At 38.6% G+C, this 72089-nt stretch overlaps 3 protein-coding genes and 1 long non-coding RNA gene across 4 annotated transcripts; 2 read left to right on the forward strand and 2 right to left on the reverse strand.

Moving 5' to 3' along the window:
- Positions 1–4415: 4415 nt before the first annotated feature.
- LOC148716651 (uncharacterized) lies at positions 4416–8466 on the reverse strand. The gene is made up of 3 exons (XM_088745423.1): positions 8126–8466; positions 7479–7616; positions 4416–7033 (listed from the first exon to the last, which is right to left on the reverse strand). Exons 1-3 carry the CDS (start codon positions 8436–8438, stop codon positions 6588–6590), a joined length of 897 nt encoding a protein of 298 aa, XP_088601549.1. The 5' UTR covers positions 8439–8466; the 3' UTR covers positions 4416–6587.
- A 19551-nt stretch (positions 8467–28017) lies between these two features.
- Positions 28018–38187, reverse strand: LOC148716652 (uncharacterized). The gene is made up of 12 exons (XM_088744510.1): positions 37701–38187; positions 37186–37465; positions 36102–36282; positions 34392–34475; positions 33906–34124; positions 33178–33288; positions 32086–32368; positions 31386–31674; positions 30965–31187; positions 30270–30553; positions 29218–29398; positions 28018–28750 (listed from the first exon to the last, which is right to left on the reverse strand). The coding sequence occupies exons 1-12, from the start codon at positions 38158–38160 to the stop codon at positions 28361–28363; spliced, it is 2985 nt and encodes a 994-aa protein (XP_088600636.1). The 5' UTR covers positions 38161–38187; the 3' UTR covers positions 28018–28360.
- A 5059-nt stretch (positions 38188–43246) lies between these two features.
- LOC148716653 (uncharacterized) lies at positions 43247–44388 on the forward strand. The gene is made up of 3 exons (XR_015995152.1): positions 43247–43488; positions 43697–43724; positions 44298–44388. It is a non-coding gene; the product is annotated as an uncharacterized LOC148716653 (long non-coding RNA).
- Positions 44389–45592: 1204 nt separating this feature from the next.
- On the forward strand, positions 45593–56080 carry LOC148716654 (uncharacterized). The gene is made up of 12 exons (XM_088744506.1): positions 45593–46076; positions 46312–46591; positions 47497–47677; positions 49308–49391; positions 49659–49877; positions 50495–50605; positions 51184–51466; positions 51881–52169; positions 52367–52589; positions 53001–53284; positions 54156–54336; positions 54704–56080. Exons 1-12 carry the CDS (start codon positions 45617–45619, stop codon positions 55091–55093), a joined length of 2985 nt encoding a protein of 994 aa, XP_088600632.1. The 5' UTR covers positions 45593–45616; the 3' UTR covers positions 55094–56080.
- The last annotated feature ends 16009 nt before the right edge of the window (positions 56081–72089 follow it).

Here is a 72089-nt window from a genome sequence, read left to right on the forward strand (position 1 = left end):
CTTTATCACTCTCTTTCCACTAGTTAGAACTGACAAATAAAATATTTCTCTGCACATATCATATATTTAAGTACTCGATTCACGCGTCAGAAATAGTTGGCGAGATAGATTTGGTATATTATTGCAGTCGCTTATTGTGCATTGTTGGGTGGAAATTTCGAAAGTGTGAATAATATATCGTCAGGCTGTGCTAGAAGCTCACCGAAACCCCAACGCGTTTTAATACTTCCACCTTCCTTTAACTTATCTAAGATATTCTGATTAAAAATATCATTAGGACGAAATTAGTCAGATGCACTGAGCTGCGATTTAAAGTTGCATATTTACGGTCATGGCGGCGGCGCAAAGTAGGTGTCAAACTGAAAATAATTTTTTATTGTAAAGAACCGTTAAAATGTAAAACTTATGTATTTTGTTTTGATAAATGATTGATATAAATGTGCAAAGCAAATCATTCCTCAAACAACAGTTTTGTAAAATGCGAGCTGACCAATTTCTACTAAACATCAACTTTACAGCTATTATGCTTTTATTACAAAGTGCGACAGAACACACCTCTCAGCCAACTTAGGTGAGGCGATTTGTAAGGAAAACAAGACTAAAAGCTATTTGTAAAGTTTATCAATCTTTTTGAGTTTTTACCATCGCGTTTTTCCTAAAAAATCTGCGAGAATAATTAAGGTATATTGTACTTGTGGAAAAATTGGTGCCAGACTTCATTAATGAAACATAAAAGATAGGAAAACGTATCAAGAAATGGTCTATTGTTCCAGCTCAACTTCTCACATCAACTATTAAATAACAGTCCTTTTGTTCTTTGTAACACTGAGGGACTTTGACCAGTTTGTCATTGCTCTTTACAGTTGCAATACTAAATGTTTTTTGAGAATTTAGCATTTCCAGCTCCTTCCTTACATTTCTCTCCAACTCCAGCTGTCTCTCTAGCTCCTTGATTTTATTTGTCAGTTCTAACTCTTTCCTTGCCATTCCTTAATTGCGTTTGAGAGTTTCTCCTCCTTTGACCTAAGTTCTCGTGATTTATAGCAAAGTTCGCTACGATTCACTCTGGAGCTCGACCCGATAGCCTCGATTTGATCCTACAATCATCGGAATACCGCTGGATTGTCGGAGTGACGTGCACATCTCGGATAAGAGCTGACTAATTATTCATATCGTGGGGCTACCCACTGGGCCTAATTTTGCTAGTGTCCAGGCCGACCGAGTCGTAACGGACTTTTGACGGCACAGGATTTGACCGACGCGCATTCTAATGGCGTTGAAATGGCGATCAATTTGAGATTTTCGCTGGGTTAGTTGCTCGACAACCCACCTTATGTGGGATTTGTTTTGGTGAACTTGAATGAAGGGAAACAATTTAGCTTTCGTGCTTCCAAGTTTCAATTCAACGGGAAGTATTTAAGTGTGTTTTTTGAGCGATTTTGGCGAGCGTGTGTGAGACAGAGCTTTCCTACCTTCTCTTTTGTAGTGCTAGGACATTAAGCTGAAACACAGCAAAACGGCCTCAAATCGCGACAAGAACAGCACAGACTACTCTGTGTGAAGGTAAGACTTTATTTCACACAACTTTAAATTTACGGAGCTTAAAAGCTAGCCCAACTAAACCACTATACAAACTCTATAATAATCCACTGTGAAAGAGCCTGTGACAGAGCCTGTGACAGAGCCTGTGACAGAGCCTGGGCCACCTGTGATATGGATGTGATACCATCGTCTTTTAAGTACCGGCGACCTTTTAAAGTGAGACGAAAATCTGAATCTTTGAAGTGTAACGAGCAGATTTTAGTTTGCTTGGTTAAGTTGGAATCCTTCGAGGCATCTCTTCGGATTTTAACCAGCCAAGTCTGCAAAAGATTGGGAAATGGTATTTGTTTAAACTAGCTTTCAAATAGGCAAATAAATTCAATAATCGGTTCTTTCATAAAATACCTTCAGCCTCTTAGGATTTCTCAGGGGAAGATCGTGATAAGTGGCCTTCTTGCCGTCTGGTCCAACTCTGTATCCTGACTTGTGACACAACGGTACGCAACAATTATCTGGCATAAAGGCTGATAGTTTCGAAAGAAACTGTTTGGGGCTGCGTCGGTGGGAGTAACGAAATAATTTGGATATATCAACAAAGTTGAAGTGGTAAATTGGCCACCGTAACGATTACAAAAGCTGACGTTTCGAGCGTTAGTCCTTCGTCGGAGCGAATAGAGGAATTGTAGGTTGTGTGTGCTTTTATAGGCAGAGAATGGAGCTAAGTTATTGGTGGGAACATGGCAACGAGAAAAACAAGACTAAATTAGTGGAATGAAAAGCGTTCGTTGATCCCTGTGGGATTTAGACTGTCGGTTTGAAAGATAAGCTTTTGTTCAAGATTTTTACGGCTTTCCGTGCTATCTAAGTGTAAGGAAAGATCGCAGATTGCCATATGTTGCTTAGAATGAAACCAGTCGCTAGACATTTTAATTTACCTAATCATTCTAAGCAACATATGGCAATCTGCGGTATTTCCTTACACTTAGGTAGCACGGAAAGCCGTAAAAATCTTGAACAAAAGCTCATCTTTCAAACCGGCAGTCTAAATCCCACAGGGATCAACTAACGGTTTTCATTCCACTAATTTATTCATGTTTTTCTAGTTGCCATGTTCCCACCAATAACGTAGCTCCATTTTCTGCCTTTAAAAGCACACACAACCCACAATTCCTCTATTTGCTCCGACGAAGAGGTAAAGCTCGAAACGTCAGCTTTTGTATTCGTTATGGTGGCCAATTTACCACTTCAACTTTGTTGATATATCCAAATTATTTGATTTTCTGTGCCCAGTCAAAATATGGAAAATCGGCTGCCATCTTGCCCCACGGCCTAGTTTAAAGAGGAATGGCTCTAGCAGGTAATGTGACGTCAAATCGAGAACACGAAAGTCTGCATTTCACACATTTTCACATGTTTGGGAAGGTTGTCATCGATATTGGTCTAGTTAATTACATTTCCTGGTGCTCAATAATATCTTTAAAGACCTTTGACTTCCAAAACATAGTAATCCTTTCTTTGTAAAAACACTAATTTCAATTGAAAAATGTCTGATAGACCCCCATTAGAAGCATTTTTGAAGTGGGAATTGAGAATGGAAAGTCTCTCATTAGCATATGCAGCGCCTACGACGTCAACCGCTGACTGTCGTCGATTTCTTGGCATGATTCGCTCTGACGAAGGGCTAACGCTCAAAACGTCAGCTTTTGTAATCGTTTCGGTGGCCAATTTACCTTTCCTTACTCACTCCTTGCTGTTTTACTTTTCACTTTTCAGACGTAACTTAACGGTTCAGAGGTGTGTTCTTGGAAATGTACGCCTGTTCCTGACGCAAAACACAGGCTGCTTTTCATTATGAACTTGTCCGCTTTAAGCCTTTGAACATGCAAGATGGAAACCCGGTGACAAAGGACAGAGGACCGTAAAATGAATTAAATTTAGAGAACAGAAAGGCGAAATCAAGATTTGAAAAGGGAAACCCTCTGGAAGAATAACACGGTTTCTTCTTTGTTTTGACCTGAGGAACATTAGGAATAAAAGATATTACTATCGAAAAATTGAGGTGTTTTTTCTAGGTTCCTTTCATAATTTCTGAAGAAAACATTTTTATCTATTTTTGAGCTGAAGTCAAAATGCCTTTAGTTGTATTCTAAGTCAAATTAAAATTATAGCATAATTTTGATCTATGTTCATTCATTTGATAGTCTTTGGTGGTAACGATCCATCGATTAAAATCTTAATTGTTTTTTGGGCGTTGACTAGTTTTGCACATGCTGTCATTACTATTGGTATTCACGATGCGTATTTTTCTTTTTAATCATTATCATCGTTGTTGTTGTTAAGTGATAATAGTTTTCTTATTTGCAGGGAAATAGGAAAATCTAATCTGAATAGGTTAGTTAGGTTAGTTGTTAGTGCATAAAATTAAATGGAGTGAGTTTCTGTAAGTCGAAACTGTGGTATTATGTCGATGGGAGGGGAGGGAAGGGGAGGTATTAAAAGATAATTTAAATTCATCAACTGAATTGATAATGCGAATTTACCCCCGTAGAGAGGCTTTAATGCTGCCGTTTCCAGCGGTAGCCCTTTTTCAGAGCGAAGCGAGGTACTCTTCGATTCTTTGTTTTGCTCTTAAAGCCGGGCAGTAGCTTTTGGTAGATTCTTACACCGTTTTGGTTCGGAATACTGTGTTAGCTTGCAATATTACACTTATAACGATTACAAGGGTTGTTTCATTTATACTAATTAAATTTCAAGATTTGTTTTGATCATCTTCGGTACATGTCTGGTTCCCCCATCTGCCAATCGATTTAATATATTGGCAGTTTCAATTTAAAATCGTCGATTTCTGTTTCGATTTTTTCCTCTCACTTAACACTTTATTTCCATATTTGCCAACACTTAATAATAATAATAATAATGATGGTGATAATAATAATTTAGTTCTTATATAGCGCTAGGATTTCAAAGGTAAATGCTCTCCACCGCTTTTCAATGTTTTCCAAATAAAATAAAATCAACTTTAGTTACAAAATGACATATCTATTAATACTCCCCCTATTTACAGCAAGGCATAAATGAAATTGGCAGTTCCTTACACTATTTGAATGGACAAAATCTTAACTACTTTTCACAATTAATGAATATATCAAAGGTCAAAAGTAATACGAAAAAGATTCGTTTTTAACCCTGACTCAAAAATATGCACGTAGTTTACGCTACAAATTTTAGACGGTAGTTTGTTTCAAAGCGCTGGCGCCACCACGATAAAACCGCAGTCACCGAAGGTGTAGAAACTCTTTATCCTAAGCGGCTGCAGTAAGAGTCCGTTGAATGATCTGAGATGATAAATGGTTATCAACGTGTTTATCTCTAAGGTTTATCGCCATCGAAAAAGAGTTTTCCAACAGAGACTCGATCCGCAAGGCCAGGGAAGCTGTTTTAATTTCAAGAGGCAATACTATTTATCCCGATAACCTTAACGCTCGCGAAGAAATGTAGCAGTCTTTTTCTTTCTACTATTCTTACTTCTGGTTATTTAATTTATTCAATTTACCCCACTTTACTTCTATTTTTATTTACTATTTCTATTTTTAATTGTTATCTCATTGTCGATCAAATTAGTTTTACATATTTCCGCTATTACATCATACAGCTATCCAAGTACTACCTTATTCTATGTCAATTCCCACTGCACCTGAAGAAGGCTGGTTTGACCAGCCGAAATATAGTGCTCCGCCTTAAAACTTATCTACGTTGTATCGGTCTTGCCTCTATATTTATATTAGTTATTTTGGACCGATTAGATCACTGTTGATCCAACGTACAAGAGTAGGATTATCGTCCACGGTTGCTTGGTGAACATTTCACAGTTATCTCTAAGACCTTTTTCTCGATTTATTTGTACCAGTGGGGGACCGATATACCGTAGTGATTGCGCGATGCGTCAAGCAGTCAGGTTTGATTCCATTTTGTCTATCACAAGTATGATTACGGACAGAATTGGACGACAGAGGTCCTCTTACCAATTAATCATAACCATTAAAATTTCCACAAAAAGAAAAAACAATACATTTAATGGACGAAAGGCTTTTAATATTAATTATCCAAAACATCGTCAAAAGTAAAATACCTTTAGGGGACTTTAGGAAGCTATTGACAAGAAGTTTTGGGTTGTTAAAGAAAAAAATAGTTGTTAGGGATAGCTTGCCCCTCCGGTCCCCCCTTGTGCAGATCACATGGCCTTAGCGACCATGTGCTCAAATCGTTGTGTGTTGTTTGTGCGTAGTAAGGTTTGCTTTTTTTGTCTTTTGATGTCGATGTTCGGTTTAGCTTGGAGATGGCCAAAAATATGTAAGCTGTCGCTTTGTGTGTTATTCTTTTTCTTGTAATTCAATACTTGTTTCAGTTTCGAGTCTAGCTTTCTGTTTTATGTAATTTGTAGCTGTACAGAATGAGAAGATCGCGTTCAGATTAAACATCTCCAGTTCACAACATTTAGTCTGAAATTATCTTCAACAATAGTATTGGCTCACGGGAGTGAGGAGACTGTTTTCGGAAGGGTTTTTGTTTTTTCGTTGTTGTCTTTGGGTTGTCCGCAGTGTTTCTTTTTATTCAGTTAATCAAGTTTGAGTTTGAAACCCACGATAGATAAGCACTTATCGGCATTAATTTATTGAAGGTGAACATTCTCATTAAATTACAATTTCCCTGACCATGAATGCTGAGCGAGTGTACATATTACAGCTAGGGAAACAGAATTGACAGGAAAATATAATACCTACATGGATAGCCTTGAGCCAAAATTAAAAAAGAAAAAAAGCATTTTCATCCCAACTGTCTTCCTCTTTCACCTCGGGTAGAGAGAAAGGATATGGCAGTCCCCAAACATTGAAACAAACCTATACTATGATTTACCCTTTATCTCAATACTATCCGACGTTTGTCTTTCTAAAAATGTTAATCAGGCTCTTGTTTTGTAATCTGACATTTGACATTGTAATCTGGCTTTTAAAATCAACGAAGAGATATTCTCCATAAGAGAAGATTCAAACGTACCATGCATATACATCAGCACAAACTTTACCACTGTTGTTTCCCTCTGAAGTGTCTTTCCAATCCTGTCCGTACCATATCTGCATCTCTTGGTTGCTCGAAACAGACAACGGATCGATTAGGTGGCGAAAAACCAGCTCAGTTGAATAAAGGTGATATCCAGGAAGACTGTAAGTATAACGTTTCAGGTCTTTAGCAGGCGGAAAGACAAGTTTCTTATCGGCGTCTGTGATGATTGTCATCAACTTTCCTCCAAATTCTGGATGAGTGCAGCCCCAGTAGCATGCAGCATACTTAGGGTTGCACTTCACTGACCTTGATCTGTAAATAAGCTTCATTGTCTTCACTCGTCCACTCATTGTCATATTAAAGGAACCATACAGATTATCTTTGGTTCCAAAGCAGACGGGTTCTTCACCATTTATCTTTTGCCATCGCTCTAAGATAAAGTAATTGAATAATGGAATATGAAAATCAGAGAGTTTCTTTCACAGGTTCAACTGTATTTTATAAATCGCGAGTAACGGTCAAGGTATGTTGCGAATGGTAACTGGCAGCCACTTGCAAGATAATTTTCAGTGACAAACAGGGTAAACCATCGTCCTATCATTGTTTGTTTTAATCTATTCACATTCGTCAATCAAAACAATTTTGTAGAAGAAAGAGAACAATTCATGTTAATGACTTATCTTCTTGTCCGAGTTTATCTTCTTATTGGAATTACTGAAAACAAACTCCCCTTTTTTTTGTTCTAATTCACTTTTTGGCAGAAACACTGGCCCGAGACAATACTTTGGCAAGTTTAAAAAAATTGAGGATAAAAGAACACGTTAAGGAGGCGGTGGGGTGAAAAATGGGTCAAACAATCCTATGAGACCATTTACCTTTACAATAAGCCTCGATGACCTCGCTATTCTCTTCAGAGTAGATCCAGTATTTCCCGTCAGCCATCTCGTCGCCTTCACTCGCTTTAATCTCACTGCAGGTATCCGCTGGAAGTTCTTTGATGGATCCGAGGGGAACTGCGACAATAAAAGAGCAATTTCATACAAGTAATTGGAGATAGTTTTTACACTCTCATGCTATTCGATAAGTCCTGATGCGATTTCAGCAAACGATAATTAATATATAAGGAATAACAGGATAGGAAGGAAAGCTTCCAGCTTCCCTACCTGCTTAAAAGCAGGTGGCAATGAAAGCTGTGTTAATTCTTGTCGATTTAGACTAAGAAATGAGATGGAAGGCAACAACAATGACACAGAGATACAAGCTAATGTTGCGATATTATCGTGAGGCAATTGTCTAAGTAACATTGATTTTGCGATTCTGAAACGTTGCTTCCACATCTGTCTTTAAAACAATAATGAAAATCAAATCATCCAAAGGCCAGAAGATGTTGCCTCTGAAATTTGAGATTTATGTAATCGTGCAGATTGAAGAAAAAAACTAAAAAAATAAAAAGGAAAAGAAAAGAAAAAGTCTGCTTAGAATCGCAAATGCAAAGAGGTAGTTGAGGGAACCCCCAACTTACCTCTTGATCCAGAACGTTTCATGTAAAATCTCTTCTGATCTGGTATGAAATCTTCTGGTCTTGCTTCCTTTGTACGATTGTTCAGTTCGCAGATGTTTTGACCAACGACGACATTGTAACTCTGACACGTTACTTCTTCCTCACACCGGAAGTAACACTCCTCAGGCAACCCAACGCGATACATTTTAAACATGTGACCTCTAAGGTACATTTCACCAAATGATCGTTCCTGTTCATGACACTGACCAGTAGCGTCAAGTATACTAATCCGGGAAGTCAGAAGCATGATAGTCAGCCACAACTTTGGATTCATTCTGAGGTGACTATGGTTGGTTCTTGCTCCAAACTCATTAAGTACCTATCAACACAGTTAACGATGCTAAGATGAAGTTGTGTGTTAGTTTCAAGTGAAATTTATACCCCAATTTACCCTAGTTGAACACATGACTGTTCCGTTGGAGATTTCGATAAAGGTAATCATTGGCAGTATAAAGATATGACACCGCCGTATAAGATAATATAATACGTCCAAAACTCTGCTAAAACCGAATACGCATCCCTTGAACGAATACTTGCGAGAATGAGGTGAAGAACTAAAGTAACATTAGAAATTCTGCCAAATGACAAGAAAACCTAACTCGTCTTTGTTAATATTATTGAAAGATGATAATCGTCACAGGTAATCGCACTAGGTCGCACTGAAAGGTACAATAGATATTAGATATCACAAAAAATAGATATTTCTTTCTTATCGACGGTTTCTCCTTTTGTAGTGGTTGAATATACTAAATTGCTAATTTAGTATATTCATAATGTATACATTAAGCTCGGCACACGTGAAGATCGACGTATGAATCGAAGTCTATCTTTTGCCGTTCTATTTGACAAGCTCAGTCGAATAGAACGGCAGAGTCGACCCTAATTCAAAAGCGTCGATCCTAATTGTGCCGAACCTAATTATTAGGTTCGGCACATGTAAAGTTCGACGTTTGAACCGGGCCTAACTCTTTCTTCTCGGTAGCATCAATTAGCTCTTGTTTGAATAAATAATTGGTCTCCAGATATTTCTTAATCATTTTGTCTGGCGTTTTGTTTATGGCATAGTTTTCGGATAGCGAGATATTCTCTGGTAAACGCGACGATTGGAATAAAGAGCCTTTTTTGTGCCAAAGTTGTGTCAGCTATAGATGATATAGAGCACTAAAGAGAACAAAATTGTTCTTAACTCCGCCTCGAGAGCTTTCCTTGGCAGTTAGAAAAAGTGTCTCATTTGACTTCAGTTTTTTGAAGGAGGAAAGAGAAGATTTACACACGCCATTGCAGCAAGCAAACAAGCAGGTTCTCACGACCGCTCAAAAACTTACATGTAATTTTACTGACAACTGAGGTTTAAAACTGAGCAGAGATAACTCTTCGTAGATTAATCGTCTTTAGAAGGAAATGATATGTTCCGTAAGATCTATGAAGAAGAAAAATTCATCGTAATAGTTATTTACCTCGAGTTTACTTGCTAAACCGATGCTGTTGGTTTTTCAAAAGTATACAAGGGCTTCTTTTTCTTTCCTTACGCGCTTTCTAACTGACATTTGTCAGATCGTAACAGAGATTTATAAAAAGAAATGTTTTAAAGTTTGCCTGGAGGCCTTTTTAAATCACCCCAATCACTACGTGGAAAAAATGTACCGGTAAAGCCTCTCTATTTAATCAGCATTAGTTCCGTTCTCTCTTTCCTATATTGGCTCAAAAAGTGTTCCGTTTAAGGAGGATCTTCCCGTAACTACAGCTCTGTATTATTAGGGTTCATTTGAAAAGCATTTCGTGGAGTTTATAGAAAAAAATCATGAATGGTAGTCACCAGCCTAGGTCGAACTGTACTGGGAGTCTCCAAATATTCATTGATAATAAACGAAACTGCCTTAACGGGCCGGAGCACTGTTATGGGAACTGTGGTTTTATCAACTGAGTTGATAAATGTAAATTGGCTACTGGAAAGAGTTTCAAAGCTGACGTTTCGAGCGTTAGCCTTTCGTCAGACTGAAGTCATGGGAGGTTTACCCAAATAAATAACAGAAGGACCTTTTAGACGATCTTGTAAATGCATTAGAGATATCTTTCCTTACCTCAAGTCAGCTCCATTTACGTCAGCTGAAATTTGTCTTTAAATTTTGAGTGGGTTTTACTAAGCATCAATGATAGCCAAGTTTTGAGTACTTCATCGCAAGAAGCATGCGATGCTTTTTGTTCAGTTTTCCTCCAACTTCCTTCGTGTCTCTCGATTTGTTTCTCGTTTCTTGCAATATTTAATATATCAGATAGCCCAAAGAACTTTTTTTTCAGGATAATTTGTTTGCATATCTTTTATGTTTAATTGATAACGTCTGGTACTAACATTTACACAACTGCAGGATATCTTAATCATTCCGCCTTTCAGCCTAAACGCGAAACTCAAAAAGGTTCATAAACTTTACATAAGCTTTTCGTTTTGTTTTTCTTATAAATCGCTGCACCTGGATTACAGGTGTCTTCTGTCGCACTTTGTAATAGTATTACAGCGGGAAAGTTGATGTTTCGCACAAATTGCAGAGCTCGTATTTTTGAGAAACTGTCGTTTAGGGAGTTTTTTGCTTTGCACCTTTAGATCAATCTTTTATTAGAACAAAACACATACGTTTTACTTTTTTGACGGCTCTTTAAAATACAAAATTATTTTTCAGCTTGACGCTTACTTTGCGCCGCCGTCATGACCGTAAATATGACACTTTTAATGCCGAATAATTTCGTCCAAACGATATTTTTACGCAGAATAGCTTTGATAAGGTGAAAGAGAATTGAAGTAGTAAAACACTTTGTGGTTTAGGCGAGCTTCTTGCACAGCCGGACTACGTGTTATTTACATTTTCGAAAATTCCACCCAACAATGCACATTAAGCGCTCTAAATAGTCTAAAAAATCAACCTCGCCAACTGTAATTTTTGACGCGTGAATTGAGTACTTCGATATATGATTAATCATACGATAAAACATTACTTAGAAGAGGAATATTTTTATTCTCGTCTAAAAAATAAAGCCGGCGGTGAAGTTGACTTCCGCTCCGATTGACGTTTTATTTTTAATTATTTAAAAGTCAGGTAACTATAAAAATTTTTGTTTACTTAAAATATGTCTTTATTTTCATTCCTAAAAGTATCCTCATCATGAATATTACTTAAATTACATTCTTTTTTAATGTTAATTGGCCAGTCCTTCTTCTGTAATATTTTGGCTTGGCGCTTATTTTGTCTTCAGAAATTTTTTGAACGGACCGGAAGAACTACCCTTAACATTGGGATTTTCAATTTCCTTGCAGTTCGATATAGGTTTTTGTAAGTGATTAGAGACTATAAATAATGGTTGCTAGAAAACAAAGTATGTCCTAAGGCCATAACGAGGATTTGTTCTCATGGGAAAGGTTTACCTAAATAAGTAAAGACTGAAAACCGAAAATAGAGGTTAGTAGAAAACAAAGCATGTTTATGGCTATAACGAGGGTTTGTTGTGGAGAGGTTTACCTAAATAAAATAAGTAAAACAAAAATGAGAACTTTCCAGACGATCTAGATATATTTTACCTTACCTCAACTCAGCTCAGTTTATCTCTGCCAAGAAAATTCTAATCTCTTGCCTCAACTGAAATATTTCTTGAAAGATAAAGGGGTTGTATTAAATGTCGACAGGTGCTATTACTAAACACCAATAATGAGCCCTACTCTGGGTCTTTAAAAGTTGCCTTAGTGTCGCCTAGAATCTCCTTAAGTCGCCTTAAGTCGCCTTAAGTCGCCTTAAGTCGCCTTAAGTCACCTTAAGTCGCCTTAAGTCGCCTTAAGTTTCCTTAAGTCACTATTGGTTACAGAATGTTATAAGGGTTCCACCCTTATCCCAATTGACCTCATTCACCCCTCTTTAATCATAAGGATCAGAGGAGGAGGCATGGTGGCTGAATGGTTAGTGCACTGGACTCGACATTAGTCCAGTTTTGGTGTCTAGTGTTGGAGCATTGTATTTTGCTCTCGGGCAAGATACTGTAAGCTCAATGTGCCTCACCTTTTCTGGGTGTAAATATGGGTACTGGTAGGCAGGGGGAAGGTAATCCTGCAATGGACTATGAGTTTAATTATTGTTATTGTGAGGTGGGCAGTGGCCTCTATATACATAGAAACTCCCTGTGAAAATAGTCATGCACCTGTCTAGCCCCTATGCTGGTATGGGTAATTCTTAAATGTAAGCAATACTGATGTAGGAATATGACAATGTATACTCTTCCATTTTCTTACTAAAACAACTATCTGTTTCAACAAAATTTCTGTCTTGTATTTCATGATGAAAAGGTTGATAAAAGGGTTGACACTGTGTATTATCATCAGGATATAATAAATATTGAATCACATAAAACCTACAGTACCAGATCATCAAGATAAAACGATAGAAAGGTATTCTGGAGAAAGGCCCAATTCTTGCCACTTACTTATACCTTGAGCCGTATAAATAACATTATCAAAGGTCAAATAAACTTAACTGAAGCCAAATTTTATGCACTTAACTTACCCAGTGTAAAATAATGACAAAAGTGGGCCATTTCTCCAGCATAAATTCACTAATCTGTACTAGCTACTTCCCACATGTTATTCGATCAACTGAAAACATTTGAACTTTGTAGCTCGACGAACCTACTAAAGATGTAAATATTTATCTATCTTGATACTTTGATAGTCTTTTTGTACATTTCATATTCGTCAGTTTGATGATAAGCATACATTAACCACTTCTAAGCCAAGAAAAGCCTTTTACGGCAAACATGGCCGCTAGAAATATTTGATCACGTGACTTAAGTTTTGTCCCGTGACCAAAGTGCACGTGAGAAAAACACGCACACGAGCTTGCAGAAAAGTGTTCAGAGGAATAGTTAATTTATCTGTGCAAAAAAAAAAAATCATCAAAAAGCTTTAAAAAAATTAACTCTGAAAGTTTAAAGGGGCGACCACTTCAATGAAATGGACGTACTTGGCGAGAGAAACTCTATAGTGTTGTCCCGCTCCTAACTTCGAATCATGGAAACTAGTTAGCGTCGCAAAGGTTGCTGGGAGAATGAAATTGGTTGGGACTTTAGAGCTTGCTTTCAGCTTGGAGAATTTCGTCGTGACTCGTTAGTTTGTGGACAGTTGTGAGGTAACAATGAATGCTTTTAAACCTGTAATACTGCCAGCAGGCTACAAATAAAACTTGAATGTTTGGAAGGTCCTGCTGATCTGATCAACGGTGGAGGAAGACCTTAGTATATGGTTCTCAGTATGGTATTGGAGTGTTTTGTCTAACTGAGGCAGGGGAAAAACAAATTGGTTGGTCCCTGAAAAGGACCGACCAATTTTCGGTGCCGTTCGAAAGGCATTCGAGTTGTCAAACTTTGATGCCAAAATTTACAGTGCAAAGGGCAAAAATATGGGAGACAAGCTTACCAAGATAACAATTTTTTTATAATTTGTGAGGCTTTGTGAAATAGTTAAATATTCAAGCAATTTTTAGTTAATCATGTGGAAAAGTTATTGATAGTTTTATGTAAATCATGTCTCTTTTCTTAAATTAAAAATGTGTTTTTTAGGTGCATATTTTTGATAGGTTTGTTTTATATTGGGCAGATAATCCAGGATGTTATCCTGGTTATTTATTCACTAGCCTTGATTATATAATTTAACAATAATTACTGTGGTGATTCTGTCTAAACATTTTAAGCTAAATTGGTTTCCTGGCTATTTATTGACTAGCTTTGACTGTATAATTTAACAGTAACTGTTGTGGTAATTCTGTCTAGTTATTTTTAGCTAAATTGGTTTGAAGTCTGGATATTTTAGACTATGGTGACTTATGAGCACACAAAAGTAACCAAATTGACTATAGTTTTTAATGCAAAGGATTCTGTAAATAGTTTTAAGGTTTATGGAGAGACTGTTGCTAACTCTGATTTTATCACTTCAATCAAATAAAATCACTTTAAGTCGCCTTAAGTTGCCTTAAGTCGCCTTAAATTGCCCAAAGTTAGGACGACTTAAGGGCCCAGAGTAGGCCTAATAATGGCCGAATTATGAATACTTTATCAGACTTGGCATTCGATGCTTTCTCACAAAATTTTAGAAATAACTCAAAATCCCTCTCAGCAAATGAATCACGAATTAGAGAAACTGATATTAAACTAATACCTTTGTCTACCATCCAACATATAGAGTAGGACTATATGAAACCAAGATTTTGAAATGAGTTTTACGCGATTTCCTGTTATCAAAATTAAAACTTGATTAGATGCACGCCAAGATGACAGCCACGTTTTCTATATAATTTGGATATATCAACAAAGTTGAAATGGTAAATTGGCCACCGTAATGATTACAAAAGCTGACGTTTCGAGCGTTAGCCCTTCGTCGGAGCGAAGGGCTAACGAATTCTCTTCTTCTCAACCGAAGGGCTCCGACGAAGGGCTAACGCTCGAAACGTCAGCTTTTGTAATCATTACGGTAGCCAATTTACCATTTCAACTTTGTTGATATATCCAAATTATTTCGTTACTCCCACCGACGCAGCCCCAAACAGTTTCTTTCGAAACTATCAGCCTTTACACGTTTTCTATAGCTCGTAATTTATCTCATATCGTTTTCGGGTTATTCTTGTTTTTTCATTTATCTAAATTTCATCTGACTCCAAGTGTTTTCTCAACCTGGTTAGTATCTACTCTTAGTCTTGGAAACAAACCAAGTACGCGTTCTGTGAACACTCCGCATCGACCCGCAACGACATGGCTAAAACATAGCTTCGTGTGTGTATTTCTTCCAAGGAAAGACCTCACTGTATTTATGGACATTGAACTAAATCCTGGTCCACTTCATCTTCAATTCTCTTCTTCTCAACCAAGTTGAGTCTTGTCTGAAACGTCAGTTTCACAAGTCTTCTCTAATTACCCAAGACTACTCCTCATCAGCAACAATAAACCTGCTTGTTTCATCTACACGAGGGAAGATCTTATCAACATTCGTCGACTGGGAGTTTGCAAACCGAATAACTCAGTCCCGCTTAATAGGAAATCTCTTGGAATACTCCGTTATCGCGGAGTAAGATCAGGAAGAGCCGTTAGGACCAAACGACAACTGGAAAAGTTTGTGATTCCTACTATTATTGCAGCGAATCGGCCGCGATTCTTTAACTCAAGATCAGTTAATGTGACGAATGTTATTTATCCATCCAAAGTTGAATCGGCCCGGCGCGTCTTCCCAAGGCTGTCTTTTGCTGTTTGGAACGCTCGATCGATGCACAGGAAGGCTTCCGTGATCTGTGATATCATTGCATCAAATGGGCTTGATATCTTCGCCATCACGAAATCTTGGCTTAACTCTGAGAACAATGTCGCTATTGCGGAAATACTGAATCATTATCTGATTTTACTGTCTTTCAAATTCCACGCCCTGGCAACAACGGAGGTGGCGTTGCAATTTTTGTGCGTAAGGTTTTTAACATAACAAAGAATCTGACTCTCACTTTCAAATCATTTGAACACATTGATATTATGCTGACTTACAAAAACTTCAATTTGGTTCTTATCTACAGGCCACCGCCTTCCACAAAAAACAAACTTTGCACTGCTGAACTTTTCACTGAGTTTGCTAAACTTACATAGGAGCTAACTAATTGTTACAGACCATTACTTAATGATGGAGACTTTAATTTTCACATGGATAATATTGACAATGCTGACGCTCGAAATCTTCTTGACTTTCTAGAATCGGCGAATATGACTCAACATATCACTGGATTAACACACTCAAATTAGAGGGCCCACCCTAGACCTAATTATTACATGACGTAATGATAACGTAGTTTAAGACGTCCAAATACCGCCTGAGTTCTTCTCTGATCACAAAGTTGTAACCTGGAAAATGTATTGTCCAAAGCCACCTGCTTCTAAAATTCATTTCACGTATCGTTCAACTAAGTTCCTGACTACTGATATCTTAGACGACGTTGTGTTGAAACTACCTTTTGTGAAAGAACGGAACGCGTTTCCTGTTGTTGACCTGACAACACTAGTCACCCAATACGATACAGAGCTGGAGAAGATCTACAATGACTTTACCCCTACGATATCTCGATGGATAACTCATCGACCATTTGCACCCCGGTACAATGATGATCTCCGGTTGGGTAAGCGCATAAAACGGAGAATAGAGCATATGTTTAGGAAGACTGGTCTGGAAGTTCACAGAGGAATTTTTCGACAAGCATGTAACAATGCAACTACCAAACACAATTGGAGTTCCATAAGTCTTCCCACTACAAAACTATGATAAAGCAAACAGCTGAAAATAAACTTTTCGGATAATCGACAATCTATTTCAACTGGGTAGTACAGCCCTGCCCTCTTATTCATCATTGGAATTACTGGTTGAAGAATTCAATGACCTTTTTATTAGAAAATACATCAGAGATGAACTTCGGGAAAATGCAGTGAACCATTCAACACATTCTCAGAGTCCGCCTTTGTCTCATGAATTTAACTTGATGCTTGTGTCTTGCTCTACCGTCAAAAATACCATTCAGTCTCTTTCCGCAAAAACTGGTTCCCTTGACCCACTTCCTACCTATATAATAAAAAATTATGTTGATCTTTTATCTCCTGTGATAACCAACATAGTCAATCAGTCACTGTCGACAGGGAAGTTTCCTTCACCCTTGAAGTTGTCACACGTTCGTCCATGTCTGAAAAAGGACAATCGTGACAAGGAGATTTTTAAGAACCATCGTCCGGTGTCTAATATTCCCTTTCTTAGCAAAGTTATTGAGAAGGTAGCAGCAACACAAGTTTACAAGTATTTTGAATCTTACAACTTGCTACCTACTATGCAGTCTGCGTATAGGAAACACCATTCTACGGAGACAAACTTGCTCCATCTGACGAACGACATTCTGAGAACAATTGACCACCGTCGAGATGTTGTATGAGTCCTTCTTGATCTATCGGCAGCTTTTGACACCACTGACCATATGATCCTGTTGGAAAGACTCGAATCCTACTTTGGTTTCTCACAACTGACGCTGAACTGGTTTAGATCATACCTTGAAAACCGTGGTCAAACAATAATTAGGGACTCTAAGCAGTCAGAACGGCAACGCCACGGAAGACGTCGATTAAAAAATGAGTTTCTACTTTTAGTTAGAATTTCGAAAATGGCTGGATGTGTTTACAGTCTCATAGGGCGCCACACCTCTAACTCAATATAACGCATAAAAGTAGCGTTGAGTTCCAAATGTAAATTAAAATAACTTGCAGCCGCGGTTTAGCTTCACAGACGACGCAAATTTCGGTGATTTCACGTTGTTGTTTGCAAAGGACGGCTAAGACATGTACAAAGTTTGAAAATGCACATGCTGGGCTACTGTTCTGCTAATTAGATCTATTGTTTTTCCACGTTTTCGTTGCCGTAGCTGTCGTGGTTAGCTTAAAGTCCCCATTATTAAAAACTGGATCATAGGATAATGCAATTCAAGACTTTTTATTGGCTTAGCCAATATGGTATATGAGCCAATATACCATAATCTAATATCTGTACACTGTAACATCCGGTTTCTTCTTACAACCAACGCGAGTGGAATAATTGTTAATTATTAGAGATCACGTGTCCACTCCTCGCGTTCTTCGTTATGGTGTCCCACAAGGTTCCTTACCTGGATCCCTACTTTTCACCCAGTATATTGCCCCTCTGCAAGATGTCATTGCTCGCCACAATCTCGACTCTTTGTTTCACGCCGATGACACTCAACTAGATATTACTATCGATCCCGCAAATCAGGCCCCTTCTATGACTGCCCTTCAAACCTGCATTGAGAGCGTAATGCGATGGAATACCCAAAATATGCTAAGAAGTAATGCTGAAATGACTGAAGTTATTTTATTTACCTCCCGATTTACAAGTCACTTAACATTGAAAAGCTCTTTTTTGACAGTACCGTCATTGAACTAAATGAGAAAGTCCGTGATCTTGGTGTTATTTTAGATAAAAATCGAACATAGTCTAGCTGTTATCGACCAAAAAAAGCTCGAATTGTTCAAATTGGTGATACAAGCATGAAACATTCACAGTTTGAGGGTTCTAAGGAAATATGCTCTGATGTAGGCCAATTAAGCCAAATTAAGCTCTGGAGTCCAGATCTGCGCATGCCTCGAATTTTTTTTTGCATGGAGGCGAGGCTTAAAATGAAAAACGACTTAAAGGAAAGAGTGTTAGGAAAATAACCGTTAGTTACAACAAAACTGATATTTGGTAGTACATTTTGTTAAACTTCAAGCTTTTGAGGCGATCATGTGACCAATTATAAGGTTATTTTATTATCAGCTTATTTTTATTATTAGCCTGCAGATATGCCGAAAAAGTGAAAGTTATTTTATTTCTTTTTAATGAAGCCGCTTAAAAAGTATTATCATCTTCTATTCATCTTCTTTCTTTACGATTCACTTCGCTATTTCATTTGTTTCGTTTATAATTTAGAATAATAAATTAAATACCATGACAGGATGGAAAATGCGTGCAGTGTAAGTACCTTCCGTTGTCCCATATATAGCCTTCGAAAAGTTTTCTAAGGCTTTGTATGGGGACAACAGAAGGTACTTACAGTGCACGCATTTTCCTTCCTGTCATGACAGGAGGACACCGGATTTCTTGTCTGTTTACCATTGCGCCTAAGTGATTAAAATATCCCGTTTGTCTTTGGAAATAGCAAGAGAATCTATTTAGTATACAATGTGCCACTCAGACCCAGGTCTCTCACGGTTTTCAATATGGCGGCGTCCATGAAGTGTACTTCCAGCTCTCTCAGGTAAGACAGCATTTAGCACATTATCGGGAAATGCAGGTCGTCTCTTCTAAATATAGAGGCAAGAGTAATACAACGGAGATAAGTTTTACGACGGAGCACTATATTTCAGCTGGCCAAACCAGCCTTCTTCGGGTGCAGTGGGAATTGACATAGAATAGATGGTACTCAGATAACTGCATGATGTAATAGCGGAAATACGTAAAACTAAGTTGATTGACAATGAGATAACAATTTAAAATAGAAATAGTAAATAAAAATAGAAATAGTAAATAAAAATAGAAATAAAGTAGGATAAATTGAATAAATTTAATAAATAGAAGTAAGAATAGTAGAAGGAAAAATTAAACACTAACACATTTCTTCACGAGCGTTAAGGCCATCGGGATAAATAGTATCGACTCTTGGAATTAAAAAAGCTTCCCTGGCCTTGCGAATCGAGTCTCTGTATACAAGCATTTCAGCGATGGTGCACTTGTCGTGCACAAGACCAACAGAGCCTTCTCCTCAGTGTCGTTAGATCATGCATACGAGCAGGTGAGTGCCTCAGTAAAAGGTGGAGCCAAGGTGGAGCAGTTGGTCTCACTGAAAATCCTGCAGCCCTAAGACGATGGATGGTAGCAGGTCCCGAGCTGTCGTGAATGGTAGAAGAATTTGAGGGTAGCTTTACTGTATCCGAGGAACGAGATCACCACGAACAGAAACCGGGTGTGCAATATACATTTTTAAAAGGTGTGGTCAACACAGACTGTGTCTTGCTTTGAGGAACTTGGTGACCCCTTTACTGAAGAGAGCGAGAATCTAATGGCGATTCACACTAAAGATATAATGGACGATAGCGTTGTCGCAACAGTAAAGAATGCACACAAGATTGGTGAGGAACAATTCTGTTTATTCGTCAAAGAAACATTCATTGACCGCAGTAAACCAGTTACAGATCCACTTAAGAAGAACAATCTTCCTACATTTAGTACAACTAGGAGGGCTGCATCGAAAGACCAGGCAAAATTCAAACTGTTGAAAGAGGACTCCTCCTTATTTGGACGGCTTTACATTGCTTGTCAAACCCGTGACGGAAACCTGGATGAGTTTTTTTCGTATGAAAATCAACCTTGGCCACCATCCCTTTAAGACCAAGGAAAGTTGCGAGGAGGACGAAAAGCCGACTTGCTGAAGTGCCTGCCACAAGCAACCTCGCCAGTATCGACGCCTCCAGTGGATGCCGTACTTCTCGATGGAGCGGTTATTGTTCAAATGCTGGAGCCAAAAACGTCGCGCACCTTCGACAAATACTTCAGTATAGTATTTGCTCCATACGTTCTCAAGCAACTAGAAAATCCCAAGCATGTTGACCTTGTGTGGGATGTCTATCTAGATAATACATTAAAGAAATCACTGCGAGAGAAGCGAGGTACCGGACAACGTCGCAAATTAATGGGATCTACACGAATCCCAAGCGACTGGAAAGGTTTCCTGAGAGTTGATGGCAACAAGAAAGAGCTATTCAAGCTGCTTGCGGTCAAGGTATGGATAGATTTAGGACGTTTGCCTGCTTTTCAATACTTATCATAGCACTACTGAGATCAACAGGATATGTTGACTAGAATACATTAGTGAATACATTAATAAAATTATCCCTAACATAACCTATTTCAGGTCGTTTCATTGGCACTTCCTGAAGGCAAAGAGGTTTACTCGACTCACGGTAGCAGCGTGCTAACTTCTTTCAACTGAACTGAAATGAGCAACCTTGCTCCGTGCACCCACCACGAAGAAGCCGACACTTGCCTGATGATCCACGCTCTTGATGTGTCATTGAGAGGTCATCGACGTATCAAGATCAGAACCAAAAACACAGATGTGATTGTTCTCGCCCTTTCAGTTGTTAGCACACTCCCCGTTGATGAATTTTGGATAACATATAGTTCAGGGAAGAATGTGCAACACATGCCTGCGCACGTCGCGGCTTCATCCTTAGGGCCCTCTAAAGCGTCCGCGTTGCCAGTATTCCACGCCTTGACAGGGTCCGACACACTTTCATTCTTCCGCAACCGTTGAAAGAAGTCTGCATGGGATGTTTGGAACGTCTTTCCCGAGTTGACCCCAGTTCTATGTGCTTTGAAGGCTTTACCAGAGATCATCGCGGAAGAATCACTTGCTATCTTGGAGAGGTTTGTGGTACTTCTCTATGACCGAACTAGCAGTCTATCGAAAGTCAAGGAAGCACGCCAGGAGCCATTGTGCAAGAAATCAAGGGAATTTGACAGCATACCGCCAGCTAAAGCAGCGCTTGAGCAGCACGTCAGACGAGTAGTACTTCAGGGAGTTCATACCTGGGGCCAAACCCTCTTGTGCCAGCCCGCACTTCCTAGCCCTGCAGACTGGGTATGACAGCCTCTAGCAAGTGGCTGGTCACCGTATTGGACGACTCGTAAACAAGCAAAAGACACCTGCTATGAACTTATCCCCTGTGGATGTAAAACTGCATGCAGGGGGAGATGCAAGTGTATGAAGGCTAATCTGGTGTGCACCGGCCTCTGTAAATGTGGCGGAAATTGCTAACAGCAATAGTTAAATACCACACGAGTGATAAAGTAGTGATGTAGGGTATATATAGAACTTAATGCAAGATATGTGAGCCTTGAATTTGTACAAAGATGACAGGTTTTGAGTCCTGGAAGCAAAACATGAAAAACATGATTGATATGTTTTGTGTTAGGTGCCAACTGATGCAAATAGAAAGCCTCTATCATCTATGCAGAACAAATTGAGCGCATATGAGTGTTTCAATCATCGTTACTATAAAGACCATCACACAATATATTAGCCTAAAAATTGCACTTGAGGAATAGTTTTTGAGTTCAAGAAGCAAAATTATTGTTAGTCGTTTTTGTGTTAAATATGAACTGACATTAAAAAGTTCTAAGGAAAGTCCATACTTGTATCTACATTTCTCTATATATCGGTCTAAAAAATGGCGAAAAATGCCAGATTGATAAGTCTTCACGTTTCAGTTCATTGCAAGATGGCTTTTATAGTTATGCATTGCGTGTGTTAGGAGTTTGACAAAGAATGTATACAAAAAACCGAATCCCCTACAATTATGCTCCATAAAACTTTGAAAAATCGTGTAAACAAAATTTCACCACAGGGTAACCAAGCTTGATAGAAAAAAAAAAACCCTTATAATTGGTCACGTGACCGCCTTAAAAGCTTAAAGTTTATCAAAATTTACAAAAAATTATTAGTTTTGTCATAACTGATGGTTACTTTCCTAAAACTCTTTCGTTTAAGGCGTTTTTCATTTTAAGCCTCGTTTCCATGCTGGCAAAATCGGGGCATGCGCAGATCTCGACTCCAGAGTTTACTTCGGTTTGGCCCTACATCAGAAAATATTACCCTTAGGGCCCTTAATAATCTGAAAGTTTCATGCTTGTCTCACTATTTTGAACAATTTTGGTCGATAACAGCTAGACTAAAACTGACGTACCACATAAATGAGACATGCAGGAAAGCAACTACTGCCATCAGATCCATACGGCGCATTTGTAAATACCTCACTAATGAAAACCTTAAACTATTAGTCAATGCTCTCGTAATATCACGACTGGACTACTGTAACAGTATCCTCTATGGTTTACCGAAACGGGAACTCGACAAACTTCAGAGAGTTCAAAACACTGCAACACGTCTTATTACTGGATCTAAACAATGTGATCACATCAAACCTGCTCTTTAAAAAACTACACTGGCTGCCAGTTGAATCGCATATAATGTTTAAAGTTATTCTTATTACTTTTAAGATTAATTCTTCATGGACTTTCTCCGGTCTATTTGTCGTCCCTGCTACAAGAATATGGAGCTTAAGCAACCACGACGAAAGGGACGACGACGACGACGACGTCAAGTAATCGCGAAGGGTCTGGAACGAGGACGTCGTTTTTAGCGGGAAAATGAAACTTCAGCAGTGAAGTTGCTCAAGGACGACGACGTCTGAAATATTTTTTATTCTCGCTTCGTCAGTCTAAAAAATGACATCGTTCAGAAACGTCCAAAACCTTCTTCTTCTCGATCATGGATCAAATTTCCACCAATATATCGAAAGTTCGACATAGGTTATTCAATTCTTGAACATCAACACTCCAAGGAAGTATTAAGCTTTTCCTTTATTTACAGTAATTTACGCATGGCAAAAGTTAAAAATATTAAATTTTACGGAAGTTATTTGAGATTTAAATTCAGTTCCGAAGTGTTGCTGATATAAACAAACCCAATTTGCACAAGGTTTGCCTGATTTTCAACATGCTTTAGCCTGACATGTTCTACCTTTGATGCTCCTTCCTTTGGCGTAAGTCTTCGGCACAGATAGCAGTCGTCGCGCTTCACACAAGAATGCTATTTTTTCCCGTGTGATTTTTTCGGAATAATTTTTATGGCTGTAAATCTATATCAAACATTTCGAAAATAGATTTGCAAAACCTGACAGGTATTCAAGCTTATGTTAACACACCGATCTGAAGAATTCGCAAAACAAGCAAATTTTTTTAGTAGCAATAATCCGGCATTTCCATACACACAGCTTTTGACCAAACGCAAAGGTGTATTGCACTGCCATTTAAAACTTTCCATGCAATAAAAATGATAAACAGCACTCTTTCATAAAATATACTCAAATAAATTTAAACCTTACGTGGTCGCTTTCACCGCTTAACTTGACATCTGTTGTGCGGAGGAAGGAAAATGAGTTAGTGGGTTTTAGTATCTAATCTGTTTAGAAAACCGAACAGGGAGGTTTAAATCAACTGAAGAAGCGAATACAAACTCCAACCGGCCATAGACTGTGAAAAAAACGACAATAAATCCGCACCTTTCGATGAGAAAAACTGCTTTGAAGTTCGGAAGTTCACGTCGACGTTAAACAGGTCCTTCTCAAGTCGTCGACGACAAGACGACGACGGAACTCTTGGTTCGCGCTTGCGCAGTGATGTTCACGCTACTTCTGGTCGTTGTCCTCCGTTTGTCGTCGTGGATGCTTAAGCTCCCTAATAACATCCACCACGTACTCTACGTTTATCTTCCAAATCAGCTTCTTACTGTCCCCTTTATGAATTCTGTGACATACGGCGAACGTGCGTTCTCCTTCTGTGCACCTACATTATAGAATACTCTTCCTGATTCTCTTAAATCTGCAGCTTCTCTTTCGTCTTTTAAATCTTCCCTTTAAACATTCCTATTCCGGAAATTTTATTTTTAGTATTGTGAAACACTACATAGGTTTTATATCTCATCTAACTTTATTTTTGTTAGTGTAGGTACTACTGACATGATCATTGTTAGTATCATTGTTGTATTTTATTTTTATTATGCTATGTAAGCGCATTGAGATTCTTAAATGCGCTCATAAAAACCTTACCATCATTATTATTATTATTATTATTAATGTATTATTCAGATATCTTTGTTTATTTTCATCTTTTAATAAATAAACAAGGACGCTAATATCAGGATATCCTAAGTTATTGTCGCTTGTTTTTTTATCAAAGATGCATTAATTAATATAAAGCTTTAAAAAAGTATAGTGGAACTGTACAAACAGCTTTTTTATTACAAATCGTTACACCTAAGTAAAAGTGAAGAGAAGAAAAAACCCTTTGTCTGTCTGCTTGCCTTTAGAGGTAGGCTTCTTTACTTATTCCTCACTGTTTTACCAATTATTTTACAGATGTGGTCTAACGACTCAGAGGTGTGTTCATGGAAATATATGCCTGCTCATGATGCAAAACACAAGCTGCTTTTCCTTACAAACTTATCCGCTGCAAGCCTTCGACCATGCAAAATGAGGACCCTGTGACAAAGGACGGAGGATCGTACTGACGAATTAAATTTAAGAATAACAAAATTGAATTAAGAATAACACGGATCTCTACTTTGTTTTGATTCCATAATTTGGTTTTGTCAACTGAGTTAATAATGTGAATTTTCCCTCGTAGACAGCTTATAAGGCTGACGTTTCGAGCGTTAGCCCTTTCTCAGAGTGAAGCGACATAATCTTCGAATCCTTGTTTCGCTCTCAATGGGCAGTTACCTTTGGCGGATTTTTACACCGTTTTGACTCGGGATACTGTCCTAGCTTGTCTCTGTAGAGTGTCAATAATTACAACTGGAACGATTATAAAGAATGTATCGACAGTTCCACACTAAAGTCGTCGATATCTGTTTTAATTTTTTTCTCCCGCTTAACACTTTATTTCCATCTTTGCCAACACTTAATAATAATAATTATAATAATAATAATAATGGAAGCTTTATTTGTGTTTTCAAATGTACAATTGTAAATCTCGTAACAACTGTAAACGTATAGGCAAATGTAAACGTATAGGCAATTTACAAATGCTGCTTGAGATTGGCTTATTCAACACACACAAAAATCAAAATTGCATCAAATCTGGGTTGTCCTAATTCCTAGTAATAATAATAATAATAATAATAATAATAATAGTGATAATTGAATTCTTAAATAGTGTTAGGATTCTATGGTTAGTTGCCTTTCAGCGCTTTTCTATATTTTCCAAATAAAATCAAATGAACTTAAGGTACAAAATGACATATCTACATTTAGTATAATTTCAGAGCTGAACAAAGAGTTTCCAGCAATCTGATTGGTCGAGCGGTTCCTTATATGACGCTATTTAAACCGCTCCGAGCGGTTTATACAAAATGTTAAACTAAAATGTCAATAAATGTTACTAAAATGTTATGATTTTAGAACTTTCTCTTTTGTTCAGCTCTGAATTTATACTAAAACAATTATTCGTCTCAGGTTCGGTGAATACTGTCCAATAATCCCCTCGACTTCGTCTCGGGGATTATTCGACGATATTCACCGTACCTGAGGCGAATAATTGTTAAATATTCCTGCTATTTACAGCCAGGCATAAATGAAATTGGTAGTTCCTTACACTATTTGAATGGACGAGATCTTAACTACTATTCACACTTAATTAGTATATCAAAAGCAACACGAAACAGATTCGTTTTCAACGCTGACTTTAAAATTTGCACGTTATTTGCTCTACGAACTTCAGACGGTAGTTTGTTCCAAAGCGCAGGCGCCGTCACGATAAAACTGCAATCAGCGAAGTTGCGCAAACTCTTTATCCACTTACCACCCTTTACTCCTTATTATCGCTAAATTAAAGACTCGGATTTTCAAATCGCAAAGTTGTGATGTTAAAATCTAAAGCTGTGCGGACGCTAAGTATTTGTGTGAAATAATAATAGAACGTTACCAGTCTGATATTATACAATTATTTGTTTTAGAACACCTATATTAACCAGAGATAACATAGAGGCTGTGATTTTGTGCAAATCTATCCTCCGTGTAAACGTTTCTTTCGCTCTTTTTCTCTACAAAGCACTCATCAAACCATTCCAGCCCAGTAAACTCGGCGACCACTAACACATTCTCTTTGCACGTCTTAGCGACAATTCAGTAACGCGGCTGGGGCAAGGCTTTTGACTTTCTTATGGCACTTTTTAAGGCGAAAGACTGGAACTCTTAAATAAAAATTTACTGAAAACTATTCTTAAAGTAAAACCAGCTTATACGAGATGCTGTTCCATAGTCTAATAAGCCTTGTTATCTGGAAGGAATACTTTACATCTCAACTTCGTTCATAAGTCCTTCCAAGAGGCCACACCTAGTTTAGCTGTTAAAATCATCAGTTTCCTCATTGAGCCTTCTGATGTGCAGTTTAAGTTTTCTGTTTCAGTACTGCCCTATAAGGAAGTGACACCTGTGATAATATTCTTGCGCGGAATTTTTGTCTCCTCTTCCGATTTTTTAAGAAAATCACCGTTATTCTGATGAGGTCAGACCCACACCATCCTGTTTTCAAATTCAGGCTTAAAAAATATTCAATTTCCGCAAAACTATTTCAAGTTTTTTTCATGATTTTCAAAGCCAAAAAGCCGCGGTCTCACTGAATATCTTTGTCCAAGCGACAGAAACAAATTCGGCGTTGTTGGTGTAAAAATATATTATGGCAAATTTTTTTTAAAAAAAGTACCTTTCTATAACATCAATGAAATGGATAGACATTCTAGTCTTCTCGGATAAGGACGAATAAATGGAGGTCCCGTCTCCTGCAGGGTTAGGGGTAGGAGACGTTAATTTCCCACGCACGAGATTACTGTGTGATGGATATCCTCCCCTGGGGTGAGATGTGTGGGGGGAAAAGGTGAGGTAGTTGCATGGACTAAAGCGGCTGCCAGAGGCGCCTGATAATGCTGACATCCGATCTCAACCTTAGTAACACTGTAGACCTTAGCAATTCAGCCTATGCTGCTATTAAGGTATCGAATCATTCACTTTCAGAAGTGAAAACGTTTTATTTGCAACTATGGCTACTTAGTGGCGTAGGTGTACACACGCAAGATTTTTTCTTAAACTCCATTCACAGCAATTAAAGCTTAGAAATGTGCTAAACCTGCTTTGATAAACATGGTTCAATTTGTTCTCTTGATATAAGCTACTTAAAGAGGGGGGCTTTGGGATTTTCGGTTTTGACGGGTTTTCGGTTTTTGGGCCAGAAAGGTTCGCTTTTTCGGTTTTGATGTTCAGAGCAGTTTGCGGATTTTACGTGTTTTTGCATTCGGTTTTCACAAAAACTCTGATGTGGTTTTCGGTTTTTCCTTTTTGACCCCTTTAAAGGTGAAAATGTAGCGGTTTTGTCAGGTTTGCATGCGGTTTTAGGTTTTACTGCCTTTTTTCGTCAGTTTTTTCTCCGGTTTTGCGGTTTCCCAGAGGCCCCAATGCCCCCCTCCTTAAACTGAACTTTGTTGACTTCAAATCTAACGCCCTGAAAGGAAAAGTTAGTGATTTCTTGAATCTTATGAAATGTCTAGTTTTCTAGTTCTTCGTTTCTGATTTTCATTTAGTTAAACTTGGTTTTAACTAAACATGTGCTGCTGATGAAAATCGGGTCCTACTCTGCAGACGATGAAGCATTACATAAAAAAGACGATTTAATTCTCAATCATCAAAGCTGCGTTTTCATTATTTTTTTTACCTAAAAGACTTTTTAGGATAGTAACATCCTTCGAAAACTAACTGTTTGAGTATTCTTTTGAATAATTTGCCATCATACTATTCTAAATGCTTTTATCTACTGCCATATCTTATTAAAAATATTTTTTGACTGGGATCAACACCAATTTTTTTCTTTTAACCACTTTGTGCAAAATTTTGCGAGTCTTCACTTTAAATGCCTACAAATGTACTTCGCTCGTTGCATTCGTGCAATGCACTGTTCCATTTTCGAGTTAAAAAGGGAAAGGAAAAAAAAATCAGTCAGGCTCTAGGGATGGGAGCGTGCTCCTCGTAAGAGTCCACAGGGCTGTAAACAACATCTTGATAACCAAACGCCACGGGGCCGCCAACTTCCAATCCCTGCGGGGTGGTCCACAATGAAGAGCAGGGCATGGCGACCACAGCCACACGGAGACCATAACGAACCTCCTCTGTTGTGATTGGCTGGCCTGTATCTTCATCAACTAAGGTGATCAGATCAGGAACTGTGGCCAGAATACTCTTAGTTCCGTCAGGTTTGGCGACGAACGCCACGTAGTTTTCATTCTGAAATTCTATGCTGAGGCTTTGATCGATAAATTTCCCTGAGCCCTCGATGTTTAACTTTCCTTTGTTAAAGGCGCCTTCAGTTACGCGGCTAACATCAGCTATCTATATACAAGAAAAAAAACCCCAAATGTCAAATTATCATTACTGCACAGGTTTTGAGAGGCTTCCAGGGGTTGTTTTACCCAACAAGTCGGTGGACAAAACAACATTATCAGTACAAAAGTCATAGAATCTGACCGAAAGCCTAACAAACACCAGACGGATCAAATTTAAGGGTGCACCTGTTCCTATTGTTAGGCATTACACTTCTTGACTGCTATAAGAAAATGCTTGTCGATTCTAAGCAGTTAGCTTTGTATCCTTGTTTTCTTGAGCTGAGGGAGGAGGAGGTGGGGGGAGGGGGGGAGCGTGGAATGGCGAAAGGAAAGACACCTGAAATGCCAGCCTTCCATTCGCTTTGATCAACCTTACTGTTACTATCGAATTACTAATAAACGACGCTTCGAAAAAATAACAAAGAAACAAACAAAAACAAAGAACAAAAACGAAGGCAGGGGGAAAGATCGCACCTTGCCAACAATTAAGAGTTTCCCATTTTCGTGCTGAAGAATACTATCCACGGGGGACGCCTTATTGTGTCTTGCACGAAGCACAGTGTTCCCCAGGCGCCATGTTCTACTCAAGGTATGCAAAGCACATTTTTCTTGCACATCTTTCCAATCGAGGACAAATGTAAAGCCAACCATACAGCTGAGGAGTAAATGATGATAAAAATAATAACACTAGTAAGAATAATTATAAACATCATTTATAAAAAGCACAATTTATTTACAAAGAAAAGAGACAATGTTGTTGCGACGTAGATAGGAAGTAAAAGGTAGTAGTGCCCATCACACCTGTAATGACAACAGATTTAATTCTCTCTCTTATCATGCCTTTAACATCAGCAGGTGTTAAAGATGCTAATTTCACATTTTTGGGTATTCTTTCTAATTGTAAAGAGATCAACTGTCCTCTACAAGTTTCACAAAAAGCAATTTATCGTTTGGCCCAAGACACAAGATCACAACAGTCAAACGCCAGCGTATATGCGAACTTTGTAATGACTTGGTAGCGTGCTTTCTCAGAACCAAGAACGAATTACAAACAACCACTTAAGCCAAAAAGTCAAGTCGAGGTGTTTCAAAATCCTAAACTTTTTTGGTGAAGCTCAAAACAGATTGGTAAATCAAAGGTATCTCCGTATTTTAATGAGTTTTGTGTTCGAAAAGCTTCCAGTTTTCCAGTTTCCTTTAACAAATTTCTATTACCTGTGAGACAGCAGTTTTTCCTGTCTTCTTTTTAAGTATTTCGCGGTAAATTGGCGCGCAACCGGCCAAAAATGGATCCCCTAGCGCATGTCCGACGTTTCACCGCTGTGTTACGAGAAACTGATAATTCAAATCAGACAATGAACATTTAGCTTCCTAGCATGCTCCAGCCGCACAAAATACGCTGCACAAATCACGCGTGACTTTTTGAAGCTCATGTTAAACTACGGAATGAAGGAAAAGGAGTAAAGGAAAGCAGCACAGTAGCCTCTGAATTTCTACTATTAGCAAAACGGAAGTTCTTTATTTACCCCATCTCTACTGTTTTAATCCTTAGAAAGCCTTCCAAGTGCTTTGGCGTTTCTGCAAAGGTCAACGCAACTACATTTCCTTTCTCATCCCCCACAGCTGCAGGGTATGGGAGGCTGCCATAAACAAACGGCAAAAACATCTGCAACTCAGGAAAAGCTCGCCCCATGCCATATGCGTCCACAATGAGGAGTCCCAGTTCTGCACCAGCCACTAAGGGCTCGATAGAGTTGGCACCTCCTATCTCGGCACACACCACTGCGACGACTTTACTTTTCGATTCAAGCTGTTTGAAAGCAAATAAAAAATGAAAAAAGTGAACTGAAGACATGACTTTGCTGTAAAAAGTTGTGAAATAAAATACCAATACCTCTTAAAAAGAGTGCAAGGTGAAAGGTGAAGTTTATTAGTATTCCCCGAAAAGACCCGAAAATATTTGCAGATGTCAATCCGAAGGTAGCAAATTCTACTAATTCATTCAGAATTCAAGCGTTGGTCTGGTCTAATGATCATATCTTACCCTCGCACAAGACAGTTTTCACCTATAACACCTGAGCCAACAGGGCAGCAGGTAAGCTGTTCTTCAAGAGTACACCAATTGCACAATTTGTAAAAGGATCGTTTATTAGAGTTTGCATGGCGAACTGCTAAACTATCCAGGAAAAGTCTATGGCAGAAAGCTTTCTCCAGCCTGTACCTCACTTTTAGAAGACATCCAGTCTTGAACATCTTTCGCTTCCCTGATTCCATCCCCATTGTCATGTTCATTAATAGCACCACCAGCCCTTAAAATTGCTGAAGCTGCCTCCACAGCTGAGATACTTTCTCGTCCACTAAAAAGCTTCTCAATCAAGATAACAGGGGCACCCATGAAGGCTGGAGTTATTACGTTACCCGTCAATTCAGGAGTTGATCCCAGTCTGAAACAAAGGAAGTGAAAAGAAATAAGACTTTCAAATCAGAACATAAACAATGGTTGCCAACATTTAATTTTCCTGCTCTTCCCTCGCCTCCCCCTTTCCCAAACTTACATTCCCCATGAAGTTATTATGTAAACATTCACATTTTCTTCACCATCAACGCCAGCCTTATTCCTGTAATCATCATCCTCAACTCACCTGTTCGGATGCACTACACGAATCTCCTTCTTATTCTTAATGAGTTCCAGCGCTCTCAGTCTCCCAAGATAAGGACTGCCTCCTCCACCACATCCCATGATACCTGCTCCGATGGCGATACACTCGATATCAAATTTGTTCAGAATCCAGTCACCTGTTGCCGGGTCTACATACGGATCACTAAACACAATGGCGTCCTCGTCTTGTGCGCTCGACTGCTGTGCCTCTTCAGAGACTTCTTTGAAAGGTGAAAGTTTTTCACTCGATAAGATGCTAGATATCTTTAATCCTAAGAAAAGGGAAAAAATTAGTAATTAGAATAATAAATATATTAACTGCTCTCTGGCTACCATTAAAGATACTGATTGGTGATCCCAAGAAACGACGTCATCGCAGATGCCTTTTTGTGAGGCTAATTTTGTTTACTTACTCGGAATTATTTTTATTTTTATCTCACGACAAAAGCAGAAAAATCAAAGAATCGAAGGCTTTTACAAAAATTAAAATCGGGGAGTTCGCCCCATGTGGTGCCATTTGACAGGACGAGAAGTTTCAGGTTTCTATGGGTATGCAAGTACAAATGCAATAGATTTTTTACCAACCATAGCACTCGTATCTAAGTTTTGTTATAATTATATATATTCTACTTTACAAGAAAGTTTTCTATATTTTTGTAGCAGACATGTAGTGTGATGATTACCCATCTCCGATAATTCATCAATGCTGTTTGCTTTGCACTCAGCCAAATCTCCAACCACTTTAAGGTAAAATCGTACTACATTTCCAGGCAGATAAGCCAGCGGAACCTCCTCTTTGTCGATAACTTCCAAGGTTTGTTCGTCAGCTCCAGCCTCCACTGCTCTTTTACGCGCCCCTCGCTCGGCCTCCTCCCATGCATTTTCACGGGTTGTGTTTTTCAAAGTGACTACATGATCAAATGTACCACTGACTTTACTTAAGGCAGCGCCAACGGCATTTGCAACCTATAGCATTAATGGTACACAAATGATCGCTCCTAACACACAAGATAGCAAACAGTGTGGGGGAGAAAAGAGCTATGATAAGTAACTCAGTCGACATTTTTCATTGTGGATTCAAGATATGACTTTTTCATCATGAATGACCTTTCTGCGTCTTTTGTTCATCCGTTTAGTGACGAAGGGCTAAGGCTCGAAACGTCAGCTTTTTAACTCTTTACGGTGGCCAATTTACAAATTCAACTTAGTTGATATTACCAAATAGGTAGAAAAGGGTTAAGTAACCCAGTTGACATTTTTCATTGTGGATTCAACATATATGCCTTTTTCATCGTGAATGAAGTTTCTGAGTCTTTTTTTCATTAATTCAGTGACTCATTCTCACATTCAAGCTCACAAGATAGCAAACAGCGTGGGGAGAAAAGAGCTATGATAAGTAACCCAGTTGACATTTTTCATTGTGGATTCAAGATATGACTTTTTCATCATGAATGACTTTAGAAGACGTGACCCAAGTCCAGGGAAAGGATGTAGAAGAGAGAGCGAATGATATGCCTGTTCTTATCAACGAAAACTGACTTTTACCTGATAGTTTGGAGGACAAAATACTTTTTTCATCGTGAATGACGTTTCTGAGTCTTTTTTTCATTAATTCAGTGACTCATTCTCACATTCATCCTCCGGTCATGATAGAACCCTTCCAGATGATTACCCATTCAGGCTCTCTTTAGAAGACGTGACCCAAGTCCAGGGAAAGGATGTAGAAGAGACAGCGAATGATATGTCTGTTCTTATCAACGAAAACTGTCTTTTACCTGATAGTTTGGAGGACAAAATACTTTTGATGCTCCTTTCAATGTCTGTGACAAATCCACAAGAACGCTCCCTCCACCAACAAGGATAACAGGCTGGTCCTCACCGCTGAACTGTTTACGAATACAGGATCGGCATTAATACTCTCATTACTAACCCAGCACTTACGGTCCTGCACGCTGTAAACTTTCATCCGATCAAGCATTGTCGGAAGTGAAAATTCAGATTTCCAACTAATCTTACCTCATTACTTTCTTGACGGCCAATAATAATTTCAATCTTATGGATAAATCAATTTAACCTGGTTGTGTTGGAAAAATAGAATTGAGTTTGACAGCATTTTCTTTGCTTTCAACCATAAAATTTAACTTCTGTTACCAGCCTACTTAGTAACATCAGAGGCTCCAGCGGTCTACCATCACCTGTAAAACCTCTCATCGCCGTCTGCTGAGCCTGCGAGCAGGCTCTCGTGTTTGGATTTGTACACAGCCGCCAACTACACCATCGGCAGCCAAAATTATTCATTTTGATTGGCCGAGAGAAATGCATTCAGTTTCTCTTAAAATAATGTGCAGAAGAGAGGTCATACTGAGCAGAAATAGGAATTCAGTGGAAAAATCGTAATAAGCCTTTAAGCCAGGCTACAAACTTTATTGCTGCTAACAAAGTTATAAAAAATATAAAATGATTGTATAATTTATATGTATTTTAAATGACATTTATAAGATACCTTGACCAAGTCAATTGCGGCTTCAATCTTTCTCTTGATCTCCGCCATTGCTCCATCCTTAACAACCTCTGGAATGTCCTTAGTTCTTTCCTTATCTCCAATCTCACAGAGGCCAAAAGCAACAGCTATGTCAGTAGATGTTATTATCTTCCCTCCAAAAACCAAAGCTTCAGTCATCAACTTGTATGCAACGCTTGATGGGCCAACTGTGATTACCTCCTGAGGGAATAAAAAATTATGTTGTAACATTCCTTTAATTATTTGTGGGAAAATATCTTGAGTTTGCTGTGATCGTGGGTAAAGCTTTGGCAAGGCTACACATTTATCAGCACATACCTATGCATATAATGAACATTAAATTATCACGTTTTATGATTTAAAACTGCTCACCGTACAATGACAGTATTTTTTTTTTTAAATATACTTTTAACAATAGAGCCTCCCTCCTTCTTGCGGAACCTTTTTTTAACAATGTTAACGACAAACCTGCGTCTGTTCTATGACTGATCCTCCTCCAAGTCCCACACTTAGCACATCAGGCATTTGGAAGTTGGTGTTAACTCCTCCAATCTAGATTTATTTACAAGTAAATGATGCACATGGAGTTAAAATATAATAAAGCCTAGTCTAAAATATCCGTAATAGCTGAAGGCTGATAAGCTAACCAGTGGACCGATTTTTACTCAGACATAGAAAACAGCCAACCCTATCGCTTAGCGGGGCTGCAAGTCTGAACGAATAGTAGGTTGAGTATTAACTATCAACCATTTCAGGTCACAGTTCAAATAACCTATTGTTTCCAATTTGATTTTAATTTGTTAGGTTCATAATCCACTGTAAGTCTAACGTTGGTTATTTTGTAAAATCGAGACGTTGGCGCGCGAGGCGGTGCTATCGTAAATACAAAGCCGTCATCGCGTGAGAGCAAATTGCTACAAATGTTCGCTTCTGCGTCGATGTTTACATGAAAAGTCGCTTTCGAGGATTCAAAGTCTTAAGAGTGTTAACGTGCCTTTACTTCGATTAGATAAAAGTTTGAAAAGATAGATCTAATTTGCGACCTAATCAACGCAAAGGAAGTTTGAAGTCCAAAGAAGGATTACGTTATTTGCCGGATGGCGCGGATGCAGAGAAGAGGCCCAGCGTTAGCAACCATCCTAAAGGTCAAATGAAAGGTAAGGTAATTTTCATCACAATTGGTTCTTTTTAGTTACGTGGAGATAAAATGAAATGGCTTGAGAGCAGTGATCAGCTTTTAGTTCACGGAATAAATCAATTGAATGGATCGAGTTTGGAATAGGCCGCAGTATCACAGAGCGGCGGAAAAGCAGTTTGCCAAAATATAACCTCTAGTTTTTTCTTTACAAGATACATAACTGCTTTGCTCGAAATAGAAGGGCGAGCAAATTCCATATGGGGCAGACGAAGCGATATCGTAACCTAACGTCTCGTAAAAGATTGATCTGTCAAGGAAACTTCTCCGGTTTGACGAGGACATGCAACCAAGTGAAATCTCTCCAAGCATACGTCTTCTTTTCAGGTAAGATACAGTGATACAGTGCATTGAATTGTTGTGTATTAAGACAGTGAGATTTGTTCATCAATAAACTATTTTGTCGTTATTTATGCGTGTTTTATGAGTTGTACGGCCGAAGTATAAGGCGGTATTTTTTAGTAAAGAAAGACAGACAGCTTACAAATTTAAAATCAATTTTTCTGTAATATTGAAAAAACATTACTGTACCACCAATTAGAATGTTCGAGAACTTGTTCCAAAGTGTTACAGTAGAAATATGCTCCAATTTTAAAACTGCACGGCTGAGCTCAGTTTCTTAAGAATTAATCTCCAGAAAAATGGCCCTATCAAAATTAGCTAATCTCCCCGTAACGAGTCACAATCTTAATACTTAATAATTGATCATTAACTTTAACTTAAGATTATCTAAAAAAAAAAAAGTAAATAAATAATTGATCTACATTATTGAGAGACCTGTCACAAGGATGGCAGTCTTTATTACATAACTTTTCCATATTAGCTAGGTTACCGGCCTTGGCAAATTCAAGCATAACTGAACTAAACTCCCAAGGTGTATTGTTATAATTAATGATTACTACTCTCAAGTTTTTCCTGAATTTAATCACAACATACTGTAAATATGACATTTAATGTTTACAGTCTTCGAAATTTTACTCAACCTTAACTCTGGCAGAAGCTTGTCTCGGAAATCCCCCTTTAAGCACTCCTACATCAGTAGTGGTTCCCCCAATGTCAATAACAATCGCATCTTGCACACCTGACAGGAATGCTGCTCCTCGCATGCTGTTTGTTGGGCCTGATGCAAATGTTAACACAGGAAGGTGTAGAGCTTGCTCTGCACTATAAAAGTAAATACACAGACATAAGTTATTTCCATGTATACTGCCTCCTATACATGGAAATAACTCATACAACACAAAGTCTATAAAATCCACAGTAAATTTGAGGAACTTTCTAACTTTGCAAGCTTCCAGCTTGTCTCACACATGTTACTTACATAAATGTAACCAATAAACTTTAGATATTTGGAGCAGTTGAAACAAAAAGCCCTGAGACTTCAAAAGAGTCTTAAGAATCACTGTAATTGCACTGGTTAATATTAATACATGTTATCCCCCATGAATATCAATACATGTAAGAGTTGGCATTTTGAGCAAAGAAAGGACAAAGACAAAAATAAATCTTTGAGGAGATTTGTTAAACATAGTGATTGTAAAATTATAATTATTACTTACTGACAGCTGATAAAACTAATGGTCTTAGGAAAATCTAGAAGATTATGCTCATTATTTTCAATAAAATTATAAGAATGCAGATTACCCCACATGTATTATTAAAAAAAATACAATGTTCCTCCTGAATGCCTCCTGGATGGCTAAATATTAATTAACAATTTCTCTCAATATCTGAACAACCTCTTCTATCATAGTTCAACATATGTAAGTGTGAATTAGCTGGTCTTCATGTTTTCACATTTTAGTTTCCACTGTATGCACAATCATGAAGAAACCTGCAGTAATGCATAAAGCCAAAACAGGATTAAAATACCAATTAATAGTTACATAACCGTCTATGAGTGTACCTAAAACTGAGGATCCAAAATACTTATAAGAATATCTCCCTATACACTGAAATTGTGTACATGTACTTTCAAAAGATATCATGTGACTAAATAAAGACCACCAGTGACTAAATAACAAGATGACTCTCAGTCAAAGTTAATGGTACAATAAAGCAACGTACCTCATTATGGTGCCATCATTCTGCGTGAGATAAAAGGGACAATACAAGCCAAGGGTTGTCAAAGCCTCACAAAATGCCGCCACAGTCTTTTTGCAAAGTGGCTTTAGACTCTCATTAAGAACAGCTGCATTCTCCCACTCTAGCAAGCCTATCAAGCCCACTTCATGAGAGAGTGTCAGACTCATATCTGGATGGGCAGATCTGATAATCTCAGCTACTTTAACTTCTTGTTCTTTTGAGGCAGGAGAGAAAACTCCAACAATGACAGCATTTCTTATTCCTTAAGAACACAATAAGATACATCAGGTAAACCACTTGAATGTTGAAATAAACATAACAATAATAGAAAGAGGATTTCAGTATAGCCCCATGTCCATGTGAGCTCATCCACTCCACAATTTAGCAGGCATGCATCCTTCTTCCAACAGTGAAATTAATGATGCTCAGAGAAGGAGAAATCAAGTAGTAATTATTACTGAAGGCAAGGTAATTCAAGTGAATTGTAGACCACAGACCTGCTAAGTGTACTTCATTAGCAATCCTCTTCACTTCTTCCTCATCAACATCAGTTATACATGAACAGTCATACTGAAATCCTCCATTGAGGAAAAAGTGCATTCCACCAACAACATTCCTCAGATCAGCAGGGAAATCACACAAAGGTGGGATGGCTCTAGTTGCTGGTCCACACAACCTTAGCACAGCCACTTTGGTGAGGAACTTCCTCTGGACCACAGCATTCACAAAATGAGTGGTGCCAATGTTTACCCTAGTCACATGTTGAGTTGGATTGGGTTGATATTCCTCTGGAAGCTGGCTCAATGCTGATTGGATGGCTTCAGAGATACCAGAAGTCACATCCTCAGTGGTTGGAACTTTAGCTGAGCAAAGCACCTCCTTCATTCTAAGGACCACAGCATCAGTGTTTGTGCCACCAACATCAACACCAATATAAAGCCACTGCATGGTGGACATGTTAATTAAGGGTTTTATGTATAGACCTCACTGAAAGAAACAACATTATTGTCTTAATTGTCTTTGTTTGCTCATTGGTTGAGCAGATAAGGCCAGCAACTATTAGCAGAACTAAATTTTAGCAATTTGAGTATAGCATGTTTTCAGAATCAATGCATCACTGCTACCCAACTTTGAAGCACTTATATGACCATGCAATTGTGACTAATACTGAGAGGTTACCAATCCTACAGACTAGGAAACCTGTATGGATGGATTAGTCCAACTGCGGATCTAGGGGAGGGAGCTGGGGGGCCCGGCTCCCCCTAAATTTGGATAAAAAAATAATGCAGAGGAGAAAAAAGCTGATAGGTGTACCCATACACACAAAAAAGCACCCCCCTTTTAGCTCAAGGTCTGGATCCACCATTGTAGTTAGTCCCTATCTGTCATCTACACCTGGTTATGGTTAAACGAGACATTACAGTAGAATAGTAAGACATTATAATTAATTAGGTAATGTCTTTATTCAATAAGGATTACACATAAATGTTAAAAAATAATATGCCAGGGGCCCTCAAAGAACAAAATATATACATGTACAAAAAAGAGAAAAACTATGGATATAAGAATAAAACATATGGGCCTGTTTATATGAAGGTGGGGGACCCCAGGCAGGTGCAGTAACCCACCTAGCTGTAGTAAAAAATAACTCACCTTTACTTACAATACCACTATCCCAGGGTCCCAGGGTGAGGTTGTTGGCATGCTTGTTTGTGTAACATGAACATGACCCCAGCTAGGTGGGTTACCCCACCTTGGGATGGCAAATTTGACATGGGTTACTCTGCCTGGAACACCAGGCAACCCACCAAGTGGATTACCCCACCTATCATGCAATTGTGATCAAGATAAAACAGTAGATTATATTCTTAGACAGGTAGGTTTAACTTAGTAACACCACCTATTATTAGCATTCTGTGTATACAGTTATAAATTCATTGTGTGCTTTGCGTACATTAGAACTGAGAATGACAGAAGAACTGCAGAAACATATTTTTTTAAAAAAAGGTCATGTATTTTCTTAAAATCTCAACATATGTCTGCAGCTAAGATTTGTGCTGTATAAAGGTCAAATTGTCCAAAAAATTAATATAGTGACAGCATTTTGAGGAGGCAGCCATGCATCTGTTCTAATGTGGACTGACGATTTGTGTCACTTGAGGGCACAGCAGCATGAAGGCAAAGATGAAAGTGAAAATAAGCTTTATTCTGTTGACCCCTTCCTTATAGGGGCTTCTTCAGTGACAATTAAAGTTAACAACACCATGCATCGAGTACTGTAAAAAAAAAAATTGCAATGTAAATATAAAAAATAGAGTGATTACGATCTAAAGAGGCCGATTCAGAGCCACCCGACATAAAGCACAGAGGTGCAACTCAGTTGTTTGAGACTACACCATTTAATGACTGCCAGAACTGCTCCTGGAGCTCACTTTAATCTGTGTTTAAAAGGCATGACTAAGCTGCTTTACGAAGTTAAATGAATCATCTCACTAGTTCCATATATACAAGGAAACAATTCAATCTAAAATTATATGTTCTCTGTCCAGAAACGGTTTTAAAAAGTGGAAATTGTTTGGAGCCACAAGGTGTGCTATGAGTTATCTCCCCTCTTCTTATAAACTGAGCAGACAGTCGTGTATTTTGAAGCTAAAATGGAGTCTTGGTATAATTGAGATTGAACTAAGGGGATCCAATGATGATATGATGATGAAAAAAAAAAACAATATCTGTATCGTCAAAAATGTAAGCGAAGATTGAATTTTAAATTTAATTCTTAAAGGAATGTTTACGCAACTTAAATTGTTTTTCTAATATTATGCAGCCTTCGCCTGACTTTCTGACACTCACCTCTCAAAAGACCAGATTTCTGTCACACCTGCAATTTGGATCAGAGTAAAACTAAACTTCTGAACTCAACTACTATGTGAAAACCCCTCCAATAAAACCTTCACTTGTTGTTCCACAGGTGACCCAGGATCACTATTTGTGTCACATGCACATGGTTAAAATAGAGAGAACATATTGTGTTACGAGGATCGAATTATTTTTACTGAATCTGTCACGCAATCCCAGACTTCTCTAGAATTATCTATAATCTGTAATATTCCAGAAACTTCTTTCATGTGACTCAGCAGTTTCCAAAAATAGTACAACTTGTAATACGCTATAAATAGTAATAGAACATTCTAGATAACTAAAGTAAATGTATAAAAGCTGGCTTGTGAGAAGTACAATAGAGATTTGCCCGAGGGCTTACCCTCGTGGCTTGCTGACTGAACTTTTGGAAGCTATGATGTGACGAGGCTATGACCTTTTGACCTTGCGATATCCGGAGAGAAGAAAGAGAAGAAAAAGACGATAGCCGAGAAGGGAAGAAGATAAAGAATACAGAGTTCACTATGAAGTCCTCCGGAAGAGTTTGTGTACAAGGAAAGAATGCGATAAATCAAGAAAGCCAAGCACTGTGGTCTTCAGTCGGCGGATGTTGGAATTGGAAGTTGATCAAGACGACGAACACTTACACGGCATGAAGGATTGTAAGCCTGCTTTATGAACTGCTTAACTTAATCTTTAACCTAAGTAAATTAGAAAATGTAAAACTAATTAAATAATACTTAAAATGGGTAACTGCTTGTTGTTACATTTTTGTTGCGTGCCATATATCGTACTCGGGAGTCTATTTTCATATATGCTTTGTTAGCGGACATTTGTTGGTCATTCGTGCACGTAACAATTGTTACGAGGATCGAATTATTTTTACTGAATCTGTCACGCAATCCCAGACTTTTCTAGAATTATTTATAGTCTGTAATATTCCAGAAACTTCTTTCATGTGACTTAGCAGTTTCCAAAAATAGTACAACTTGTAATACGCTATAAATAGTAATAGAACATTCTAGAGAACTAAAGTAAATGTATAAAAGCTGGCTTGTGAGAAGTACAAAAAAGATTTGCCCGAGGGCTTACCCTCGTGGCTTGCTGACTGAACTTGTGGAAGCTATGATATGACAAGGCTATGACCCTTTGACCTTGCGATATCCGAAGAGAAGAAAGAGATGAAAAAGACGATAGTCGAGAGAGGAAGAAGATAGAGAATATAGAGTTTACTATGGAGTCCTCCGGAAGAGTTTGTGTACAAGGAAAGGATGCGATAAATCAAGAAAGCCAAGCGTTGTGGTCTTCAGTCGGCGGATGTTGGAATTGGAAGTTGATCAAGACGATGAACACCTACACGGCATGAAGGATTGTAAGCCTGCTTTATGAACTGCTTAACTTAATCTCTAACCTAAGTAAATTAGACGATGTAAAACTAATTAAATAATAGTTAAAATGGGTAACTGCTTGTTGTTACATTTTTGTTGCGTGCCATATATCGTACTCGGGAGTCTATTTTCATAAATGCTTTGTTAGCGGACATTTCTTGGTCATTCGTGCACGTAACAATATGGGGTGAAGTTTAGGTCTGGGAATTTGCTTGAAAATGGAAATAAAAATCAGTGAAACTTACCACGTGGAGATTTGTTGTTGGCCAGCCGTCTACCCATCCTCGGAGACCGAGGGGCTGAGTCGATTTCAAGTTAGGGCATGAAGAGCCCCTGGGGACATTGCCTTACAAGACTAGTTCCAAACGGTCGCAGTCGTTCTGCCATCTGATTGGTGCCAGAAAATCTTTGTGTTTTTCTGCCCAATCAGAGTGAAGTGTGCTTTAGAGTCCTTTCGTGTGTTTTAACACGGACATATACTAGTAGCCCAGTTGCTCGCTACGTTTGTTTGGACCGTGCGACAGAGATTTGCTTGAAGTCAAAAGTTTCAGTCTCAGCACACAACGTAAGAGAAATCGATCAGATTGTCCGCGAAAATCTTACCGGAAATTATACTGAATACTTTCGCAGGTATCACCAGAGAACGTGTTTTAAAGTTTGCGAGGTTTGTATACCACACGATGGTTGCAGTCATTGATATTTCGCTTTAAACGATAAACGAGATTTAAGCTTAAATCTTTCTAGATTTTTTGCATAATTTGCTTTGACTGAAACTTTGCCAATCCCGTGAAGTTATTTCGTCGCACGGGCCACGCAGGTATGTCGAGCAACTGGTACTTGCGCAACTTTCTGTGCATGTCAAAATCTAATCTCATCTTCGCTCGATAAAAAAGAAAAGCTAAGCGTGGAAACATTTGCTTATTAGATGTGGCTAGATGACCCTGTACTACTAAGCTGACATTTGCAATAAAGCAAACCCGCCCTTTCCATCCAATATTTCTTGGTCTTTGGTTTTGTTTTTCCCACTGAAAACAGCATCGGATCGATTCCCAATGATCAAAGGTATTTAACTTGGTCTTCAAAATTCGACAGACTGAGGTGAAATGACAATGACCAAGGGAATAGAGGAGAATCCGTGGCCTACCTAGCTCAAGAATTTCAACACTAGATAGCAGTCGAAAGATTAAGCTCTTTCCAAACCCCTTCGGTAACTGCCCAAAAACATCTCTCCTTCCCACGATGTTCTCGTTAATAAGTTTTTGTTCAGATTTTAATTAGCTAACCGGAAACACAGCTAAGCTTTCTCTTAGTAGTTGCTGGAGGTCGTTTACGAACTTAACGTTCTCTGCAACCTTGGCCGTATTGTGAACGACTTTACTACTCAGATTAGATTTTGGCGGGTAGAGAAAGCAGAAAGCTACGTAGGCGAAAGAGCCAGTAGCTCGACATACCTGCGTGGCCCGTGCGACGAAATAACTTCACGGGATAGGCAAAGTTCACGGCAAATTATGCAAAAAATCTAGAAAGATTTAAGCTTAAATCTAGTTTAACGTTTAAAGCGACATATCAATTGACTGCAACCATCGTGTGGTATACAAGCCTCGCAACACGTTCTCTAGTGATACCTGCGAAAGTATTCAGTATAATTTCCGGTAAGATTTTCGCGGACAATCTGATCGATTTCTCTTACGTTGTGTGCCGAGACTGAAACTTTTCACCTCAAGCAAATCTCTGTCGCACGGTCCTAATAAACATGGCGAGCAACTATAAGCAACTGGGCTACTAGTATATGTCCGTGTTAAAACACACGAAAGGACTCTAAAGCACACTTCACTCTGATTGGGCAGAAAAACACAAAGATTTTATGGCACCAATCAGATGGCAGAACGACTGCGACCGTTTGGAAATAGTCTTGCAAGGCAATGTCCCCAGGGGCTCTTCATGCCCCAACTTGAAATCGACTCAGCCCCTGGGTCTCCGAGGATGTGTAGACGGCTGGCCAACAACAAATCTCCACGTGGTAAGTTTCACTGATTTTTATTTCCATTTTCAAGCAAATTCCCAGACCTAAACTTCACCCCATATGTTCTCTCTATTTTAACCATGTTCATGTGACACAAATAGTGATCCTGGGTCACCTGTGGAACAACAAGTGAAGATTTTATTGGAGGGGTTTTCACGTAGTAGTTGAGTTCAGAAGTTTAGTTCTACTCTGATCCAAATTGCAGGTGTGACAGAAATCTGGTCTTTTGAGAGGTGAGTGTCAGAAGGTCAGGCAAAGGCTGCATAATATTAGAAAAACAATTTAAGTTGCGTAAACATTCCTTTAAGAATTAAATTTAAAATTCAATCTTCGCTTACATTTTTGACGATACAGATATTGTTTTTTTTTTTCATCATCATATCATCATTGGATCCCCTTAGTTCAATCTCAATTATACCAAGACTCCATTTTAGCTTCAAAATACACGACTGTCTGCTCAGTTTATAAGAAGAGGGGAGATAACTCATAGGACACCTTGTGGCTCCAAACAATTTCCACTTTTTAAAACCGTTTCTGGACAGAGAACATATAATTTTAGATTGAATTGTTTCCTTGTATATATGGAACTAGTGAGATGATTCATTTAACTTCGTAAAGCAGCTTAGTCATGCCTTTTAAACACAGATTTAAAGTGAGCTCCAGGAGCAGTTCTGGCAGTCATTAAATGGTGTAGTCTCAAACAACTGAGTTGCACCTCTGTGCTTTATGTCGGGTGGCTCTGAATCGGCCTCTTTAGCTTGTAATCACTCTATTTTTTATATTTACATTGCAATTTTTTTTTACAGTACTCGATGCATGGTGTTGTTAACTTTAATTGTCACTGAAGAAGCCCCTATAAGGAAGGGGTCAACAGAATAAAGCTTATTTTCACTTTCATCTTTGCCTTCGTGCTGCTGTGCCCTCAAGTGACACAAATCGTTAGTCCACATTAGAACAGATGCATGGCTGCCTCCTCAAAATGCTGTCACTATATTAATTTTTTGGACAATTTGACCTTTATACAGCACAAATCTTAGCTGCAGACATATGTTGAGATTTTAAGAAAATACATGACCTTTTTTTAAAAAAATATGTCTCTGCAGTTCTTCTGTCATTCTTAGTTCTAATGTACGCAAAGCACACAATGAATTTATAACTGTATACACAGAATGCTAACAATAGGTGGTGTTACTAAGTTAAACCTACCTGTCTAAGAATATAATCTACTGTTTTATCTTGATCACAATTGCATGATAGGTGGGGTAATCCACTTGGTGGGTTGCCTGGTGTTCCAGGCAGAGTAACCCATGTCAAATTTGCCATCCCAAGGTGGGGTAACCCACCTAGCTGGGGTCATGTTCATGTTACACAAACAAGCATGCCAACAACCTCACCCTGGGACCCTGGGATAGTGGTATTGTAAGTAAAGGCGAGTTATTTTTTACTACAGCTAGGTGGGTTACTGCACCTGCCTGGGGTCCCCCACCTTCATATAAACAGGCCCATATGTTTTATTCTTATATCCATAGTTTATCTCTTTTTTGTACATGTATATATTTTGTTCTTTGAGGGCCCCTGGCATATTATTTTTTAACATTTATGTGTAATCCTTATTGAATAAAGACATTACCTAATTAATTATACTGTCTTACTATTCTACTGTAATGTCTCGTTTAACCATAACCAGGTGTAGATGACAGATAGGGACTAACTACAATGGTGGATCCAGACCTTGAGCTAAAAGGGGGGTGCTTTTTTGTGTGTATGGGTACACCTATCAGCTTTTTTCTCCTCTGCATTATTTTTTTATCCAAATTTAGGGGGAGCCGGGCCCCCCAGCTCCCTCCCCTAGATCCGCAGTTGGACTAATCCATCCATACAGGTTTCCTAGTCTGTAGGATTGGTAACCTCTCAGTATTAGTCACAATTGCATGGTCATATAAGTGCTTCAAAGTTGGGTAGCAGTGATGCATTGATTCTGAAAACATGCTATACTCAAATTGCTAAAATTTAGTTCTGCTAATAGTTGCTGGCCTTATCTGCTCAACCAATGAGCAAACAAAGACAATTAAGACAATAATGTTGTTTCTTTCAATGAGGTCTATACATAAAACCCTTAATTAACATGTCCACCATGCAGTGGCTTTATATTGGTGTTGATGTTGGTGGCACAAACACTGATGCTGTGGTCCTTAGAATGAAGGAGGTGCTTTGCTCAGCTAAAGTTCCAACCACTGAGGATGTGACTTCTGGTATCTCTGAAGCCATCCAATCAGCATTGAGCCAGCTTCCAGAGGAATATCAACCCAATCCAACTCAACATGTGACTAGGGTAAACATTGGCACCACTCATTTTGTGAATGCTGTGGTCCAGAGGAAGTTCCTCACCAAAGTGGCTGTGCTAAGGTTGTGTGGACCAGCAACTAGAGCCATCCCACCTTTGTGTGATTTCCCTGCTGATCTGAGGAATGTTGTTGGTGGAATGCACTTTTTCCTCAATGGAGGATTTCAGTATGACTGTTCATGTATAACTGATGTTGATGAGGAAGAAGTGAAGAGGATTGCTAATGAAGTACACTTAGCAGGTCTGTGGTCTACAATTCACTTGAATCACCTTGCCTTCAGTAATAATTACTACTTGATTTCTCCTTCTCTGAGCATCATTAATTTCACTGTTGGAAGAAGGATGCATGCCTGCTAAATTGTGGAGTGGATGAGCTCACATGGACATGGGGCTATACTGAAATCCTCTTTCTATTATTGTTATGTTTATTTCAACATTCAAGTGGTTTACCTGATGTATCTTATTGTGTTCTTAAGGAATAAGAAATGCAGTCATTGTTGGAGTTTTCTCTCCTGCCTCAAAAGAACAAGAAGTTAAAGTAGCTGAGATTATCAGATCTGCCCATCCAGATATGAGTCTGACACTCTCTCATGAAGTGGGCTTGATAGGCTTGCTAGAGCGGGAGAATGCAGCTGTTCTTAATGAGAGTCTAAAGCCACTTTGCAAAAAGACTGTGGCGGCATTTTGTGAGGCTTTGACAACCCTTGGCTTGAAATGTCCCTTTTATCTCACGCAGAATGATGGCACCATAATGAGGTACGTTGCTTTATTGTACCATTAACTTTGACTGAGAGTCATCTTGTTATTTAGTCACTGGTGGTCTTTATTTAGTCACATGATATCTTTTGAAAGTACATGTACACAATTTCAGTGTATAGGGAGATATTCTTATAAGTATTTTGGATCCTCAGTTTTAGGTACACTCATAGACGGTTATGTAACTATTAATTGGTATTTTAATCCTGTTTTGGCTTTATGCATTACTGCAGGTTTCTTCATGATTGTGCATACAGTGGAAACTAAAATGTGAAAACATGAAGACCAGCTAATTCACACTTACATATGTTGAACTATGATAGAAGAGGTTGTTCAGATATTGAGAGAAATTGTTAATTAATATTTAGCCATCCAGGAGGCATTCAGGAGGAACATTGTATTTTTTTTAATAATACATGTGGGGTAATCTGCATTCTTATAATTTTATTGAAAATAATGAGCATAATCTTCTAGATTCTCCTAAGACCATTAGTTTTATCAGCTGTCAGTAAGTAATAATTATAATTTTACAATCACTATATGTTTAACAAATCTCCTCAAAGATTTATTTTTGTCTTTGTCCTTTCTTTGCTCAAAATGCCAACTCTTACATGTATTGATATTCATGGGGGATAACATGTATTAATATTAACCAGTGCAATTACAGTGATTCTTAAGACTCTTTTGAAGTCTCAGGGCTTTTTGTTTCAACTGCTCCAAATATCTAAAGTTTATTGGTTACATTTATGTAAGTAACATGTGTGAGACAAGCTGGAAGCTTGCAAAGTTAGAAAGTTCCTCAAATTTACTGTGGATTTTATAGACTTTGTGTTGTATGAGTTATTTCCATGTATAGGAGGCAGTATACATGGAAATAACTTATGTCTGTGTATTTACTTTTATAGTGCAGAGCAAGCTCTACACCTTCCTGTGTTAACATTTGCATCAGGCCCAACAAACAGCATGCGAGGAGCAGCATTCCTGTCAGGTGTGCAAGATGCGATTGTTATTGACATTGGGGGAACCACTACTGATGTAGGAGTGCTTAAAGGGGGATTTCCGAGACAAGCTTCTGCCAGAGTTAAGGTTGAGTAAAATTTCGAAGACTGTAAACATTAAATGTCATATTTACAGTATGTTGTGATTAAATTCAGGAAAAACTTGAGAGTAGTAATCATTAATTATAACAATACACCTTGGGAGTTTAGTTCAGTTATGCTTGAATTTGCCAAGGCCGGTAACCTAGCTAATATGGAAAAGTTATGTAATAAAGACTGCCATCCTTGTGACAGGTCTCTCAATAATGTAGATCAATTATTTATTTACTTTTTTTTTTTTAGATAATCTTAAGTTAAAGTTAATGATCAATTATTAAGTATTAAGATTGTGACTCGTTACGGGGAGATTAGCTAATTTAGATAGGGCCATTTTTCTGGAGATTAATTCTTAAGAAACTGAGCTCAGCCGTGCAGTTTTAAAATTGGAGCATATTTCTACTGTAACACTTTGGAACAAGTTCTCGAACATTCTAATTGGTGGTACAGTAATGTTTTTTTAATATTACAGAAAAATTGATTTTAAATTTGTAAGCTGTCTGTCTTTCTTTACTAAAAAATACCGCCTTATACTTCGGCCGTACAACTCATAAAACACGCATAAATAACGACAAAATAGTTTATTGATGAACAAATCTCACTGTCTTAATACACAACAATTCAACTAATGCACTGTATCACTGTATCTTACCTGAAAAGAAGACGTATGCTTGGAGAGATTTCACTTGGTTGCATGTCCTCGTCAAACCGGAGAAGTTTCCTTGACAGATCAATCTTTTACGAGACGTTAGGTTACGATATCGCTTCGTCTGCCCCATATGGAATTTGCTCGCCCTTCTATTTCGAGCAAAGCAGTTATGTATCTTGTAAAGAAAAAACTAGAGGTTATATTTTGGCAAACTGCTTTTCCGCCGCTCTGTGATACTGCGGCCTATTCCAAACTCGATCCATTCAATTGATTTATTCCGTGAACTAAAAGCTGATCACTGCTCTCAAGCCATTTCATTTTATCTCCACGTAACTAAAAAGAACCAATTGTGATGAAAATTACATTACCTTTCATTTGACCTTTAGGATGGTTGCTAACGCTGGGCCTCTTCTCTGCATCCGCGCCATCCGGCAAATAACGTAAACCTTCTTTGGACTTCAAACTTCCTTTGCGTTGATTAGGTCGCAAATTAGATCTATCTTTTCAAACTTTTATCTAATCGAAGTAAAGGCACGTTAACACTCTTAAGACTTTGAATCCTCGAAAGCGACTTTTCATGTAAACATCGACGCAGAAGCGAACATTTGTAGCAATTTGCTCTCACGCGATGACGGCTTTGTATTTACAATAGCACCGCCTCGCGCGCCAACGTCTCGATTTTACAAAATAACCAACGTTAGACTTACAGTGGATTATGAACCTAACAAATTAAAATCAAATTGGAAACAATAGGTTATTTGAACTGTGACCTGAAATGGTTGATAGTTAATACTCAACCTACTATTCGTTCAGACTTGCAGCCCCGCTAAGCGATAGGGTTGGCTGTTTTCTATGTCTGAGTAAAAATCGGTTCACTGGTTAGATTATCAGCCTTCAGCTATTACGGATATTTTAGACTAGGCTTTATTATATTTTAACTCCATGTGCATCATTTACTTGTAAATAAATCTAGATTGGAGGAGTTAACACCAACTTCCAAATGCCTGATGTGCTAAGTGTGGGACTTGGAGGAGGATCAGTCATAGAACAGACGCAGGTTTGTCGTTAACATTGTTAAAAAAAGGTTCCGCAAGAAGGAGGGAGGCTCTATTGTTAAAAGTATATTTAAAAAAAAAAATACTGTCATTGTACGGTGAGCAGTTTTAATTCATAAAACGTGATAATTTAATGTTCATTATATGCATAGGTATGTGCTGATAAATGTGTAGCCTTGCCAAAGCTTTACCCACGATCACAGCAAACTCAAGATATTTTCCCACAAATAATTAAAGGAATGTTACAACATAATTTTTTATTCCCTCAGGAGGTAATCACAGTTGGCCCATCAAGCGTTGCATACAAGTTGATGACTGAAGCTTTGGTTTTTGGAGGGAAGATAATAACATCTACTGACATAGCTGTTGCTTTTGGCTTCTGTGAGATTGGAGATAAGGAAAGAACTAAGGACATTCCAGAGGTTGTTAAGGATGGAGCAATGGCGGAGATCAAGAGAAAGATTGAAGCCGCAATTGACTTGGTCAAGGTATCTTATAAATGTCATTTAAAATACATATAAATTATACAATCATTTTATATTTTTTATAACTTTGTTAGCAGCAATAAAGTTTGTAGCCTGGCTTAAAGGCTTATTACGATTTTTCCACTGAATTCCTATTTCTGCTCAGTATGACCTCTCTTCTGCATATTATTTTAAGAGAAACTGAATGCATTTCTCTCGGCCAATCAAAATGAATAATTTTGGCTGCCGATGGTGTAGTTGGCGGCTGTGTACAAATCCAAACACGAGAGCCTGCTCGCAGGCTCAGCAGACGGCGATGAGAGGTTTTACAGGTGATGGTAGACCGCTGGAGCCTCTGATGTTACTAAGTAGGCTGGTAACAGAAGTTAAATTTTATGGTTGAAAGCAAAGAAAATGCTGTCAAACTCAATTCTATTTTTCGAACACAACCAGGTTAAATTGATTTATCCATAAGATTGAAATTATTATTGGCCGTCAAGAAAGTAATGAGGTAAGATTAGTTGGAAATCTGAATTTTCACTTCCGACTATGCTTGATCGGATGAAAGTTTACAGCGTGCAGGACCGTAAGTACTGGGTTAGTAATGAGAGTATTAATGCCGATCCTGTATTCGTAAACAGTTCAGCGGTGAGAACCAGCCTGTTATCCTTGTTGGTGGAGGGAGCGTTCTTGTGGATTTGTCACAGACATTGAAAGGAGCATCAAAAGTATTTTGTCCTCCAAACTATCAGGTAAAAGTCAGTTTTCGTTGATAAGAACAGGCATATCATTCGCTCTCTCTTCTACATCCTTTCCCTGGACTTGGGTCACGTCTTCTGAAGTCATTCATGATGAAAAAGTCATATCTTGAATCCACAATGAAAAATGTCAACTGGGTTACTTATCATAGCTCTTTTCTCCCCACGCTGTTTGCTATCTTGTGAGCTTGAATGTGAGAATGAGTCACTGAATTAATGAAAAAAAGACTCAGAAACTTCATTCACGATGAAAAAGGCATATATGTTGAATCCACAATGAAAAATGTCAACTGGGTTACTTAACCCTTTTCTACCTATTTGGTAATATCAACTAAGTTGAATTTGTAAATTGGCCACCGTAAAGAGTTAAAAAGCTGACGTTTCGAGCCTTAGCCCTTCGTCACTAAACGGATGAACAAAAGACGCAGAAATGTCATTCATAATGAAAAAGTCATATCTTGAATCCACAATGAAAAATGTCGACTGAGTTACTTATCATAGCTCTTTTCTCCCCACACTGTTTGCTATCTTGTGTGTTAGGAGCGATCATTTGTGTACCATTAATGCTATAGGTTGCAAATGCCGTTGGCGCTGCCTTAAGTAAAGTCAGTGGTACATTTGATCATGTAGTCACTTTGAAAAACACAACCCGTGAAAATGCATGGGAGGAGGCCGAGCGAGGGGCGCGTAAAAGAGCAGTGGAGGCTGGAGCTGACGAACAAACCTTGGAAGTGATCGACAAAGAGGAGGTTCCGCTGGCTTATCTGCCTAAAAATGTAGTACGATTTTACCTTAAAGTGGTTGGAGATTTGGCTGAGTGCAAAGCAAACAGCATTGATGAATTATCGGAGATGGGTAATCATCACACTACATGTCTGCTACAAAAATATAGAAAACTTTCTTGTAAAGTAGAATATATACAATTATAACAAAACTTAGATACAACGAGTGCTATGATTGGTAAAAAATCTATTGCATTTGTACTTGCATACCCATAGAAACCTGAAACTTCTCGTCCTGTCAAATGGCACCACATGGGGCGAACTCCCCGATTTTAATTTTTATAAAAGCCTTCGATTCTTTGATTTTTCTGCTTTTGTCGTGAGATAAAAATAAAAATAATTCCGAGTAAGTAAACAAAATTAGCCTCACAAAAAGGCATCTGCGATGACGTCGTTTCTTGGGATCACCAATCAGTATCTTTAATGGTAGCCAGAGAGCAGTTAATATATTTATTATTCTAATTACTAATTTTTTCCCTTTTCTTAGGATTAAAGATATCTAGCATCTTATCGAGTGAAAAACTTTCACCTTTCAAAGAAGTCTCTGAAGAGGCACAGCAGTCGAGCGCACAAGACGAGGACGCCATTGTGTTTAGTGATCCGTATGTAGACCCGGCAACAGGTGACTGGATTCTGAACAAATTTGATATCGAGTGTATCGCCATCGGAGCAGGTATCATGGGATGTGGTGGAGGAGGCAGTCTTTATCTTGGGAGACTGAGAGCGCTGGAACTCATTAAGAATAAGAAGGAGATTCGTGTAGTGCATCCGAACAGGTGAGTTGAGGATGATGATTACAGGAATAAGGCTGGCGTTGATGGTGAAGAAAATGTGAATGTTTACTTAATAACTTCATGGGGAATGTAAGTTTGGGAAAGGGGGAGGCGAGGGAAGAGCAGGAAATTAAATGTTGGCAACCATTGTTTATGTACTGATTTGAAAGTCTTATTTCTTTTCACTTCCTTTGTTTCAGACTGGGATCAACTCCTGAATTGACGGGTAACGTAATAACTCCAGCCTTCATGGGTGCCCCTGTTATCTTGATTGAGAAGCTTTTTAGTGGACGAGAAAGTATCTCAGCTGTGGAGGTAGCTTCAGCAATTTCAAGGGCTGGTGGTGCTATTAATGAACATGACAATGGGGATGGAATCAGGGAAGCGAAAGATGTTCAAGACTGGATGTCTTCTAAAAGTGAGGTACAGGCTGGAGAAAGCTTTCTGCCATAGACTTTTCCTGGATAGTTTAGCAGTTCGCCATGCAAACTCTAATAAACGATCCTTTTACAAATTGTGCAATTGGTGTACTCTTGAAGAACAGCTTACCTGCTGCCCTGTTGGCTCAGGTGTTATAGGTGAAAACTGTCTTGTGCGAGGGTAAGATATGATCATTAGACTAGACCAACGCTTGAATTCTGAATGAATTAGTAGAATTTGCTACCTTCGGATTGACATCTGCAAATATTTTCGGGTCTTTTCGGGGAATACTAATAAACTTCACCTTTCACCTTGCACTCTTTTTAAGAGGTATTGGTATTTTATTTCACAACTTTTTACAGCAAAGTCATGTCTTCAGTTCACTTTTTTCATTTTTTATTTGCTTTCAAACAGCTTGAATCGAAAAGCAAAGTCGTCGCAGTGGTGTGTGCCGAGATAGTAGGTGCCAACTCTATCGAGCCCTTAGTGGCTGGTGCAGAACTGGGACTCCCCATTGTGGACGCAGATGGCATGGGGCGAGCTTTTCCTGAGTTGCAGATGTTTTTGCCGTTTGTTTATGGCAGCCTCCCATACCCTGCAGCTGTGGGGGATGAGAAAGGAAATGTAGTTGCGTTGACCTTTGCAGAAACGTCAAAGCACTTGGAAGGCTTTCTAAGGATTAAAACAGTAGAGATGGGGTAAATAAAGAACTTCCGTTTTGCTAATAGTAGAAATTCAGAGGCTACTGTGCTGTTTTCCTTTACTCCTTTTCTTTCATTCCGTAGTTTAACATGAGCTTCAAAAAGTCACGCGTGATTTGTGCAGCGTATTTTGTGCGGCTGGAGCATGCTAGGAAGCTAAATGTTCATTGTCTGATTTGAATTATCAGTTTCTCGTAACACAGCGGTGAAACGTCGGACATGCGCAAGGGGATCCATTTTTGGCCGGTTGCGCGTCAATTTACCGCGAAATACTTAAAAAGAAGACAGGAAAAATTGCTGTCTCACAGGTAATAGGAATTTGTTAAAGGAAACTGGAAAACTGGAAGCTTTTCGAACACAAAACTCATTAAAATACGGAGATACCTTTGATTTACCAATCTGTTTTGAGCTTCACCAAGAAAGTTTAGGATTTTGAAACACCTCGACTTGACTTTTTGGCTTAAGTGGTTGTTTGTAATTCGTTCTTGGTTCTGAGAAAGCACGCTACCAAGTCATTAGAAAGTTCGCATATACGCTGGCGTTTGACTGTTGTGATCTTGTGTCTTGGGCCAAACGATAAATTGCTTTTTGTGAAACTTGTAGAGGACAGTTGATCTCTTTACAATTAGAAAGAATACCCAAAAATGTGAAATTAGCGTCTTTAACACCTGCTGATGTTAAAGGCATGATAAGAGAGAGAATTAAATCTGTTGTCATTACAGGTGTGATGGGCACTACTACCTTTTACTTCCTATCTACGTCGCAACAACATTGTCTCTTTTCTTTGTAAATAAATTGTGCTTTTTATAAATGATGTTTATAATTATTCTTACTAGTGTTATTATTTTTATCATCATTTACTCCTCAGCTGTATGGTTGGCTTTACATTTGTCCTCGATTGGAAAGATGTGCAAGAAAAATGTGCTTTGCATACCTTGAGTAGAACATGGCGCCTGGGGAACACTGTGCTTCGTGCAAGACACAATAAGGCGTCACCCGTGGATAGTATTCTTCAGCACGAAAATGGGAAACTCTTAATTGTTGGCAAGGTGCGATCTTTCCCTCTGCCTTCGTTTTTGTTCTTTGTTTTTGTTTGTTTCTTTGTTATTTTTTCGAAGCGTCGTTTATTAGTAATTCGATAGTAACAGTAAGGTTGATCAAAGCGAATGGAAGGCTGGCATTTCAGGTGTCTTTCCTTTCGCCAGTCAAGAAGTGTAATGCCTAACAATAGGAACAGGTGCACCCTTAAATTTGATCCGTCTGGTGTTTGTTAGGCTTTCGGTCAGATTCTATGACTTTTGTACTGATAATGTTGTTTTGTCCACCGACTTGTTGGGTAAAACAACCCCTGAAAGCCTCTCAAAACCTGTGCAGTAATGATAATTTGACATTTGGGGTTTTTTTTCTTGTATATAGATAGCTGATGTTAGCCGCGTAACTGAAGGCGCCTTTAACAAAGGAAAGTTAAACATCGAGGGCTCAGGGAAATTTATCGATCAAAGCCTCAGCATAGAATTTCAGAATGAAAACTACGTGGCGTTCGTCGCCAAACCTGACGGAACTAAGAGTATTCTGGCCACAGTTCCTGATCTGATCACCTTAGTTGATGAAGATACAGGCCAGCCAATCACAACAGAGGAGGTTCGTTATGGTCTCCGTGTGGCTGTAGTCGCCATGCCCTGCTCTTCATTGTGGACCACCCCGCAGGGATTGGAAATTGGCGGCCCCGTGGCGTTTGGTTATCAAGATGTTGTTTACAGCCCTGTGGACTCTTACGAGGAGCACGCTCCCATCCCTAGAGCCTGACTGATTTTTTTTTCCTTTCCCTTTTTAACTCGAAAATGGAACAGTGCATTGCACGAATGCAACGAGCGAAGTACATTTTTAGGCATTTAAAGTGAAGACTCGCAAAATTTTGCACAAAGTGGTTAAAAGAAAAAAACTGGTGTTGATCCCAGTCAAAAAATATTTTTAATAAGATATGGCAGTAGATAAAAGCATTTAGAATAGTATGATGGCAAATTATTCAAAAGAATACTCAAACAGTTAGTTTTCGAAGGATGTTACTATCCTAAAAAGTCTTTTAGGTAAAAAAAAATAATGAAAACGTAGCTTTGATGATTGAGAATTAAATCGTCTTTTTTATGTAATGCTTCGTCGTCTGCAGAGTAGGACCCGATTTTCATCAGCAGCACATGTTTAGTTAAAACCAAGTTTAACTAAATGAAAATCAGAAACGAAGAACTAGAAAACTAGACATTTCATAAGATTCAAGAAATCACTAACTTTTCCTTTCAGGGCGTTAGATTTGAAGTCAACAAAGTTCAGTTTAAGGAGGGGGGCATTGGGGCCTCTGGGAAACCGCAAAACCGGAGAAAAAACTGACGAAAAAAGGCAGTAAAACCTAAAACCGCATGCAAACCTGACAAAACCGCTACATTTTCACCTTTAAAGGGGTCAAAAAGGAAAAACCGAAAACCACATCAGAGTTTTTGTGAAAACCGAATGCAAAAACACGTAAAATCCGCAAACTGCTCTGAACATCAAAACCGAACCTTTTTGGCCCAAAAACCGAAAACCCGATCCAAAAAACAGTCAAAAGCGAAAATCCCAAAGCCCCCCTCTTTAAGTAGCTTATATCAAGAGAACAAATTGAACCATGTTTATCAAAGCAGGTTTAGCACATTTCTAAGCTTTAATTGCTGTGAATGGAGTATAAGAAAAAATCTTGCGTGTGTACACCTACGCCACTAAGTAGCCATAGTTGCAAATAAAACGTTTTCACTTCTGAAAGTGAATGATTCGATACCTTAATAGCAGCATAGGCTGAATTGCTAAGGTCTACAGTGTTACTAAGGTTGAGATCGGATGTCAGCATTATCAGGCGCCTCTGGCAGCCGCTTTAGTCCATGCAACTACCTCACCTTTTCCCCCCACACATCTCACCCCAGGGGAGGATATCCATCACACAGTAATCTCGTGCGTGGGAAATTAACGTCTCCTACCTCTAACCCTGCAGGAGACGGGACCTCCATTTATTCGTCCTTATCCGAGAAGACTAGAATGTCTATCCATTTCATTGATGTTATCGAAAGGTACTTTTTTTAAAAAAAAATTTGCCATAATATATTTTTACACCAACAACGCCGAATTTGTTTCTGTCGCTTGGACAAAGATATTCAGTGAGACCGCGGCTTTTTGGCTTTGAAAATCATGAAAAAAACTTGAAATAGTTTTGGGGAAATTGAATATTTTTTTAAGCCTGAATTTGAAAACAGAATGGTGTGGGTCTGACCTCATCAGAATAACGGTGATTTTCTTAAAAAATCGGAAGAGGAGACAAAACAAATTCCGCGCAATAATATTATCACAGGTGTCACTTCCTTATAGGGCAGTACTGAAACAGAAAACTTAAACTGCATATCAGAAGGCTCAATGAGGAAACTGATGATTTTAACAGGTAAACTAGGTGTGGCCTCTTGGAAGGACTTATGAACGAAGTTGAGATGTAAAGTATTCCTTCCAGATAACAAGGCTTATTAGACTATGGAACAGCATCTCGTATAAGCTGGTTTTACTTCAAGAATAGTTTTCAGTAAATGTTTATTTAAGAGTTCCAGTCTTTCGCCTCAAAAATGCCATAAGAAAGTCAAAAGCCTTGCCCCTGCCGCGTTACTGAATTGTCGCTAAGACGTGCGAAGAGATTGTGTTAGTGGTCGCCGAGTTTACTGGGCTAGAATGGTTTGATGAGTGCTTTGTAGAGAAAAAGAGCGAAAGAAACGTTCACACGGATGGTAGATTTGCACAAAATCATAGCCTCTCTGTTATCTCTGGTTAATACAGGTGTTCTAAAACAAACAATTGTATAATATCAGACTGGTAACGTTCTATTATTATTTCACATAAATACTTAGCGTCCGCACAGCTTTAGATTTTAACATCACAACTTTGTTCACATGCTGATGTTAAAGGCAAACGTTTCCCTACTCTCCCAATTGTATCATTTGAAACTCGGGGCACAAGATTATCACAACAAAAACGTTGATAACTTTCTCGACGAAAACCGAAGCAGCTTCTGTAACAAATTATAGTTTCTCTCATTAGGATCATCATGATTTGATTTGTTTTATATATATATATTTAACAATTGTTAACAGTAAGTTTGTTGACTTTGTAAAAAAGCAGCAAAAGTTCAAGAAGAAGAGCGGAGACTTTCACCCTAAACTTTCAATGAACGCGACTCCACCTCGTGCAGAAGGGATCAGCGGAATTTGCCATGTTGTGATGTGCAGATAATGTGCGTGACACCCACGCAATGTTCTAGAACCTAACGAGAACGAAAGGTGGTGAAATTATTTTATTTTATAGGAGAAAACTTGAAAAGAGTTTCTGCCCAGTTCTTTCCTAACACCGACGGTACAGAATATAGTTTTTTATAAGGACACCAATGTTTTAGTACCCGCGCACGATTTCAACTTTCTGCTCTTTTTAGATTGATCAAAACTATGACAAAATTCTCGGAGGTGATTAGCTATCACCAGCTCGTCAGAGCGAGTGGAGGAATTGTGGGTTGTGTGTGTGTTTCTCTGCAGAAAATGAAGCTACGCTACTGGTGCTGGTACTTGTAATGAACTTCTCACAAAAACTGGCCTATGTTTTGGTTTCGGGATGACGTTAAACCATTAAAACAGGTAAAACACTTGCTTGATGATAAGTGTTTCATGGCAGGGATAAGGAGGCAGATAGCACAGACACGAGGCTTGATAATTCACGATATCATGCGAAAACCGAATTGGGTAACTGTTTTAATACAAATTTTCATAAATATCTGCAAAAAAGAATACTCGACATATAGTACGTCGACAAGGGGCTTGTGAACTAGCCTGACTTTGAACTAAATATCAGTGATAAATGCAATATTCACTGCATATGCTTTTGTTTTCGGATTAAATGCTCATAGTTTGTTTGGTTTTTTTGTTTGTTTGTTTGTTTGTTTTTAATTTTTTTGTTTTGGCTTTTGTTTGTTATTTTTTTTGCTTTTGTTTGTTTTTTTTGGTATACCCTTTAAACTGCTGCTATTGATACTTGATTTGTGTCCCATCTTATTGCCTGGTATAAAGAGGAGTTATAGAATGAATGTTATGAGAATTGTCCTACGAAGCATGCTTACGTTCTCCATGACTATCCGATTCAGGTATTTTTAAAGGTGAGGTAAAGTCGCAATTTGTAACTTGCCAAATAAATCAGACTTCAGCTTGACTTAAAGAAATAACTGATTTTAAAGCACGGTGTCGACATTGACGGTATTGAACACCGACTGTGAGGTCGTGTTAGGATCGATGTTTTCACCCTCCCTTGTTGGATGAACCACGGTTTTACATGTAGATATCATTCCCTTCACTTTCTCCCTGACGTTTTGGCTGGATCGAGCGTAAAAAAAAAGGAATATAAATATAGAGGCAAGACCAATACAACGTAGATAAGTTTTAAGACGGAGCACTATATTTCGGCTGGCCAAACCAGCCTTCTTCAGATGTAGTGACGGCGGAGTTGAACAAAACCATCGCGTTAGAAATAGCCACAACGACAGGGCTTATTTTGTAGGACGTAAAGTAAAGTAAACTGTACAACACTTGGATGGTGCCCCAACAGGTTCTAAATATTCCACTAATAATCACCACCATCAGGGTGACTCGCTTCTGAACTCTTATCACACCCTGAAATTTGAAAAGAACAAGGCCCAAAGTTAGAAAAAAAAATTACAAATCTTTGATATGTAAGCGATAATACCACGCAAAACTAGCAACTGCAAGAACACCAACACATATCATGTAAGTCGATCAGTATCAAGCCGTACAAGACCAATCATTTTGGTGTATCTTTCTGAGAGCTCTGTCTGCGTTTAATATTTCAACAAGGCAACGAAGTAAATCGAATCTGGTACATTGTTGACATAATATGCATCATGTCTCGACTTGTCGTGGAAATTTTAATACTACTGCTTAAGACATCGCTCTTGTCACAAGGAAGAAGCTTCTGAGTTCGCTGCTGATTTAATTCCATTTTCTCTGTGTGGTGCTTCCGTTGTGACAAATTTCTAACTAATGGTAAGTGATCAAGATAAGGCGGTTTACAATTGTACAAAAGTGTGAGTCAAAATTGTTTTCTGACAAAGGGTACGGAAACCCACCGTTATTCTGGTGTAAACAAAGTCAGCACACCATTCTGTAAACAAATATCTGATTTCCTCTATACGATTTAAAATTTTGTTTCGCACATTCAATTTCAATTCGTGAGATAGCCGGGTATGGACAGCTTGTCTACTCAATTGGTTTTTCTTCATCAGTGACACAGACATAAGCGTTAACTCATCAACAGCTCAATCACCAATCACGACCAAACGTGAGCGCGAGAACCAACTTCCTTCTAGAAAATTTTTTGTCTTGGTCATGTTGAAATGAAACACGGAAACAACTGCTGGATGACTCACTGGTATTATCGTTAAGCATCGACTAAAACATAAGAAATTATTGATTACCTTGTAGAATAAACATTCTGCTGGTTTCAATGTTTACAAATTGTTCTATATCTGTGAAAACAACTTCCGGTCCAAAAGTGAACTCTCGTAGTGAAATCCGTTCAAACTGACTTCAAGAAAAAAACTCATAGAAAGTAGGAAGGCGTGTGGTATGCTTTTTATTTTAATCTTTTTGTTACGTTATACTTTACAGCCCTTAGTATTACCCTCTAAGATTGAAATCTAAATCAATATGTTTCAGCACAAGTCTTTCTAGACATATTTTCAGTCAATGATTTTTGAAAGATGGAAAACAAACATTTTCGACATGAGAGAATTATTGTTGGAAGCTTGTTAATTAAAGATGATTTAGATTTTCTTGGAATCTGGACAGGAAAATTTCCTGTTCCTGTTCAAAGAAAACATGTCAAGAAACACATGTCAAAGAAAACATGTCAAGAGCGACTTTGTGAATTGACCGAGTGAAAATCGTAAAATGTGGCACATGGTCGAAAAATTTAAAACCTTCATATTTTTCCCAGACACCTTATAGTGAACATAGAAATGCAGTAAAGTTTTTTTTCCCCAAACTTGCTTCTTTATCCTAGAAAATTCACGAAAACTGAAACGAGCGTCGGTAGCCGTAAAATGGTGGAAATCAGTGCCCTGAACTGGCAAATGGACTTTGCTCATGAAAAGCGCAAGAGAAAGCAAGCCTCTATCAATTTTATAAATTTGTATAGGAAGGATTCGGTATAGTTTAAGTCTAAAACGGGACTATTTCACTTAAATTGGAGCTCGCGAAACGCTTTTAAAAATCACCAATATTTCAAAAGCCAAATATCGTATTTCGTAGCAAATTTTCAATTATCAATTTTCCCATGCGGTATAACTCAGAATCGGTTCAGGTTAAGCTCATGATTAGTGGAAATAGTGTTTTCAGGGATATCAAAATTAGTTTGGGGCTTTTCATTCCACACGGAATAACCAGGATGACCTTTGTGAAAATCGCAACATCGGCGTTTACGTCACGACGTAATTGGGCACTCTGTGGTTAACTCTGGAATTCAAGCACATTTTGCATTGGCAGTTAGCACCATGTTCGATCAGGAAATCAATACAATAAGCTAGCTTTGCATAGCAAACGACGACAGATTGGATTTTATCCCTGCTTTCGTCTCAAATTCTCCTCCATTTCCCGTGGCGAAATTTTTTACAAAATCACATTCCGTAACCTAGCTGGGGTGTCTGTTTTTCTTGGCATATTAGGACACATTTGAGAAAAGATGTCATTAAAAATCGCACAAATTCACAAATCACCGGCAACAGTCAAAAAATCGAATTCGCTCATTCTATATTAGGTAGGCCTATAGGTAAAACAAACCAAGACATGTATAGATTGCTGAAAAACTCTTTTGCTTTCGAGAACATTTAGAAAACTACATTTAGGCATAATTAGCATCAATCGAAGGTCGAATTTAGCCCATTTTTGAAGGCCTCGTTTGTACTTGTAAAAGCAGTGACAAACTTACCTGTTCTACAGACCCTTGGAATAACCATCTCCCCTATGTTTTCAAGAAAAAAGTAGAGTCGTCAAATTTGAAATCAAATACGGATCTTTCTATCTATTTACTTAAGTGCTGTGTGAAAAGTAGGGTAGCTTAAAAAAATTATTTTTAATAATAATAATAATTTAATATTTATATTGCGCAAATTAACATGTGGATATGAACAAATGCGCATCACAACAATTTACGGGGGACTTTGGCCGGACTGCATCAACAGTTTACAAAAAAAAGAAGGAAACTTATTTGAAGATGCCCCTTCCCCCTCAATTCCCAGTAAACAGGCCAGACCACATCACGGTAATCTTGTGAGTGGGTTCTTTAACGCCCCCTGCTTAACCAAACTAACTAATTAATTTATGCAGGAGACGGGACCTACGGTTTATTCGTCCTTATCCGAGAAGACTAGATATCATTCTCCTCAGTTATTCTAAGACCTTGAGTGTTGGTCCGGCCGCGACTCGAACCATCGACTTCGACCCCCCTGCACAACACTCCAGCGCTCTAATCAATTTAGCTAACCGGGAGGCGATTGTACTTGTTAAAGGTTTTGTGTTCAGATAAAAATTCAAAATTTTTTTTGGTTGTTACTACTTATGGGAAATTAGCAATAAAACGTAGCGTAACAGTTAATTTCATCTGATAAAACTTAGTACGCATTAAGTAAACAACTGAGTTTAACACTTTGTATATGTGCTAAGAGAAATAAACGTTTAATATCTGAAACATGAGAAGTTTGAATGATAAAAGTACCGTTTGTAGAGTTTTTTCTGGGGTTTTGGTGCTGCTATGCATACGAGGGCTTTAAATTCATAGAAATTTGGCTCTTCGGCGAAGTTGGCGACATAAAAGAAAAGACCAACTTTCTTTATCATTTCCAGTTTCTGAGCTTCATTGGTAAGAATAAATGCTTGAATCAGATACAATGAAATATATGAAGTTCATGTATTTTGAACTGCGGTATTAGATACATATGGTGAACGATCCTCGCAGTAGATAGCGCTATTTAAGCAATAGCGAAAATCAGGCCTGAAAAAAAAAAAAAAATGGATCGTTTAGGTCCCGATATTTTATCAGTGTTATGAATGAAAGGACACGTTTTGCATCGTGCACGAGCGCATTTAAAAGTGCCTGGTTGGTCATTAGTCTGAAAAGAACTTCTGACCAAAAAATTGCATATGTTTTTGTCGCGTTTGAATGAAACGAGCGGAGGCTGCGAAAAGATAGTGCTTGTCTCTGGATCGTTTTAAGGTAATTTAAAGTTTTTAAGAATGATGGATTTAATTGAGTGGTTGTGAGGATGAAACGTGAGAGTGAATGGAATGCGGTCGGAATCTTCGTTATGCGACGTTTGTAGTGCTGAATGTCGATCAATAAAATGGGCGCGGTGGTAACCCGCTTGAACGACAGAAACAGGGTAACTCTTGAACAAAAGCTCATCTTTCAAACCGGCAGTCTAAATCCCACAGGGATCAACGAACGCTTTTCATTCCACTAATTTATTCGTGTTTTTCTCGTTGCCATGTTCCCACCAATAACGTAGCTCCATTTTCTGCATTTAAAAGCACACACAAACCACAATTCCTCTATTCGCTCCGACGAAGGGCTAACGCTCGAAACGTCAGCTTTTGTAATCGTTACGGTGGCCAATTTACCATTTCAACTTTGTTGATATATCCAATATATTTTATCTGAGGTTGCTTTCAAGCTACTTAAAAATTTCAATTAATTGTTGTTTACCATGGTTAATATTGTACCCAATACGGTTGCTGACATAGAGTGAAGACAGGAACTCATAAAGTGGTTTCGTAATATTGTTTGAAAGTAGAGCATTCCAATTTTATTACAATTGCTTAAAAAAAAATAGGTTTTTCCCTGTATCATGGTGTCTTCACTCTGTTTATTTACTGTATTTAAAGCAGGATATTTATCAAACATGTCATAGAAGTATATTATACCATTGTTTGTATCTGTCTGTGGGGAATATACTCTGTGTATTTGTGGGGATTAAGTGCTCCCATGCTGGTCACACTTTCACCCAGAGACTCATGGCAGCTATTTATTTTGGGCATCTGTACCACTAGCCACTACATGTTGCCATGGGAACTTGGGGGATCCCGGAGGATTATATTAGGAAGCTTAAGCAGGTGGACTTTTGAAGACGACGCCGCCGTCAATGAGCAGTTGAGACTGGGACTAGGTCCATTGCGCATGACATACCCCCGACAAACGATGTCCTCCTTCCGGCGACGACGTGAGTTTTAGGTATTTGATGGCGTCGTGAAATGTGAGTGATTTATGAGATTTCATGGCTTTTGTACTTTTTTTCTACTTTTCTATGTGGTTCACACGATTTCAATCGATGTTCAATTATATTTTTAGTTTAGTTTAAGGGCAGTTTGTGCCTTTTTTAGACAGTTTTCGGAAGATAGAAATGGCCACGGAGAAGGATGCAACGAGCACCAAACCTCCCCCCAAATCGTAAGTAAGCTTATTAGGAAATTATTTATCTGCGAAAGTTAAAATGACGGTGGAATCCTAAGAACTTGAGCCAGTGTTGGAAGATCCCTTTTCCTTACTCTAAATTGGGCTATGCATTCGTCGTCGTTCATGTGATCCAAGTCAAAGCGATCGTACGAATCATAAGCAAAGTCTGGATTTCGTGAGGAAAACGAGTCGTACAAGATTATAAAATCCTCATCACTAATTAGATCTTTATCATAGTAGAGAAGAAGGGTCTGACGAAACTCTTTAAAACTGGCCATAACCGGAGCAGAAACAAAAGATGGTCGCAGAAACAGAGGATGGCCGCGTCCTGACAAAGCAGCATCCGTGCTGCTTTTAACATTTGGCGGGAGAGCGACGACGTCAAACTCAGGCCGTCGAGAATCTGACGGCGGCGTCGTCCCCGAGGTCTCTCCTGCTTAAGCTGCCTATTATCACCTCCAAGAAGAGATTACTACCACTCTGGCGGCCAAGGGATTATCACCCTTGATAGAGAATTATCATCTCTTTTGTCGCACAATTAACTAGCTTCCGACCAGCATGTTATGTCAGCTATTTTGTGACTGGAGGGCTTAATCCCCTACCCCTTTACCCCACAAATGTGTTCTTATTCTTGTCTCTAGCTAGTAGGTTGAGAGCATTATCCTTTTGAAAACCACTATGAGAGAATATATATATATATACTGAGAGTATATACTGAGAGAATATATACTGAGAGAATATTGACCGGCAATAGAGCATTTTGATTGGTTGATTTTAGTTATTGGCCCTCTGACTGGCCGAGTCGTGTAATAAAATGGTTTATTATCCAACTGTGCTTCCTAGAGTACAAATAACGCCCATAATGTTTACAAATATCCTGCGGTATTTGCACTCCAAAGAACCGGTTTAAATTTGCCCGCACTGAAATAAAAATTTGGCGTGTTGGATAATAAATCTCTCATTAAACGTTTTGATGTGTAGTATCGCTGAACCCTACGGGCTCGTCAAAATACGGTACAACTCTTAAAAATACTCAGCTATACTACACAACAAAACGTTTAATTAGTTATATTTAGCATGATGTTTACAGCAAACAACCAAGTACTGAACTTCTTAGCATGTGCTTTCAGCCGTTTGAACACATTGGTGAGAACAATCTCATTAGCTGTAGACCCACTGTTAATTTTCAGAAATGGTGAATGACTGAGAAATTCAACATTAAACTAACGTTTTCCGATATCTGAAAATGTACGGCAAATTCACTGCTTACCCTCAGTAAATTCAAGAAAAACATGAAGTTCATCGCAAGTTATCCAACACCAGGAAAATACCAATGAATAGCCTGTTCTCCCAAACGTTTTTCTACAGTTCTCCCGTGCGCGCGAACGCAGCATTTTCCAAGCGTTTTCCTACACAATAACCAACGGTGAATGCCATAAAAACATGATGCTTGTCGATTGCCGGTTTTCCTGCTCCACGAAAACGCTATTGTTTAGCTTGTTTTCCTGAACATTTTACTATAGTTTTCCTGAGCGCGCGATCGCTGCATTTTCTAAGCGTTTTCCCGCAGAATGACCAACGGAAAGAAAGATGAGCAGTCTAACCGGCAGATGAAGATGATCAGTCTAAACCGGCAGTCTAAATCCCACAGGGATCAACAAACGCTTTTCATTCCACTAATTTATTCATGTTTTTTCTCGTTGCCATGCTCCCACCAATAACGTAGCTCCATTTTCTGCCTTTAAAAGCACATACAACCCACAATTCCTCTATTCGCTCCGACGAAGGGCTAACGCTCAAAACGTCAGCTTTTGTAATCATTACGGTGGCCAATTTACCATTTCAACTTTGTTGATATATCCAAATTGTTTTCATTTGTGTTGGGGCCCAGCGAACGAGCTTCAGGATATGTAGCACTGGTTTATTTATATATGTAGACTGGACAAAGGGGAAAAACATAAATGATGTTTATCAATTGTTTTCCTGCTCCGCGAAAACGCTGGTGTCTAGCGAACGCTGCATTTGTCGTGCGGTTTCCTGCAGAATTGCGAACTGTAAATGCCATAAAAACAAGAAGTTCGTCGATTGTTTCCTACTCCCCGAAAACGCGAGTTGTAGCTTGTTTTCCTTAACGTTTTTCTATAGTTTTCCCGAGCGCGCGATTGCTACATTTTCCAAGCATATTCCCAGAGAATTACTAACAGCATTAAAACGTGATCTTCGTCGATTTTTTCCTGCTCAATGGAAACGCTAGTGTATAGCTTGTTCAACCGAAAGTTTTTCTCTAATTTTCCCGAGCACGCGAGCGATGCTGTTCTCACAGAATTACTAATGTCGTGAGTAAGCAATAAAGATGTGTTGTTCGTCTCTTGTTTTCCTGCTCTATGGAAACACTTGTGAACGGGTTGCATTGTTTTCCTGTAGCTTTTTGTAGTTTTCGTAAGGACAAGAGCGTTGCATTTTCCGAGCTTTTTCACACAAACACATATGAATATAGCTTTCAATTATGATGTTTTCGGTTGCCCTGAAATTTAAGCTAATAAACTCAATGCGAACTGATGGGAATATCACTTCTTTTCTGTTTATGTCATGCCAGCCAAAAGGTGATCAAATATAGATCTTGGCAGAAATTTTTGTCAACTCAAATATTTGCAAGTACTGATTTTATTCCCGTAAAAATTGGCACGCTACGGCAAAACACTGTAGTCTAAATAAATCAGCATAGGTCTTTCTGGACAGATTTTCAATCAATGATTTTTGATAGATGGGAAAACAATATTTTCAACATGAGAGGATTGTCGAGGAAAGCTTGTTGATTAAAGATAATATTGATTTTCTTCGAATCTAGACAGGTAAATTTAACAATGGTTAGAACTCCTTACTTACATGATTTTCGTACGGCTTTGTTCGAAGAGAACATGTCAAGAACAAGTCTCTAAACTGTTGTCAGTACAAATGAATAAAGGCTGATAGTTTCGAAAGAAACTGTTTGGGGCTGCGTCGGTGGGGGTAACGAAATAATTTGGATATATCAACAAAGTTGAGATGGTAAATTGGCTAATGTAACGATTACAAAAGCTGACGTTTCGAGCGTTAGCCCTTCTCCGACGGAGGGCTAACGCTCGAAACGTCAGCTTTTGTAATCGTTACGGTGGCCAATTTACCATTTCAACTCTGTTGATATATTCAAATTATGTTGTCAGTACACTTCCCTTGGCACTAATCATCCTCTCTTGTAATTTTACAACCTTAATGCTTCATTCAGCAATTTCGTGTCATGTTCATAGGGAAAACTAGAGTTCCCAGATACCTTCTAATTATTTTAATATAAGAAGCCGTGACATTCACCGCCACAAAACAAGAAATAATGACCTTATTTAAGAAAAAGTTAACTTAGAATGCACTAAGCGCGCTTTCTTCTATAATGGTGCAAACATTTTCATTCAGTTCTTAGAATTTATAATAGTTCAGATCTTCTTTTTAATGTAGCTATTTCATATTATTGTAATCTGACATGTGATAGGACTTTAATTCTGTAGCATTTTACACATAGTGGTTTTCAAAAGGATGATTAATGCTCTCAACCTACTAGCTAGAGACGAGAACAAGAACACATTTGTGGGGTAAAGGGGTAGGGGATTAAGCCCTCTAGTCACAAAATAGCTGACATAACATGCTGGTCGGAAGTTAGAATGCGACAAAAGAGATGATAATTCTCTATCAAGGGTGATAATCCCTTGGCCGCCAGAGTGGTAGTAATCTCCTCTTGGAGGTGATAATAGGCAGCTTAAGCAGGAGAGACCTCGGGGACGACGCCGCCGTCAGATTCTCGACGGCCGGGCTTTGACGTCGTCGCTCTCCCGCCAAATGTTAAAAGCAGCACGGATGCTGCTTTGTCAGGACGCGGCCATCCTCTGTTTCTGCGACCATCTTTTGTTTCTGTTCCGGTTATGGCCAGTTTTAAAGAGTTTCGTCAGACCCTTCTTCTCTACTACGATGCTGATCTAATTAGTTATGAGGATTTTTTAATCTTGTACGACTCGTTTTCCTCACGAAATCCAGACTTTGCTTATGATTCGTACGATCGCTTTGACTTGGATCACATGAACGACGACGAATGCATAGCCCAATTTAGAGTGAGGAAAAGGGATCTTCCAACACTGGCTCAAGTTCTTAGGATTCCACCGTCATTTTAACTTTCGCGGATAAATAATTTCCTAATAAGCTTACTTACGATTTGGGGGAGGTTTGGTGCTCGTTGCATCCTTCTCCGTGGCCATTTCTATCTTCCGAAAACTGTCTAAAAAAGGCACAAACTGCCCTTAAACTAAACTAAAAATATAATTGAACATCGATTGAAATCGTGTGAACCACATAGAAAAGTAGAAAAAAAGTACAAAAGCCATGAAATCTCATAAATCACTCACATTTCACGACGCCATCAAATACCTAAAACTCACGTCGTCGCCGGAAGGAGGACATCGTTTGTCGGGGGTATGTCATGCGCAATGGACCTAGTCCCAGTCTCAACTGCTCATTGACGGCGGCGTCGTCTTCAAAAGTCCACCTGCTTAAGCTCCCTAATATAATCCTCCGGGATCCCCCAAGTTCCCATGGCAACATGTAGTGGCTAGTGGTACAGATGCCCAAAATAAATAGCTGCCATGAGTCTCTGGGTGAAAGTGTGACCAGCATGGGAGCACTTAATCCCCACAAATACACAGAGTATATTCCCCATAGACAGATACAAACAATGGTATAATATACTTCTATGACATGTTTGATAAATATCCTGCTTTAAATACAGTAAATAAACAGAGTGAAGACACCATGATACAGGGAAAAACCTATTTTTTTTTAAGCAATTGTAATAAAATTGGAATGCTCTACTTTCAAACAATATTATGAAACCACTTTATGAGTTCCTGTCTTCACTCTATGTCAGCAACCGTATTGGGTACAATATTAACCATGGTAAACAACAATTAATTGAAATTTTTAAGTAGCTTGAAAGCAACCTCAGATAAAATATATTAGATATATCAACAAAGTTGAAATGGTAAATTGGCCACCGTAACGATTACAAAAGCTGACGTTTCGAGCGTAGCCCTTCGTCGGAGCGAATAGAGGAATTGTGGTTTGTGTGTGCTTTTAAATGCAGAAAATGGAGCTACGTTATTGGTGGGAACATGGCAACGAGAAAAACACGAATAAATTAGTGGAATGAAAAGCGTTCGTTGATCCCTGTGGGATTTAGACTGCCGGTTTGAAAGATGAGCTTTTGTTCAAGAGTTACCCTGTTTCTGTCGTTCAAGCGGGTTACCACCGCGCCCAACTTATTGATCGACATTCAGCACTACAAACGTCGCATAACGAAGATTCCGACCGCATTCCATTCACTCTCACGTTTCATCCTCACAACCACTTAGTTAAATCCATCATTCTTAAAAACTTTAAATTACCTTAAACCGATCCAGAGACAAGCACTATCTTTTCGCAGCCTCCGCTCGTTTCATTCAAACGCGACAAAAACATAGACAATTTTTTGGTCAGAAGTTCTTTTCAGACTAATGACCAACCAGGCACTTTTAAATGCGTTCGTGCACGATGCAAAACGTGTCCTTTCATTCATAACACTGATAAAATATCGGGACCTAAACGATCCATTAAGATCACCGATCACTTCACGTGCACCTCCGCCAATGTAATCTATTGCATAGCTTGCACTTATTGCAAAAAGATATACATCGGCGAAACAGGCAGAAGACTAGGTGACCGATTCCGAGAACACCTTCGAGACGTGGAGAAGAATGACAAGGACACATCGAAACCAGTCGCTAGACATTTTAATTTACCTAATCATTCTAAGCAACATATGGCAATCTGCGGTCTTTCCTTACACTTAGGTAGCACGGAAAGCCGTAAAAATCTTGAACAAAAGCTCATCTTTCAAACCGGCAGTCTAAATCCCACAGAGATCAACGAACGCTTTTCATTCCACTAATTTATTCGTGTTTTTCTCGTTGCCATGTTCCCACCAATAACGTAGCTCCATTTTCTGCCTTTAAAAGGACACACAACCCACAATTCCTCTATTCGCTCCGACGAAGGGCTAAAGCTCGAAACGTCAGCTTTTGTAATCGTTGCGGTGGCCAATTTACCATTTTAACTTTGTTGATATATCCATTTCGTCTCCCAGACGAAAAAAATTCATCAATTAAATTCGTGTCATTAAATGCGACGTATAAACCAGGCCTAATTTATAACATTCAAGCATTTACATATGGTGAACGATCCTCGCTGTAGATAGCGCTATTTAAGCAATAGCGAAAATCAGGCCTGTACGGGATTCGATCCACTGACCTCTGCGATACTAATGCAGCGCCCTACCAATTGTGCTAACAAGCCAACTGAGAGCAGGCCGTTAAGTTGATTCGTAATAAACCCGTGAAAGTGATAAATCAGATACAATGAAATATATGAAGTTCATATATTTTGAACTGCGGTATTAGATACATATGGTGAACGATCCTCGCAGTAGAGGATCGTTCACCATTTTTTTTTTTTTTTTTTTTTTTTTCAGGCCTGATTTTCGCTATTGCTTAAATAGCGCTATCTACTGTGAGTATCGTTCACCATATGTATCTAATACCGCAGTTCAAAATATATGAACTTCATATATTTCATTGTATCTGATTCAAGCATTTATTATTACCAATGAAGCTCACAAACTGGAAATGATAAAGAAAGTCGGTCTTTTCTTTTATGTCGCCAACTTCGCTGAAGAGCCAAATTTCTATGAATTTAAAGCCCTCGTATGCATAGCAGCACCAAAACCCCAGAAAAAACTCTACAAACGGTACTTTTATCATTCAAACTTCTCATGTTTCAGATATTAAACGTTTATTTCTCTTAGCACATATACAAAGTGTTAAACTCAGTTGTTTACTTATTGCGTACTAAGTTTTATCAGATGAAATTAACTGTGACGCTACGTTTTACTGCTAATTTCCCATAAGTAGTAACAAGTGAAAAAAAATTTGAATTTTTATCTGAACACAAAACCTTTAACAAGTACAACCGCCTCCCGGTTAGCTCAATTGGTTACAGCGCTGGACTGTTGTGCAGGGAGGTCGAAGTCGATGGTTCGAGTCGCGGCCGGACCAACACTCAAGGTCTTAAAATAACTGAGGAGAATGATATCTAGTCTTCTCGGATAAGGACGAATAAACCGTAGGTCCCGTCTCCTGCATAAATTAATTAGTTAGTTTGTTAAGCAGGGGGCGTTAAAGAACCCACTCACAAGATTACCGTGATGTGGTCTGGCTTGTTTACTGGGAATTGAGGGGGAAGGGGCATCTTCAAATAAGTTTCCTTCGATTGTTTGTAAACTGCTGATGCAGTCCGGCCAAAGTCCCCCGTAAATTGTTGTGATGCGCATTTGTTCATATCCACATGTTAATTTGCGCAATATAAATTTTAAATTATTCTTATTATTAAAAATAATTTTTTTAAGCTACCCTACTTTTCACACAGCACTTAAGTAAATAGATAGAAAGATCCGTATTTGATTTCAAATTTGACGACTCTACTTTTTTCTTGAAAACATAGGGGAGATGGTTATTCCAAGAGTCTGTAGAACAAATAAGTTTTTCACTGCTTTTACAAGTACAAACGAGGCCTTAAAAAATGGGCTAAATTCGACCTTCGATTGATGCTAATTATGCGTAAGTGTAGTTTTCTAAATGTTCTCGAAAGCAAAAGAGTTTTTCAGCAATCTATACATGTCTTGGTTTGTTTTACCTATAGGCCTACCTAATACTAGAATGAGCGAATTCGATTTTTTGACTGTTGCCGGTGATTTGTGAATTTGTGCGATTTTTAATGACATCTTTTCTCAAATGTGTCCCAATATGCCAAGAAAAACAGACACCCCAGCTAGGTTACGGAATGTGATATTGTAAAAAATTTCGCCACGGGAAATGGAGGAGAATTTGAGACGAAAGCAGGGATAAAATCCAATCTGTCGTCGTTTGCTATGCAAAGCTAGCTTATTGTATTGATTTCCTGATCGAACATGGTGCTAACTGCCAATGCAAAATGTGCTTGAATTCCAGAGTTAACCACAGAGTGCCAAATTAGGTCGTGACATAAACGCCGATGTTGCGATTTTCACAAAGGTCATCCTGGTTTTTCCGTGTGGAAATGAAAAGCCCCAAACTAATTTTGATAT

The sequence above is a fragment of the Stylophora pistillata genome, chromosome 14 (genome assembly GCF_964205215.1).
Source record: "Stylophora pistillata chromosome 14, jaStyPist1.2, whole genome shotgun sequence".
NCBI classification, from domain to species: domain Eukaryota; kingdom Metazoa; phylum Cnidaria; class Anthozoa; order Scleractinia; family Pocilloporidae; genus Stylophora; species Stylophora pistillata.

Excerpts from the sequence above, each read along its gene's own strand:
- LOC148716651 (XM_088745423.1), bottom strand. The coding sequence starts at position 8,438 with ATGAATCCAAAGTTGTGGCTGACTATCATGCTTCTGACTTCCCGGATT. Across the intron at positions 7,617-8,125 it reads GAAACGTTCTGGATCAAGAG|TTCCCCTCGGATCCATCAAA; the intron begins GTAAGTTGGGGG and ends TTATTGTCGCAG. Across the intron at positions 7,034-7,478 it reads CATCGAGGCTTATTGTAAAG|AGCGATGGCAAAAGATAAAT; the intron begins GTAAATGGTCTC and ends ACTTTATCTTAG.
- LOC148716652 (XM_088744510.1), bottom strand. The coding sequence starts at position 38,160 with ATGTCCACCATGCAGTGGCTTTATATTGGTGTTGATGTTGGTGGCACA. Across the intron at positions 34,125-34,391 it reads CAGTCATAGAACAGACGCAG|GAGGTAATCACAGTTGGCCC; the intron begins GTTTGTCGTTAA and ends TTATTCCCTCAG. Across the intron at positions 32,369-33,177 it reads TTTGTCCTCCAAACTATCAG|GTTGCAAATGCCGTTGGCGC; the intron begins GTAAAAGACAGT and ends TTAATGCTATAG.
- LOC148716654 (XM_088744506.1), top strand. The coding sequence starts at position 45,617 with ATGTCCACCATGCAGTGGCTTTATATTGGTGTTGATGTTGGTGGCACA. Across the intron at positions 47,678-49,307 it reads AAGCTTCTGCCAGAGTTAAG|ATTGGAGGAGTTAACACCAA; the intron begins GTTGAGTAAAAT and ends AAATAAATCTAG. Across the intron at positions 53,285-54,155 it reads ATTAAAACAGTAGAGATGGG|CTGTATGGTTGGCTTTACAT; the intron begins GTAAATAAAGAA and ends TTTACTCCTCAG.